Here is a 72,089-nt window from a genome sequence, read left to right as displayed (position 1 = left end):
CTTTTATTTGCATGCGAGAATACAAAGACCGCTTGTTTAGTTCCGAAGTAGAGTTATGTTAAAGATGTGAAACGTTGAAATTAATCTGAATCTGGAGGATAAATTTATGCTGGATGCAAAAATATGGTTTTAATCATTTGTTTGCAAGGATACAAAAAAAAGTTGCGCATTAGTGATCAGTTGAAGATGTGAAATGATTTGATGGCGATTCATTAAAATCCAGAGTTCCAATTCTTTTATATTGAAAACCAAAAAAATTTCTTTCTTTTATTTGCATGCGAGAACACAAAGACAGCTTGTTTAGTTCCGAAGTAGAGTTATGTTAAAGATGTGAAACGTTGAAATTAATCTGAATCTGGAGGATAAATTTATGCTGGATGCAAAAATACGGTTTTAATCATTTGTTTGCAAGGATACAAAAAAAGTTGCGCATTAGTGATCAGTTGAAGATGTGAAATGATTTGATGGCGATTCATTAAAATCCAGAGTTCCAATTCTTTTATATTGAAAACCAAAAAAATTTCTTTCTTTTATTTGCATGCGAGAACACAAAGACAGCTTGTTTAGTTCCGAAGTAGAGTTATGTTAAAGATGTGAAACGTTGAAATTAATCTGAATCTGGAGGATAAATTTATGCTGGATGCAAAAATACGGTTTTAATCATTTGTTTGCAAGGATACAAAAAAAGTTGCGCATTAGTGATCAGTTGAAGATGTGAAATGATTTGATGGCGATTCATTAAAATCCAGAGTTCCAATTCTTTTATATTGAAAACCAAAAAAATTTCTTTCTTTTATTTGCATGCGAGAATACAAAGACAGCTTGTTTAGTTCCGAAGTATAGTTATGTTAAAGATGTGAAACGTTGAAATTAATCTAAATCTGGAGGATAAATTTATGCTGGATGCAAAAATAAGGTTTTAATCATTGGTTTGCAAGGATACAAAAAAAGTTGCGCATTAGTGATCAGTTGAAGATGTGAAATGATTTGATGGCGATTCATTAAAATCCAGAGCTCCAATTCTTTTATATTGAAAACCAAAAAAATTCTTTCTTTTATTTGCATGCGAGAATACAAAGACAGCTTGTTTAGTTCTGAAGTAGAGTTATGTTAAAGATGTGAAACGTTGAAATTAATCTGAATCTGGAGGATAAATTTATGCTGGATGCAAAAATACGGTTTTAATCATTTGTTTGCAAGGATACAAAAAAAATTGCTCATTAGTGATGAGTTGAAGATGTGAAATGATTTGATGGCGATTCATTAAAATCCAGTGTTCCAATTTTTTAAAATTGAAAAACAAAAAAATCTGTCTTTTATTTGCATGCGAGAATACTAATACAGCTTGTTTAGTTCCGAAGTAGAGTTATGTTAAAGATGTGAAACATTGAAATTAATCAGAATTTGGAGGATCAATTTTTGCTGGATGCAAAAATACCGTTTTCATAATTTGTTTGCAAGGATACCAAAAAGTTGCGCATTAGTGATCAATTGAAGATGTGGAATATGGTGGTTCATCAGAATCTCGAATCTTATTTTTTTAATGAATATAATTTTTCTCTCTCGATAATTTGCTTGAAAGAATACAAAAACAGCTTGTCCAATTTCGAAGTTGAGTTCGATTGAATTTACAAGACGTAGAGATTAATCAGAATCTCGAGTTCCAATTTTTTTTAATGGAATGCAACAATTTCTCTTTCAAAAGTTTGAATACAGAAAAGTTATGCAGTATAATTCAGTTGGAGATTTGAAAGGTGGACATTCATAAGACTCTTGAGGCTAAACCTTTTGCTGATTATAAAATTTTTCTTTTGAGACTTCACATAAGAGAATGTAAAAAATGTGTCCAATATAGCTGAGTTAGAGACTGTTGTAAGCCGGTTTCAAGGAATCATCTTGGAAACGAAAAATTCTGCTTTTTCCCACTTTATCCTTTTGGTCCGTTTCTTTGTCTTGAATAAGCCGATTGTGGGACTTCTATTTTACGAGTGTGCTTCGTAGATATCTCAGAAAATGTCAAAAAAGTGCCTCGGGGAGAAATGGAAGTTTATATTAGAGTGTTAAGATGTTTCTTTTGCGAAGAAAAGCTTAAGAGCTGTAAGAAATTTCCACACATTTCAAGATGGTGGATTTAAACAAACAAACAAACAAAAAAATGGATGAAATCGGATTTAAAGGGAAACACAAAGTCTAAACCTACAGAAAGTTTGAGATACAGTGAAGTATTTGGTACCATTTTACAAATTTAACAGATAATATTCATAACCGTAACTGTAAAGAGTTTGAAAATCTTTTTTTAAGACATTTGTTAGCTTTGTTTATCAAATGGTAAAGTGGAAAAGCATGTTTAAAAAAAGAATATTTATACAAGAATTAAAAAAAAGAATTTATTTATCTAATCTGTTTCGCGAGTGACAATAAGTAGAATATAAATATAGAGGTTTTAACCATTTATGAAATCTTCTATATAAAATTTACAAAAATTTCATTAAAACTGCATAGTTTTTTTAGCTGCTACGTAATTGAACCAAAATAACTCAAGTTACTATAGTTCATATAAAGTACAGTATGGCTAAAACTTTGCCTTCTCGAATACGGAGTGAGGGAACTGTGCACGTTAAATAGCAGGGGTGGTCGCTTTGAAACTTGCTCACATATGCTCTAATAAATGTATCAGCCGCATATCATAAGAGAAAAACAGTTAAGGAAGGGCTTATTAGAATGCGATTTTCGGCGATTAATCGCTGGGATACGGTTAACACGCAAAAACCAGAAAAACGAATATGTATTTTGGAAGGCTTTTTTTTCTAATCGATTGAAATTTGACACCAAATTATAGCTGTGGTCTCAAAATCACAAATCAGATTGCACATATTTAAGTCATTGGGTTTTTGAGTTATCGCGTTAACGTACAGACCGTCAGACCCACTGACGAATTTGATTCCAAATGTTGATGCTATCTTAGGGCTTTAAATCTGTATATTAAAATTTATTGTTATAGTAATAATTTATGTTCGGACATTCTATAGACAGACTTTCTCCGAATAGATTTCTTTCAAAATTTGATAGAAACTTAAAACATTTTTATAAACAACATGTGCCAAATTTCATAGTTCTAATTCAAAGTTCACAAGCAGATAAAATTTCTAAATATGCGTTTTTCGGACTCAAGGAGATGCTAAAAATTGGAGATTCGTCAAAATCTTGAATTCAAATTTTTTGAAGATTACAATAGTTTTTCTCTGTATACATCGTACAAGAGATAGTAAAAAGGATAGTAAGAAGCAGAGAAAAAGATAAATATGGCGCGATTTGAAGAATTTTTCTAACAATGTATTAAATTAGCATAAAAAATATACAAGTATATTGTAACTTTCTGTAGAATATAAAATTACATTTGTGTATAAAATTTTACAAATGTAATTATATGTATTAAATTGTTTATTAGAGTAAGCAATATTTGCGCAAATTAAAAAAAAATGATTGTGGAGTTGCAGGCATTTCTTTTCCTGCATTTTCAAATATCATTATGATTAGACCAGAGCATGAACTACGAATATAAAGAAATTGTATTCATCGAACGCATTAATTATTACACCTACAAATCACCCATCAGTAATGCAGACAAAACATATTTTTAACTTTGAAGAAATACTGTTAGTTAATTCTGGATTCTCAGGCCAACTAGAGTCATTAAAATACGTTAGCAATTGAAATAATTTTGTTACTTTCTATTGGAATGGGTGCAGAGATTTTAAAGAATAATTATAAAGTAGATTCAAAAGAATTTTTTTTGTATTTTTAAAGAATATATTTCAAAAAATGACATTGTCTTTTTTTGTAATTGGTTACATAGTTTATTTTCTTTTAGAATCATTTTTGAAAACAGAATCAGCAGAGATTTAATAGATATAAATCCTGAGTGTCTCCGTAATCGTAATTTATAAAAATCAGTATGTATAAAATTGTCTAGGTGGAATTTAATCTGTTTTTGGATGCACGAATCCCAATTTTTCTTTTGTCATTAAGCATCTTAGAGGAGAAATTTTCAGTTTTAAAGTGACTTATTTATTCATGTACGAATAAACCTAAGCAAAAATAAATAATACTTATGCTGATTCATTACATTATTCCTTCGTGGAGACATTGAAATTTATTACTAAAAGTTTCTTTCGGCATTTTGTTTTTATTTTGCATTTGAAATTACATTGTTTTTATTAGTGGAACACCATTTATTTTAATTAGATTTTAATGGTTTTGATTTGAGCGTTTGTAAAAATACGTTACTAGGAAGCAAAATTCTGAATGTTTTTATATATTTCTAAAATGTATTGCAATAATATATTTTTTTTTATTTCTTTAGCACTGTGCTAATATACATGAGATTTTTTATCACAACTTTTGTTAGTTAATCTGCAGCAATCAAATCGAAGATATTGTTAACGTAATAACAAACCGTCTAGACAGAGACATCTTCTAGTTGATAAATAAAGAAAAATTTGAATTTCTGCTAAGATTAACGACTACATGCGTAATGTTATTGAAACGTTTAACATCTGAGAGGTTTATTTTAATCACAGTTAACAAAAAAAAATTCTGTTGGCTGAAAGTGTTACTTTCATTTATGGCAATAAGATTTATTCCAGACATATAAGAAACAGACAAAAGAAAATATCCAGTTAGTTATTGAATAAAAGGAAAATAACATTTATGTCTTCTAATTAATTTCTTTAAGAAAAACAAGTTGGTGAATAATTGATTAATAAGCCTCGGAGAATTATGTAAGCTAATTCATTTTTATTCAAGAGGAATTATGCATGAAATAATCCAGATGTTTTCTTGCAACTTTTTTTCTAATTTAATATTGCAGATCTCTTAATCTAACCTGTCTGGTTTCTTTTTTTGTAAACTTTATTATGATGTTAATAAGAAAAAGAATAAAAATAAATGAAATGTTATTATTTTAATTTTTATTGCCTTATAAATTATTCCAACGATAATAAATGAAGTAGAAGGTTTGGTGATCTAATTGAGAAGATAACTGCTGTTAATTAGTAATAATTGTACTCTTTAACTACATTTTGATAGTTTATAAATGTATAAGAAATGATGGAAAATCCTCTGTTGTATTTAATGTTAATATTCTCTTTCAATTCCACCATATGATTACTTTATGCATAGCTTCTCAGTATAAGAAAATATGTCGATTATAATTTTTAAACATTTTCCAGCGAACGATTGGATTTAAATTTAGATACACATGCAGGTTTCAAGTTAGTCCAATGACACATTTGCGAATAAAAAGATTGACAGACAGTTGAACTATTAATCTTTTTGATAGCTGAAATATCAAATCTTTTTGATAGACAGTTGAGCTGATTGTCTGCAAATTTAATATTGATTCGATTTATTCCATTTGTGAAACCAGATGTCGAATTTCATAGACATAACTCATTTATATGATATTTGTTATAAAATTACTGTATTTACAGACTCAGATTAAGAGTACTTTCATACACAGTAAAGTCTAAAATGTTAAAATTCATCAAAATATTGATGTTGCATTTCATAAACAATGCAATATTTTCTCTTTATATATTTCGTATAGAGTGAAGATGAATATAATTTTTAAAAAAAATTTACTTAAAAAAATATGAGGATTTTTAATATATTGCAAGTTTGGTCTAGTTAGAGGTCTTCCACATTTTAGATGTTCCAAAGTTCGAAAACATTATGTTTAGAATTTTATTTGTTACCACTGAACCCTATAAACGGAACAAGATAAACAATCGAAATTTGAAAATAAGCCTTCATATCAAAATTATAAATATTTGTCAAATTTTGTACCTTATCTATGAACTGATTGTTGTTATACAATCAAGAGATTGTTGTTATACAATATATTCTTACGAATGTGAAAATTTGGAAATAAACCAAACTAAATATGCATAAATCTTTCAAATTTTGGTTCGAAGCGTTCAACGGGAAGAATTTCCAAATATATACTGAATTTTCTGATGTACACTAAGCAAAACATGGTAAGTGAGAAAATTATTGCTCATATAAAACAGCTGAAGAGAATTCACTGCCGATTTTTACATAACAAGTTAATAGCATGATCACAACTTCAATGGCTTCTTGTCTTTTTTTGTCATTTCCATTAGTTGACCCAATTAAAAGGAAAATTTTATTTTAATATATGACTAAATATTAATGTAACTGCACTTTATAATAATTTATTTAACCTTCATAAACTTTTCAGTTTATTTAAAAAAGAATGTTTAATGACAATACATTTACTTAAAAATAACTGCTAAAAACAACTAAGCTTTAATATGAAAAAAGAAGAAAAACTGGAATGGAAATATTTGAAATAATATCAACAATAATAACAATAACAAAAATAAAACCAATTCACAAATACATGTTAAATTACATTCATTGAAATATTATAAAGATCTCTAGACGAATGAAAATCAAAATAATTTATGAAAGATAATAACTATTTACTGACCTGAAAAACAGTTAAAATACCTGCTTTGGAAACATCTTCAATTTCTCGAAAAACAATTCTTAATTTGTCTTCTATTTTATCATAATTTGTTTTTTAATAATCGTTTGCATTCTGCTGAGAGTAGAAATTTCTTTTTTTAGAGTGGAGATGTAAAAAACGATTACGATAATAAAAGTTTTTTTTAATCATAATCGATGAAATAAAACAAATGTTTTTTCCCCCTTCTTCATTAGCTGAGACACAAGATAAATTTAAAAAAACCTGAATAGATAATTGCAGATGAAGTTTTATTTAAGTTTAAATGAAGAATTAAGTATTTTTAAAAATGGAATATGGCATTCAATGAAAATGCCATTAACAATTGAGCGCTCCTGTATTACAATAAATTCCAAGTAATCAAACTCAGCTGTACATAATTCATTGCAACAGTTTGTTTCCGCTTTCATCGGAAATGCTTTTACGCGAACAAATATTCGCTCAAAGAATCTGTAATGGCTTTCTTTCATATTCCTGATAGTTTAAATATGTTTTTTTTTTAAAAAAGAAAATCTATCTCTCTACATTTATATTTTGAAGAAATCATCAATAACATTTCTATCAATAAAACGAAAACGATTTTCTAAAGTGTATTTGTTCAAAGTCGGTAATCGAATTCAGCGTAAAAAATCGTCTGTTATGATTTGAATGGATCTGGTAGATTTTCCGTTTAAATGCTTGAATGGGAATCGGAAAAAAATGTCACTCCAAAGATAGAAAAATCATTTTATTTTTGATTTTGTTTGAACTCTTCATACAAACTTCAGATATTTTTAGAGATTTATCTTTTTACTAAAGCTTTGGGGCTACAATCGAGAATGCTTTTGAATATTTAATTTGAATTTCTGTTGCATAGTTTAAAATATGATTGTACCAAATACAATAATATAAGTTTTGATGATTAAACGAAATAATTTAAATATTTTCCCAAAAGGAATTAAAGCCATTTCATTTAAAAAGGAATTTTAAAATTCTGACTGGAAATCTAAAGATACTGCTTTTCTAAAGTTGAAAGAAATTTTATATACAAAGTAATCACAGTAAACGCTTTTCTATTTATTTGTTAAAAATTCAGCTATTCTATTATTTATTCGATAATTACACTGAGGTTTATCAACACCAAACCTATTTTGGATTCTCCCTTTCGTTTCTTTATATTTTTTCTTATACCATCAAATTTTCACCAAACATTTTAGCTCAGAAACTCCAAATTTGAACATTTTTGTCAGCAAAAAAGATTATCAATAAAACTGTGTAGTTAATGTTGGTAGGAAAGCTACACTGCTATGATTTTGCAATTGAAATTAAAATTGCAATTGCAATTGAAATTACTTGAATGTTGAAACGTTTTGAAAATGTTTTCTTATTGTATGAATATAGAAACTTATTGAGAATACTGTGTATTTTTTAAACGATTATCCAAATAAATGCTATGCAATTTCAAGAATAAATCATGTTTAAGTTGCAATCTATTAATCTATTTATTTTCAGTTAACCCTTTATTTACCGAATTATGTTGTCATCAATTTTTCAACTTCATTTTTGCACCAGTAGTTAAGTTTTCTTGCAAAATAATCCCAGGGAGCCCAAGAAAAATATTTTAATTAATAGAAATACCTTAATTAATTTAATTATTAATTAAATATTTTTAATTCCTACTTTTAGCTTCTATTAACTTCTTGCTATTTCGGTTACATTCTCTGTATTTTTTAGAATACCATCAGCAAAAATTGTCATATTACGAAGATATAAGCCAGATTTAAATGGTACTTTTAAGTACAGTCAGTAAATAAAGGGTTAATATATAACAGTAAATATGTTTTCTTAGAGAATATAGTTTGTTAAAGGACGTTAAAAATGTTATGATTTCCCCAGAAATATACTTATATATATTTTTTTTTCACAAAAGTACATGAAGTCTCTTTTTTATGTTTATTATCTTGTCAGAACATTGTGTTGGTTTTTGTTTTTGTTTGTGGTTTTTCAAGCCTCAAAATGCACCAAATTGTTGAAGCCTCAAAATGCGTAGGCAACAAATTGGCGATTTATCGCTTTTAAGGCATCCCTTTTTCGCTTTTAGGGTTATTAGAAAATAATACAGAAGGTTGTCACATTGGCGATTTATCGCCAACTAAAGTTACAACTTTATTTCCAAATTATTCATTCTCTGATTTCTTACGAATTGTCTTAATTAATTTAAGTCACTAACCAGTTTAAATCAGTTTGAAACAATCACGAGGTTATCAGATTACGCATGCGTCGATATTTAGAAAAAACCATGTTTTTTTTTTTTTTTCATCTCAAAATCAGTCGAACCCCAAAACTTTGTTTGCCAGCTAGAAAAATTGAAAATGAGTCTCTCTCACTCTCTATCTATCTATCTATCTATCTATCTATATATATATATATATATATATATATATATATATATATATATAGAGAGAGAGAGAGAGAAGGAGACCGATAGAGAAGTCTAGTGATTGTTTCAAACCGGTTTAAACTGGTTAATGACAAATTAATTAAGACAAATAAATGCTTAAAAATAATAGTGTTTTCATACGATAACTTGAAATTTCCGATCGTAGATTTCATTTTTTATAAGATTTCTTTCAAGTAGAATCCCTAAGAAGCAGATCTCTTTCGTGAATTGAAACTTTATATAAAAATGTATTCTAGCTCTGGATCAATGTGTCTACCATGAAAATTGCCAAATATTATATATATATATATATATATATATATATATATATATATATAATAACTTGAATACGATAACTTGAAATTTCCGATCGTAGATTTCATTTTTTATAAGATTTCTTTCAAGTAGAATCCCTAAGAAGCAGATCTCTTTCGTGAATTGAAACTTTATATAAAAATGTATTCTAGCTCTGGATCAATGTGTCTACCATGAAAATTGCCAAATATTATATATATATATATATATATATATATATATATCGAAATAAAACTTTAAAAGCAATGTTATTTTGTATTCTTTTTGAAGATTCATTAATTTTTTTAAAATAAAATATTGTATCACAAAAGTAATATATCATTAATGGCATAAACACCATCGGATGAAATTGAATTCTCACGGAAAAAAAGAAGAAAATAAAAATAACAATATTTAAAATCACTGTGTTTTCTACAGACAGTTAAGTAATTTTTGACACTTGGCAAATAATTTCATTCTCATGGGACATAAAAATCATTTGAAAAATTGGGCTTTTAAACAAGTTTTGACTTTTGCTGATGGTAATAATTTTTTACAAGATTTCATTTCCATAAGCAAAAGAGTCGTTTGATTATTCCCCAGAAATCTAAGAACTATTGAATTAGTATCGATTCTGTTTAACTTAAAAAGAAACTGAATTTCTTCTTCAGCATACGAAATTGGCTTTGTTAGTTTCTTTTAAATGATTTGGGACTATTAGCCTGTTTTCTTTTTTGTTTGAAATCAGAGAGATAGTTAATTTCATTGGAGAATAGAGAAATAGTGTTTGAGTTTTAAAAGAAGTTTTAAGTTTCACCATTTAAAAAAATATAAGAAACTTTAACTGATGATTTTCTTTTCTAATTGAGGAAGAGTTTTATTATTGTATTGCTTTTTATACTAATATTGAAATTAAGAGAAAATATCGTTGATTAGCAAAAAATTCAAATTCTAAATTTTGAAAATTTTGCATGCTTTAGTTCTTTCTGAGCCTGAATATCTGTTTTTAGAATTATGTCTCACTGCGGATAAAATAACTAAATAAACCCTATGAGAAAAGCAAATGGAAAATATACACAATATTTATAAAAATATAGTTAAGTATCAAAATTTAAGCTAAGTCCTTGAATAGATTGGTTGTCGGAAAATGAAACGATATGTGTGCATCAGGAGTAATGATTCGTCCGTTAAAATAGCAGTAGCACCTGATATTATTTTTAGAATTCTTTTTCCCTTTTTTTAACATCTAATTTATTTGCATTTCCATTTTGTTAAGTTTATATCGTTTGCATACTTTTTCAATATGAGAGTTAATGATCCTCAAAAGTTGCATATATATTTAAATAATTTCACCTTTATTCATCGTTTTATCCTTATGTTAATAAAAATACATGATATAAAAATATTTGGTCTTTTCTTGAAACTCCCTCTAGAATACATTAAGATCTGTGGTTATAAATATTTTGTTTCGAGCAGCTTGAAGATAATATTCCAGAGATCACCCAAATAAACATTACAGATAAAAAACTTTTCAGAATCGATTCAAAAGGGAATTCATTAAAACTTTGTTGGTCTAACCAAAGAGCATGTTTTATAGTTTTTGCCAATTTCTGCCAATTCGTGTCAAGCAGTAGAACACACGCCATAAATTAATAAAAGTACAAAAGCTACCATATTTGACAACTTATCGTCTTAACAATTACAGTTTGTCATTCGTACTGCAATCTTTAGTTTAACCACTCCATCAAACGAACAATCAATTAAAAAATGATTAAAGAAATTAATCGAGACAGGACATATTTTTAATCAAGAATGCATGTGCATGATTTACTTAATAAAGTATATCCATATTAACGGATTAGTAGAAATAAACAATTTTCGTCACTTTAGACGAATCCTGATGATAAATAGTTCCAGATATCTCTCTAGACGAATTTTCTTGGAGAGACCTGAAGAATCGAAATTATGCTACAGACACTCAGAACGTGGAAAAATTAAGGAACCGAATTACTATAGGAATAGAAGTTAGACCCATGATTAGTATCCGATTTCTAGCCAAGCATGGCAAAGCCATGCAGAACTTCAAATCCTCGACAGTAGTCCGCCAAATCTGATGATTAGAAAAAAATGGTAACAGACAGTTTACAGGGTTCCAATAAAAATTGGCAAGATTATATTTGGTGAAAAATCGTCCTCCAAAAACTCAAATTTAACAAAAAAAAAAAAAAAAAAAAACCAATATTTTTTAATTCAGGCCAAAACAGATAATGTAACTCCTTTTAAGACAAGCAAACTCTGAATTAAATCTGTGAATATATTGGGCTCATGGATTAATATAAAATCTTCTGAATTGTTTGATAAAATGCAGTGATTTTTTACTTTAAACTATGCCAAACCTTTATCAGGTGAGTAATGTATGGATATTCTGCATAAAGATATGAATATCTAAGTTGTACAATGTGCTTATGGCACAGTATATAATAAACTTGTATTCTGGTGGTTTTGTTAAGAGCGAGGATAGAACCTGGGACCATCTTGTTCGCAGCCCAGTAGCATGACCACAATACAAAAGCAATTGCTCGAGGAGCGTAGTTGCTATCTGGCTTATAAGCCGTCACTACAGACTCTCCCTCCAGTGAGTCTGCAGTGACTGCTTATACGACACTACAGACGGATGAACGACATGGCTGTTGAGTGGTGATGTATTAGCTGTTGATTCTAATGCGCCGGTACCCATTTGAATAACGCCAAGCGTTATGGCGAGTGTTTGTGGGTGAGTGATTGCTGATGCTGTTGCGCCAAGTGAGTCTGACGACTTTGGTTGTGGGTAGATGGCGCCACAACAGTTTTATGAAGGTTCATCGTCCGAAGTCACCAATGTGGCGAATTGGGATGAGCGAGGTTAGAACCTGGGACTTTGTGGTTCGCAGCCCAGTAACATGACCACGATACAAAAGCAATTGCTCGGGTAGCGTAATTGTTAACTGGCTTATAAGCTTTCACTACAGTATATAATAAACTTTAGTGTTTCGTAAATAATTATGATAATATTTAATGTTAAAAGAAAATAGAATTCCTGATGCATAAAATATGTTTTTTATTTTCATTATTCTATCCCATACAATAAGGAGGAGATTTGCTGGTTTTCAGGAAAAATTTTGATGTAGGTGGAACTCCTTTTATTTTCTTGGCAATAAACCCCATCTCCGATATGATACCAGAAGAACATTTGCCTTTTTCGAATTCCGAGTTGCTTTCGCATTTTCTAGCAACGAATTTGCAATTGTCCTTGAGGGAATTAATGAAATACTCAATGGCGATGAAGTGATTGCAAAGAATCTGGTCTAGAAATGATTGAACTGAAAAATAACGCAAAACAATTCAGATAAAACATTAGAATGGCTAATTTTTTTTAAATTTAAAGAACAAAATGAAATAAAGAATTATTGAAATACATTAAGTGATACAGTGCTGGAAAAATCATGAGGCCAATCGAAAATCTTCATTAAATTTAGAACTTCAAGTTTGAAGTTTATGCAAATTTAAACACATTGCAAAAGTTTTATCTCTATCTATCAAAATAATATGATTATTTAAATTATTCTTCATTGAAAAATTTCTTTTTTGTAGTTTATAAATGCGGAGAGCTGGAAAAAACATTAAGACCTGAAGATTTTTTTTTTTTTTTTTTTTTGCAAAACTGTTCATAATATAAAATCTTCCCTTTATTATCAATTAAATAATTCTAGAGAACATAGAATTGAAATGATTTTGAGTCCTTTATGATGTTTCAAAGTCCCACAGGGGAAACCTCATAATTCAGGATTAGAAGCTACCTATTTGGTGGTTGGTTCTCACCACCCTTGTGGGTACACGAAAAGGTGGAGGTCTGGATCTTCCTTAGGGAAGGGATGTACCTTAGTCGGTGATGGCCTTTAGAACACAACTACAGTTCCCGCGAGTGTTGTAGTTGCAGCTGTTCGGTCATTCAGATTTTTCCATGTGCCTTCCGGCGGATCAAAGTAGCCAGTTTACGGTTATGATGTTTCAAACTATTTTCAGTGTCTTTGGTTATGTAAATTTTATAACCATAATCATAGATTTCCTGCTCCAAAATGCCTCATAGCCTTTTTATTGATTTCAGGTAAAAGCATTTTGATGCCAACCATCTTTATGAAGTTGAACATTATTAACCTGAATCCAGGATTTGGTAAATTTTGAATTACTTATGAATGCCTTATTGTGCTCCAATGTTATCAGAGGTATAGTCTCCAACTTTATCAGAGGAGCTTCCGGCAATAAATATTCTGCAAGGGTGTCTTGGTAGTCTTCTTAATTAGTTTTAACTTTGGATGTCGTACCATTTGCAGTAAACCTCCCCAAATCATCACGGCCTCTTCAATCTTTCCGCATTGAGATATTGTGAGACTCAAGCTGGATATCATGCCGATAATACCAAAACAATCTGATCAGTTCATATTAATATTTATTTCATCTAAAAAAAGAAATTGTGCTAATTTTATTACCAAAAGCCATTCGGAATGTTACAACTGCTTTCGTTTCAGAAGTGTTTCGATGTATCAGGATCTTTAAATCTACCCGATTTCTTCTTTAATTTGGGGAATTACTCAAATGATGATAGAATACTTCAGCAAATAGAGTCACTTGCATTTTAAAACATTTATTTGATTTAGACGCAACATATTTTCATCAATTCACACACAAAACACGGCTATATACAAGGCTTAAATACAATCAGTTACGAAACATATTTTACATTGATGGAACAAGAGCACGCAGGCTCGTGAACAGTCCGTTCACTTCAGTTCGTTTTTTAAACGTGGACGATCTTCTTCACACGGAATGTTCTATTTTATATCTATTAGTTAGAGGTATTTCATGTTTCTGCTAATTAAATTTTTATGAGGGATGCTTTGATAGAGCATTACTTACGGTTCGGTTGGTACAAAGATGGCCAAAGTTCTTCAAAGTTATGAAGAAGAAAGATTTTAAGAGTTGATTGACTAATAACGGCTCTAGTTTGACGAGAAATCAATGCAAACGCATCGTCTGCAATAATCAACTTTGTATAATTATCTCTGGTTTTTGAAAATTATTATTGAAATTTATAGTCTTAGTTATGCTAAATCTTTTAGCTAAAAGAAGAAAAGGGAATTTAAACCACATTCTTTAATTATTTTTGATTTTTAAAAAACTTACAATTTAGTGTGTGTGATTGATTAAAGCAGATTCACAGCTGAAAGATTAAAATCCGCCGAAAACGAATAAAGCAATAAATACTTAAAAGTTGTCCTTATTACATTCTTACTTTCACCTGTGCAATAAATAAAAAAATGGGTTTTAAAATTAAAAAAAAAAATAATGCGTTACAATTATTCTGATAAAAATAAATAAAACTGTTATTTTCTGTGCCATGTTTATATCTGTATAAAACTCAGACTCACAGTTATGAAAACAATGAATATTTTTGCTTGGTCTTATCATTTTTCTGGCACTGTATTAAAGCAATAGTAAAGGACAGAACACATGAAGCATTAAAAAATTTGAAATAAATTTTAAGATATTCCTGCAGAAATAATTTTCATTCAAAAGATTTTCTGAGAGATTTGAATTTTGTTGCGAATGGCGACCAAATTTTATAATTCTAATTTTCTAAAACACACCTTGCCCTTAATAACAAAATTTAGTGTCCGATGGTTTGCAGAAAGAAAATTTTTCAAATATTTATGTATACGAAAATAATATTATAACTATGTTATTATTATAAAGATAAATTTTATAAATGGAAGTAATTATATCTTTAAGAACTAAGTGCTCGAAGATGAATTATAAAATGTACCTAAATGTGGATATAGCGTTGTTCTGAACAATTAGCATTTGACATTCGAGCTTTAATATGGTTGCATAGCCCAGTGAATTGGACTTAGTTTCGGTAATGAAAGGGTTGAAGAGAGTTTGATGGTTGTGTACTGTCGAGTAAATTGCCGTCTTTGGATATTTTAAGAAAGTAAACGAGAATTCTGTTCTTATTCAGAGTGTCTTTTAAAGTGAGCAAACGCTCTTTATAATCTTGAGAATGCTTGAGAAAAGAGCAGATTCAGGAGGAGGTGTCGAAATGATTTTAGCTTTCTGATGTTGGTAGGATGACAAAGGACGCGGTGACATGCCGCAATGGAAAGAGCTGACTTCTTTATTTGGGATGGAGAACTGCGAATTTGGAATTAAATAAGTTGAAGAGTTATTGAGCACTAGTGGTATATCAAGATAGGGATGTGAGGCTTCTTACAAATTTCCGTTATCACAAAATGGCGTTAGTAAACTCTATATGCTATTTTTATAAGCAAGATACTGCCTCCAGCTCGATCTCACAACTTTAAATAGTTCCCAGACAGAGCAGAGAAAGATTTACTAACATCATCTTAAATCTCCTCCAAATGAGCTTGTCGTCAAAATTCTAAAAGATTCTAATATCATCTATTTTGTCACCGAATTCACCGCAAATCGCCAAATGCTCGCTACGTTTATCGCCAAGCTCGAGGCTCAGTGATTCGGCATCAGATCAGAATCCCATAAAGCTAAGCGTAAATCTGTCTTTCCTACGAGGGAACTAATTATTCTATGAAGCTACATTATAAATTCCTAACAATACTTAAAGGAGGAAGAACTGTCAAATTAATGTAAGGGCATTTCGAGGTAATTTTGATATCCGGATTATATTTGAGTATTGAGCATATTTCTTCGTTATCAAGATTTTGAAAGAATTTAGTGGCGAATGTTTAGATGAATTTTCTAAAAGAAGGGTAGTCAAAAGCTGCCTTTATGCATACTAATATTAGTCATATTTCAGCGGACATTACACATTTTACGCATGAGATTATTTTGTTGGAGTTCTCAGATTCAAAGGTTAGACTTAAAAGCATATTTTCACACAGACGAACAGAAGTCAATACTGGAAGCTAATGGTCAGTGTAAATAAATATTTTTTTTTACTTATTCATTTTAGAGTTAAGATAAATTAAAGGATATAATTGACGAGTTAGTTTCCGAATGCAAATTACTAATTTTTTTTGTGCAAATAAAATAGGGTTTCCAAATAAGTTTTTTTTTAATCAAGAATTACGCATAAATATTAAATTCTTTACAACATGGAATAGTTTGGGTTTTCAAGTTTAGTTAACTTAAATTTTTTTTCATATGTGGTTTATTAACCAAAATGGTTTAAGTCTTTAACTTCTTAATCATAATAGTATATTCCAAATGCAATTTGTAAATTAAAACTAAGCTACCAGCACCAATCTCTGTACTTTTTATTCTTATATTGAATATCTCAAAATTTTCAAATAAAAGGTAAGCTTCTAATCCTAGTCTCAATCCTTTACAATCATATATTATATATCCAAAATGCCCTTTCTAAATTAAAAGTAAGTTGGCAATCCAAGTGTCTATTCTTGTTAATCATGCCTAGCATATTCAATAATTTTTGTACAAATATCGTTTAGCATCCATTTTACCATTAAAATATCTTTCAATGATAAATCACGAGAATAATCACGAAGGATAAAAAACAACGATTTACTCTAATTTAAATTCCTGAAAAAATATTGTTTCATTATCAATTTCAGATCTCAAAACAATAAGACATATCGCCTAGCAATGATTTATTTACCAGTCAGAGACTTCCCTTTAAATACCCTGTATGTACTTCCTATAGCACAGCCTGGTTGATCGACGCCACCGTTAACATAGTAATCAATGTGGCCAACTGGTTCTAAATATCCAAGTCCACGAGCTGAAAATAATCATATAGGTCCTTATGCTTACTGTTCATTGATATTGTTGCATAAAATTTAGATTAACCAAAATTAAGTCTGGTCAATTTAGTTTATCCAGCTCTCGGGAAACAGATAATTGTTTTTTTTATGAAATTAAATTGATCTGATTTTATATTTTATTTTATTAGCTACATGCATATCCCATAATATTTAACTAAAGAATCGATTTATAATTTATACTTGATTAGAAGAATTATAATTATTCATAGTCCTACACATATCTAAATATATATAATTTACGAATAATGATTTCCTTGGCAAAACCAGTTATATAGTATTTCCCAATTTTTTTACTCTAAAAAATGCTAAATCTCTAATTTAAAATCTTACAATAATCTCTACTAATAATAAATGAGCATATATATGTGTGCGTTGGTGCTCTACAGAAAAGATTGTTTTAGTTAGAACTACTAATTATGGTTAACCATACTTAGGAGGGGTGAAATGTGTACTTAGAACGAATTTTTCGAAACTCTCATTCATAAAAAAATCGAGCAAAATTTTAGTGTTTATCCACTATAATTTCCGAAAATATTATTGCACAAAATTTATTTTTGTACCATTAAAAATTTTAAAAAAAATCTTTTTAATGATATTAATTTAATATTTTTTTAACTATAGCAAATTTTTCGTGAATTTTGACGATATTTTTACAATTTTTTTTGCCTAATTTTCAACAATAGATTACATTGTTGTTTTGAAATTCAAATATTTTGAAATATTTCTTTTGTCTCATATTTAATGACTCGACTTTCCTCCAGTTTTGATAGTTAAGGACATAGGATTCGGTTTACATGACGAATGAAAAGATGGAGTTACAATACCGCGAAAGTTAGATAGAGAAACAGGAAAATTTCACTTGTAATAGTGTTACAGTGTCATAGAAGAGTTCTTCAAGAAAGTTCATGAACACAATGAATAGAACATGTGTAGGATTTTTAAAGTAGCAAATTCATAATTTCTGTGAGATTCTAAAGTTTAAATTTAGCTTTTCGGCAGATTAATGGATATGAATTTTTATTTAAGATATTTAAATTATGATTAAGTATATTTAATATGCCTACGAACCAATTGATCACCAGAGGCGGAGTACAGAGTTAAGAAATAAATTTCCCACTTCATAGGGCTTTAGAATGCATTTTCGTAGTCGAAAGGGTATAAAATTTAAGCTACAGATAATTCAAATGATACACTTGCCATTTATTGAATAAAAAATTTTAGTACAAATCTTTACCGATAGGTATCCTTGTAAAATACTGAAATCATTTAATATGTTTTATAAATGCTAATTAATGTTAAAAAGTCATTTTTTTTCTATGTATGTAGTTGTTTCAACTTACCTCTGTAAGCCTTGTGCTGTACTTGTGGTGCACAAGGATTGACTTATTATTAATAAAAAAAAAATGTTAAAAAGTGACATTAAAACTGCCCCATATATTCTTTTCAACAACATACTGTAATTCTTCAGAATCACACTGCTGACCAGAGTAATTCTACTGGAATATCCAGAAAAGTTTGCCGAATGTTGGCCTTTGATGATAAATATTACTATGCAAGAAATTCACGTGCATGCTCATTGGACTATGCTAATCGGGCCATTTGAAAGTTAGATAAATGCTCCTCTTTTTATGGGGTTATTTCATTCATTTAGATAAATACTTTGGTATTTTTTTATCCAACTATTTGAGTTTACTTCGATAAATGCTTCTTTTTTTTATCGAACTATTCGTATTTACTTAAATAAAGGCTTTAATTTTTTACTCAGATATATAAATTTACTTAGATTAATGACTCATTTTTTTTATTGAGCAAGGATTTTTTTTACCGATGTACGATTATTTGAGCTTATTCGAATTGAGTCATGAGTAATATTAATTAGTATAAATATTATTAGGTACAAACATTATTAGTATAATTATTAGTATTATCAGTATAAATATTTTAAGCATTAGTATTATAAGTGTTATAAGCATGGGCATTATAAGGATTAATATTATAAATATAAATATTATAAGTAGTATTAATATGTTAAACTATTTGAATTAAGTCATATAATGAAGAAGAAACTTAGCCTAAATACAATTTCTTAAATATCATTCCAAATCAACATAGATTGACACTGGAGGTAGATTTAATAGAAGAGTCTACATTCTGCCATCAGGATAATAGGCCCCATTTATTGTATTATTTCAGTTCTGAAGAGATATAGAAAAGAGATATAAAAAATGCCAAATATAAAGTTTATAGTCGTCATAAGAATCTTTCCAAGTCTCCAAACTAATCATAGCGATTACGATTGCAAAATATTTCAATTAAATATTTTGTGTAATTTGATATTAATGGCTTCCACTGCAAAATATTTTAAAATTATCTTAGATATATTACTCATGCCATTTAAGAATCCTTTCATGGTTCCGTTCATCGTGATATGCATTTTCCTGATTTTCTATCTATAATTTTGTACATATAATAATACTACAGAAAAGAACACTAATGTTTAAAAATAGAAGCACCTTAAAAATTTCCATCAATGCATAATTCTAAAGTACACTTTTAATCATGATAATCGATAAAAATCAATGAAACCAGCCTATAATTTTAATTAAAATTTTTAAAAAAATTATTAGTCATCAACTGAATGAAATTTACATATTTTTCAATTTAACTATAAAAATATTATAGCACAGAATTTATTTTAGAACTATCTTAAAATTCAAAAAAATATCTTTTTAAATATTATAACTTAATGACAATTATTTTAACGAATTTTAAATAATTTATAAAGATTTTTTAAATATGTCTTACAAAAAAAATTTTCATTTGCTGTAACGAATCTCAAAACTTTTCCGTGTTGCCATAAATATTTCATAATGTATGATTTAATTATTGCTAACCAATCGCCTTTGGTGACCAACTAGTTAGCAAGGAATAATGCTCTCTAAAATTTTCAATCAAATATTTATGTATCTTGATCTCTTAATAAATTCTCCAACTAAATATTTTTAAGCCTCATATTTCTTTAGTTTCATAACTTATATTATTACAGAAGCCTTATAATATTTTGTTTAATCTACTATATATCTTTCTAATTTGCTGTCAGCTGCCGTAAGGTTTAAATTTGAATTTAAAATTATGGATATGAAATGTCAATAAATACTAAAATAGTTTTGCTGGAACCAAATATAGCATATTTTCTAAAAATGGGTACAAAAATGGAATTCTTCAATATTGTAACGTAACGTGTACCACAGAATTTTTTTATAATCTATGCAATATTTCAATGAATTATTCAATAAAAATTTCTCTGATTCAATTTAAAATTCCGCCTCACCTTCAAAAAGATTTAAATGCTGTAATCATCATGACGCAAAATATGAAGATTTGGTTTTATTTTCCATATTAAATGGTTCGTTTGTTTAAGACATGTTACTAATAATTTTTTTTTCAATTTTCTGGCAATTACAGTAAAGGTCAAATTTAAGGATTAAATAATGTTAAAAGTAATAAATAATGGTTCTTAAAGTTCTTCGAATGTCCAACAGTGTTCGTTATTCCTGTAATATAACTGGTTGCATAAAAATCTGTTTTTCAGCTTGAAATTTTGATTGATTGTTGATAAATGAGAAAATAATAATAAAATCTTACCAGAGTATATGTTACTCGTATGCATTATGTCAACAAAATGGGCATCTGTATAATAAATACGTATATTTCTTTCGAAGGGTTTAAATAACGAAATTCCACCAGGGTCCAAACCTAAGAACAACAAAATTTTTTTGAATAAATTTAGTGATTAAAAATGACGCATTTACCTGTAAAATAGATAGACTGAAACTCCTAAAATGATACACACTGCCAGATAATAAATTTCAGGAAAACATTTTTTTCAAAAGGCACTTTTATTAATTACAAAATCATTTTTATTTTAATTATTTTTAATTTTTTAATTTATAGTGTATAACCATTATTATACAGGGTGGTTTTAATTAAAGTGATCCTGTTCTTCTCTAGAACCTCTTCTTCCTATCGGATTTTGATGAAACTTGGTATATACGTTATATGGACCTGAGAAAAAAATTTCTGCTATAAAAAATAGTTCAAATTTTAACTACCAGATGGCACTTTTTACAAATTCCTTATGCAAATTAGTCAAATGTTTAAAGAGACATGCCCGTACAGGAAAAACTGAGCTTTACTGGTAAAACTCTTATCAAACGGCAGTAATAGTTTAGCTGCATTGCATGAATATCTGCATATTTAAAGAAGAGGATTTTGAAATTTGAAGAGACTGGAGTGTTAGTGCGCTGCCAGGAAGAGAGCTGAAACCGGTAGCGAATGAAACTGTCGTAGAAGTCACACTGCTGTGATTAAAAAACCATATTCTTCTGCAAGTGCTCAATCAGAGTCACTTGCTTTGCAAATGCTGCAACTTCAAGACCTCCAAACATTGCTTGCCGATTTTTGGCGAGAATGGAATTTGATGAGAGACTTTGGCATGTTTCTATTGTTAGAAGATGCGCACTTGTCTTTAGACGAAGCTGTTAATAATCGAAATTGCCTCATATGGAGTGCTTCACTTTCTAATGTGCAGTACCAACAACCACTACTTACTGATTATGTGATTACATGGCGTGGATTTACTGCTGATTTTATCCTCGGACCATTTTTTTGGAACCTCTCACTCCTAAAAAACTTAAAACGTGCTCTGTCACGAGTGCAAGTTACAGTGAACTTCGTCGACAGCAGGCTATATCTGCTTTACAGGAACGGCAATGTTTGCAGACCACTGTCTTCATGCAAGATTTAGTAACAACTTATACTGAACGCCAAGTCAAAGAATTGCTTCGTGCTATCTTCGGCGATAATAGTGTAATATCCAGAAATTTTCTGGATGCTTGGCCTACCCGTTCACCTGACTTAAATCCCTGTGATTTCTGGTTGTGTGGATTCCAAATAAGACCGTGTTTATGGAGGAAGAATGAGGACTCTACCTGAGTTGAAAGCCAGCATTACACAACATGTTTCTGAAATCCCTAGAGGGTTTATTTGCGCTATCTTTGAACAAACTGTAATGCCCTTTCAACACGTAATTGATGTCAATGGAGGACACTTTGATCACATTCTGGAATAAATTTTAATACTTCTAAAAAGATTTTGCTATCCTTTTTAAGGCGCCACAATCCACCCCTAAAGAACAAAATTTCAGTATTACTTTATTGTAGAAATCCTTTTTACATGGTCCATATAACGTATATATCAAGTTTCATAAAAATCCAAAAGGCTAGAGGAGTTTGAATTGTGTCACTTTAATTATAACCACCTTATATGACCATGAAGTCGGGAATTTTCTCAAAATCTCTACTAGTGGTGCTATTATTATCAAATTATTTAATAAGCTGGTAAATAAGTTATAAAGATTTTGAAGTAATGTTTAGTTATCGATAATTCTTATGCCTATATAATTTGAAATTCTGAAAAATCTGGATAAAAGTGAGCAATGAATTCAAAATTCACTTTTTGTTTGTGAGACAAGTCAAAACAAAATTAGTATAAAGACTAACCAGTTATTCTTCCTATTTTATGAATATTTCTTCCTGCCGCAGCACACACATGGCTGCCTAAGCTGTGTCCTATGCAATGAAGAGATTTTAAAGATACCTTTTTATGGTTCTGAAAAAAGAGAAGCAAAACATTTTAATTCTAAATGTGGCACCTCAAAGAAAAAAATTATTAAAAGGAAACTAATGTGTTTCTATTTCATATTTTTACTTTTGTGGTTTATATGTATATTGTTACGAATCTATGATGCGGCTTCCCAGCATAGTTGTCCATGGGAGGTTCCAGAGCTTGGCGACCATTTGGTGACGAATTTGGCGACTTTGGCGCCAAAATAGATTATACCAGAAACATCGAGAATTTTCCCGTCCGTCCAGTAGAAACCGAGATACGCCTCGAACTTTCCTGATTGGTTGAGAGGCTTCTAGCCCCGCCTCCTGAGACCTATAAAAGGAAGCAGCCGCAGCTATCGGGTAGTTATGACCATGAAAATGAGGCCATTCAAGCTATCGAAAAATATATCCCCCAACCCAATATCAAAAGACCTAGAAATGTACTTCTCATTTAAAAATACTGTTTCTATGCAATATCAACCACCATGTAAAACCAAACTTAACTCCAACCCTTGTAAACGCATGCTGATTGGCTCTGAACGAACAATAGCTTAACTCAATATGTAAACAACCTTCTCTCTCGGCTACACACTCCGATCCGCACTGCAACCAGACGCACCTTCCCCACCGCTGCTGACTTCCTATTGGACGGCGTTCCACCTTCCTCTCCCTCTCCATCAGGGGACTACTCTGCTTCGCAGAGTAGCGCCAGTAGCAGCCCAGTCATCTCACGCTGCTGACATAGAAAGACCATGGCACTCACTAAAGCCAAGTTAATTTCCTCAACTTCCTGCCATCTACAGGAGATAGCTTCTGCGGAAGCGGGCTCTCCTTAAACTCCAACGTCTCTATCGGGTAGTTGTGACCCAGCAGTGGTGAATTGAGTAGTCGGAAGCGACAGAGAAGAGTGGTCGTGAACCAGATCGGAGAGTTGTAGTCGGAATCGACGTTAAAAAACTGGCCTTCCAGAGCTAAGCGGAGCAGCGACGGAATGAAGCTAGTGCTGAACTAAGCTGTGCGCTACTGTCTGCAGTAGATTCTTGTTATATGCTGCTGTGTATACTGTTGCATGCTGCTGTGTATGCTGTTGTTGCTGCACGCCTCGGCTGAAGATAATCATCTTCTGTGCTGTATATAGTTGTCGTCTTTGTGCTGTCCTGTGTGTCTTCGTGTAAATAAACGTCGTTGTTTTATTTACTACTGCCGCCTGGTGATTGAGCGTTCTTCACACCATATAACTTCCACTATCCAAACGAACCCCGGAAATTTCGTACCAATATGTGTCTTTTCTGAAAATAATCGATTTTACACACAGACAAAAACCATTTTTTATAACTTATTATTAGAGCCTTTTCTATCTGATGTCATGCTAACAGTGTCATATAGCACCATGTCATATAGATTTCAACATGGTAAAACTGAGTGTAAGTTCAGAAATACAAATAATGATACATAAACTGCAAAACGAATTTTATAATATAGCAGATTGTTTCGAATAACATGCTAAACTAAGTGCATTCATGATTTTTTTTATTTAAATGACCAGTTCATATGTAGATAAGATTGAAAAATATTCAAATGCAATAAGTATGTGATTCGTAACTAAACGCAAGATATTAGAAACACAGAAAAAAAAAAACGCTGCCGAGCGAAGTTCTGTCTTCCAGATATTTACATAAATAATTAATTTACCCGGCATTGTTTGGGATTAAAACACTTAAATGCAAATTATTTTTTATCTTCTATGTTACAATATCGTTTATTATTGTCACTTATTGGTACAAATGTTTTTATTTATTGATATATACTTTAAAATTTCTTAATACAAAATATCCATCAAAAATATTTTTAAATCATTTAATTTCCCTCAAAAATATTTTTTTAAAAATTAAAAATTTGAAAAAATAATGGTAGATTAATTCAGAGCCCCACCTTTACCCGGCAACGAAATACCAATACATTTTCTTACTTCAAAATTGTCTGACTCGAGTTAATTATTTTTTAAATTTTAAAAAAAATCAAATTAAATTGACTGAAATATTTCAGGGAACTGAAATGGTTTCACCATTCATAGAATAGGTAGAATTTGAGTTTTAAGATGGTATAAATATATCTTTTATCAGATAATTTGTTCCAAAGTTATCACGGAAAAAGAAAAAAAAAATCAGTTAATTTCTGATCAAATGAATTTCTGCATCTTGAAAAAAAATTATAATTTTCTTTCAAATTGTATATTAATTATTTATTAATTACTAGATAACTGTTAATTATTTATTAAATTTTATTAAAGTTTGGAACAAAAGTTAATTGTAATGACAGAAATTTAGAAGGGAACTGAAATAGATTCATTATTTATAGAATAAATAGAGTTTTGAATTTTTAATGGTATAAAAATATTTCTTATCGGATAATTTGCTCCAAAGGTATTGCAGAAAAAAAAATTCAGTTAATTTCTGATTAAATGAATTTTTAATTAACTTCTGCATCTTGAAAAAAATATCATAATTTTCTTTCAAATTGTTTATTAATTATTTATTAATTAATAGATAATTATTTATTAAATTTTATTAAAGTTTGGAACAAAAATTAATAATAATTACAGAGATTTAGAAGGGAACTGAAATAGATTCATTACTTATAGTTTAAATAGAGTTTTGAATTTTTAATGGTATAAAAATATTTCTTATCGGATAATTTGCTCCAAAGGTATGGCTGAAAAAAAAATGAAAAATAAATCAGTTAATTTATGATTAAATGAATTTTTAATTAACTTCTGCATCTTGAAAAAAATATCATAATTTTCTTTCAAATTGTTTATTAATTATTTATTAATTAATAGATAATTATTTATTAAATTTTATTAAAGTTTGGAACAAAAATTAATAATAATGACAGAGATTTAGAAGGGAACTGAAATATATTCATTACTTATAGTTTAAATAGAGATTTGAATTTTTAATGGTATAAAAATATTTCTATTCGGATAATTTGCTCCAAAGGTATTGCAAAAAAAAAATTCAGTTAATTTATGATTAAATGAATTTTTAATTAACTTCTGCATCTTGAAAAAAATATCATAATTTTCTTTCAAATTGTTTATTAATTATTTATTAATTAATAGATAATTATTTATTAAATTTTATTAAAGTTTGGAACAAAAATTAATAATAATTACAGAGATTTAGAAGGGAACTGAAATATATTCATTACTTATAGTTTAAATAGAGTTTTGAATTTTTAATGGTATAAAAATATTTCTTATCGGATAATTTGCTCCAAAGGTATGGCTGAAAAAAAAATGAAAAATAAATCAGTTAATTTATGATTAAATGAATTTTTAATTAACTTCTGCATCTTGAAAAAAATATCTTAATTTTCTTTCAAATTGTTTATTAATTATTTATTAATTAATAGATAATTATTTATTAAATTTTATTAAAGTTAGGAACAAAAATTAATAATAATGACAGAGATTTAGAAGGGAACTGAAATAGATTTATTACTTATAGTTTAAATAGAGTTTTGAATTTTTAATGGTATAAAAATATTTCTTATCGGATAATTTGCTCCAAAGGTATGGCTGAAAAAAATGAAAAAAAAATCAGTTAATTTCTGATTAAATGAATTTTTAATTAACTTTGCATTATGAAAAATTATTAATATTTTTTTCTTCTCTTAAATAGTAAGTGTAAATTGCTTTGCTGAATTTCGTGCAATTGCTTAATAAGAGATATAAGACATTCATACTCATATAAAATTCTACTTTGGCTTTTTATTTTGAATAAAATTTCATTATTAATTCGAAAAGAGGGGTTTTTGTTAGTTAGCCATTTGCTTTCTCAGAAAAGATTTATTTTTTTAATACTTGCTACAACAATGTTTTGCTCTCTCGTCTAAGTAGTATAGAGAAAGCATTGTAATCGTCAAAAAATTCGAATTCCAGATTTTGACAAATTTCTATGTTTTAGACCTCTCTAAGTTTGAAAAACACAGTCAAAAAATTTTCGTTCTGTAAGTCTGTGACAAAGATAACACTAAAAAGATTTGAGCTAGGTGGTTGAAATTCGGTATGTGATCTTAACACCAAATTTGTCTATTTTTGGCCAAATTCGGAGCAAAATCCATTCATAGGAAATCTGTCAGCCCGACTGTTCGAATATAAGTTAAAACGATAACTACAAAATTAAGAGAGCTAGATAGATAAAATTTGTTACACAGATTTAACAGACAGCTATTAAATTTTAAACGAAATCCAAGAAGAGATTGACCGTCTGACGGTTTCTACTTTCAGGAACATGTAATCGTGGTAACTGAAAAATGATTAAATTTGTTGTGGAACTTCTTTGATTATTAGTGTAGTTTCATGTAAAAATTTTGTTTGAATTGGTTGGGGAAATGTGTTTAAAACCCAAATTCGATTAACCGCATGTTATGAAATAATTTCCAAAAAAATTCTCAAGGTTGCCAAGATAGATTCAGTAAAAATGCGAAATTCACGACAAGGGTTGATATTGATATATCGAATTCCAGTGCAAGAGTTCTCTGAAATTAATCCTTTATTAGAAAATGTGCGATAAAGTTTTGGGGAAATCACTCCTTTATATTAAATACTTTCATAAATATTTCTTATTTAGGAATTCTACCTCCCCCCCACCGACTTCAATATAATTTTTTTTATCCCAGAAGGATTGCTAAATATATTTTCCAAGTTTTCTATACCAATAGCTAGCTACAATGAGGACATTGTGTTTTTATTACAATTATTGTAAAGAAAAAAAAAACCCAACATTATTATCATTTATCTTCCCATACATTTTTCGCATATTCTCTAGAGAGATATTATATCCCTCAACTATCATACAAAATTGTGAATCCTGGGCAAGGCTGTAAGTAAACTGAATCTTTCACATGAGTGTTTTGTGCTTCTTAATATAGTAAGGTAAATTAAATATGCCTTTTTCGTCCATTTGAAACCAAGCAGAATTACAATTTTAGTATCATGATCAAATACCACATTTCATTTATTTATGCTATTGCCCTTTTTGAGATAATATACATAAGAATGCTCAACCAATAGATAGAGGGAAGAAAGAGAGAGAAGGCAATGTTTCTTATGAAGCATTGTCTTCTCACAAAGTTTCAAAACATTGTCAACTTCCTTTTCAGCTTCATTCTTAATTTCCATTCTGGAGGATTTCATAATAATGGCAAAGAAAAACTTTCCATATGTTGGTTGGTTCTCTCTTCCCTTTTGAGTAAAGTAAAAGAGGGAGGTTTGATACCTCCTTACTGATGATGGGACATACCTCTCGCGGTAGGGGTTGCAACGTTGAGTCATTAGAATTCAAAGATAATTTTTATGGGAGCGCTGTCACGATATTTGATGGTCATTTATTTTACCCTAACGTTATGGTAGTGTGGGGATTCTTTCAGTTATATAATTGCAAATTTATAGCCAGTTGGCAAATTTTTAGTTAATATAGTTCAATTACATTGCATAATTGATATCATCCTATAACGCAATGTCAGATATGATACGAAAACAAAATGTATTAATTTTTTTTAGTTGTTGCCAGAAATTTCTATTATAAATAGTGATTTCCCATATTTTTAAATAAATATGTCTTATAATAACATATAGCTTTTGTTACCAGTTGGAGGTTTCAGCGTTAGTTTAAGTTTTTACGAAAAATCCCTCTATTATCTAAATAAATTTTAATAATTGTTTGCTAAGCTCAGCTGGCCTCTCATTCCCTATAGATGAAATTCTCTGCTTCACTTGCCTTAGAGAGCGATCATTTCTATATTGATCTCGAAAGATTATTTTTCGCTGAATGATGTCAGAATTTTTGATTTCTTTTATATTTCAATCTTCTAACTGAATGCATGTATTGGCGATGCTATGAACCCTCTTTTAAGCATTTCTAATTATATTTTACAGTTAAAGTTATTGGATAAATTTAATGCATTATAGAAACTGGTAGAATTTGTAAAGCTTTTCGATAATAGTCACCTTTGGCGACCACCTTGTTCATTCACAATATTGGCTTTTCTGACTGTTAAAATATTAATCCGAAATACATTTATCAAAATTTCACCTGGTCATTTGATGAGTGAAAAATATGAATAAAATTTAATCGATCTATTTCATTTAAAATTTCATGAAATGACTTAGCAGCTGTATGAAATAACGTATTTCATTTTTTAACGATGCATACCATTGAGATTAATTGTCTGGCGGAGATGAAGACTAATTTTGCTTTAAACTTTCTGAATGATGTCAGATTTCTGAATCAGATTCTGAAGATCAGATGATGTCAGATTCAGAATCATCAGACATCATTCAGAAGATCAGATTCTGAATGATGTCTGAGGATTTCTTTTATATTTCAATCTTCTGACTGAATGGAGGTATTGACGATGCGATGAACCCTCTTCTCAGCATTTCTAATTATATTTTACATTTCTGTCTATTAAGAAAGCTAATTGATTGAAGTGCCGCTGTAAAAGTGTTTAATGATGTAGTTTGAAACACACACACACACACACACACACACACACACACACACACACACACACACACACACACACACACACACACACACACACACACACACACACACACATTCTTTATTAGTAGAAGTAGATATGATAAAATATAATATGTAATCTGATTTCAAAACCGGAAAGATAATGATTAAGAATGCATTGACAATAAGTTGTGGTAACTAATAAAAAGAACTTCAAATAAATATTGTCCCAAAGTAGATCATTTCTTCGTGTATTTGTCAGAAAAAAACTGAAGAGTATTTTGCTATCTATTAATTCAGAAATGTTTAATTTCTTCTGAAAGACGTAAAAAAAAATTGAATATTTATGAACTTCATACAAGAAACTTACTTGCAGAAGCTGTCAAAATATGAGAATGGAACAGAAATGCATTTTTCATTGTGTTCCATCATTTCGTCATTTGAATAATGGAAAGTGTTCCGAATATTTACAGTAAAAGCAGTTAGTTTACATATGCATTATTAAGAAATTATTATGTACATAGTACCAAGTGAAAATTTAACTCACGTTATTTGGAAATGGAAATTTCAATATAAGGCCAATGGTTAAACTTTCAGTTCATACAATTTTCAAAATTCGCTTGAAATTTTATAAAATGTTATAATATTGAAGATAATTTCAGGTTTTTAAAGTTCTCAAAAATTTAATGAAATGTCATAGCATTTCATAAATTTCAGGTTTTTAAATTCTCACAGTTTCATTCAAATATTACAACTCGGAAGCATCTTCATGCTCTTGCAATCATCCAAATTTGCTCAAAATTTCTGTAAAATGGGTTTGTAGTGGACGGAAATTCAAACTCTTAAATGCTCGTAATTTTATAAAAATATTATAGCGTCAGAAACATCTTCAGATTCTTAAAATTCTCGAAATTTTCCCAAAATTTCAATAACTGGAGGGATACTTGGGGACTCAGTTTTAAAATTCCGCGAAGCATGCAATTTCATAAAAATTTCGTCAAGGAAGAAATCACGGGACCTCATAAGTACATAGATATTTAAGAACTCTCTTTAGTCTTTTTTTCATTCGGATACCATATTGATGGCTCATAGATTATTGGATTTTACAATATTATTCTGAAAAATTCGGGAAAAAAGAAAATTCATCAGCGAGAAGCCGACAAACTGCAGCACTCTTTTAATTTGAGAACAAGCTGATACACAATCATGCAGAACTTCTTAAACAGCATGCACTAAAAGATATGGAATTTATTCAGTATGGCATTGTGACGTCATTTGAATCGATATTATTGTCTAGAGTTAAAACATGATAATAGTTTTATACTCACCTTCATGAATCTCATCATTTCCGCTATTTTCTCACCAACAATTCCGGCATATCTATAGGCCCGTTTGAAGGGCATGACGTTGTAAAGGGTCCAATCGACGAGGATGACGTTATAGTCACCATGTTTAAGTATAGCATCCTTCAGAACCTATTTGAATCAGTGATTCATTTTTTTTATTTGTAAATATTAACACACAAACAAAAATATTTGGTGAAATAATGATAAAGTTTTTAATATTTAAGTATATGCTGTTAAACAATCGGTAAAAAATTCTAATACTAGCAATCATTACAAAAAAAAAGTGAAGTAATGCATCTTTCAAAAATGGATGATTGGATTAAACTTATTCGTATCTTCAATTGTCTTGAATTGTTCTATCTTGAATCTGTCTTCAATTGTTCACTTTCAAATGTCTTGATAGTGAAAATCCTTATTTTGCTATAACGTTACAATTATCATTTTTCAATATGGCGTGGTTTTCTTGTTAGTTGAAATTTTATTAAATTTGTGCTCATTTCATTTTTATATAATTCGTGGAATTGAAAATAAAATGGATTCGTGCTATAAAAATAAGAGTAAAATTTATAAGCAAATATAAAATACGATACTAGCTATTTTTTAGCTAAGCTCTAAAGGATATGAAGAAAGGAAATGTAGAGAATAAATTGAATTTACATACAAATACGGTAACATTTTGATATAATTGCCGTGAAAACTCAAGTATTTGTCAAATCGTTGGTGCAGGTTTTCTATATCCCTTCGGAAAAGATTAATTATAAAATATATTTTAATAAGATATGTTTATATATGTTTTAATAATAAAATATAATTCAAAAGTTGGAATTAATATAAAAAAAGCATTTTTATTTACCATTTAATATTAACCCTTGCTGAATGTCGACGTTCCCTGATAAAAATAGAAACAATGATATTCAGTAAATATTTAGACTACACAAATACCCGATATCCAACAAAAAGACTGCTGAATTTTGAAAATCAATAAAAAAAAAAAGACGCAATGCGATAGTAATGTATCATTTTCTGCCTAATGCTTGGGAAACAGAGAGTTTCATCCTCCCAAATTGCAAATTGAGTTCGCATGACTACTGAAAGTTGCGCCAATAAAATAAGAATACTAGGTAATCAGAGTAAAAATGTTACAATGACTGTTTCAAAAAATTAAACAACTTGATTTTCACTATAATCCCCATTTGAAGTAATAATGTTGTTGTAGTTGTTTCTTATGGCCCTTAGATTAGCCCGTTGTTACGAAGACAGCGATTTAAGCCGATAGGGATTGTGTCTCTTGTTTTAGTAGCGCCAACTAGGGCCAAGAGTTTGCCACTCACGCATCACTCATTTGCTTGCACAATTCTTTTTTATAGGAGGGCACATTCACACAACTCACAGATAGAACAGAGGAAGAACAACCATGTCCGAACCGGGACTCGAAACCAGAACGCCCAGATCATGGGGAAGACGAATAATAATGTAATGCAGTCTCAGGCAAAAATCAGTTACAGAATGGCGATCCCAAGTAATCCGCTTTACCTACACCTGCTGCAGCGACACCTGTCGGTTATAATGCTAACTAAATTTGCAATATGTTGGGATAAAATTCCGTGACATCCTAAGGCCACATACGATATATTTATATCGCTTTCAATCTTTTTTTGCATTCACTTTCAAAATCTATCAGTCAATTTTGGGACATTTAGTAGCAACTATAAGAATACCGACATTCATCAAATATCAGTCGTTAAAAACAACAGACATCCGCCATTAAAAAATATTTACATTAAATAGCATCTTACAATGAACAGATTCTCAGGCGTCAGCATTTCGACTAATCCGTGAACCAAGAATTTCGTCTCGTAATTTGTATTAAACGGACACAGGTCGAACTGCTGGGCATACGGTTGTAGAAGGCAGATTTCATTCTTATTCTCTGGGGTAAATAGAATGTACCGAATAGAATCATCACTGTTCGATGGCGGAGTGATCAGTTGTTTCGGAATCTTCATTATGGCATCAATGATGTAATCAATACCCACTTCCAAGATCGGAATATCCAGGATACCATCTGGAAACAGAGGAAAACAGCAAATTTGCATATATTAAAATCAAATAAAATATATTTATTTATTAGTAACTAACAGTACCCGCACAGCGTTGACCGTGACATAACATCCAAGAGGAAAAATTAGTCTTAAACTTAAGTTTAGACTCCATCCCATATGACATGGGCATGTCACTATAACATAAAAATCACTGCGATTTAAACAGAGACAGTTATTTCGCTCAACAGAAGACTCTCCTTCCCTAAGTGTGGACATTCTCTCTCTGATATTCGTTAACCGAACATTTCTATCCTCTACATTTTCCTTATCGCTCAACAAACGAAGCGTTTTGGCATTTAATGTGCTATGGACAAGGTTAGATTTCCTTTTTTGGGGCATAATGAGTTGTGAATCGCTGTTTAAAATCAGATGTAAACAAAGAAATGTATCGCATATGCCTATCACAGCTCTTGCTACTTACGTATGTGTAGTTTGACGTTTTCGCACATGCGCAGATAAGTGCAAAACACAGAATTTGCTGTTTTACGCATGCGCGAATTCTAGTAGAAAAATAATTAAAATCGTAATTATAAAACTCCTTTTTCTATTTTGATATGACTAATATACTAAAACCTCCCAATAAATGCTCTATAAAATGGTACAAATATTTCCAATATCAGTTAAGTATTTCTGCAGTTTTTTTCTTTCAAACATACAAATGCTTTCAGGAGATTATATTATGTATAGATTTAGCACTGAGTATTTATTACCCGTGCATCAGAAAATATGTTTATAATGCTTTCAAAAGTGAAAAAACAAATTAAATCTGTTACAATCACATCTAAAATTGATATCTTGAATTTCACATCTAAAGTTAAAAAGCAACGGCAAGAAAGGGAGGGAAGGGTAGGTGAAAGAAAGGTAAATAGAACAACATATTAGTGCAAAACACTCAAATAATAAATATAAAACAAAATAATAACATCAAAAGAAAAGCCCATAGGCTTCTACAACGAAATTCCGCAAATATTTGAATGACAGAAATGGAATTTTAAAAGCATTTCGACGAAGTAAACACGTTTGTGAGAGAAACGATAACTTTAAAGAAGTTGAAACAAATACACTTTAAAAATAAAGAGTGAACAAATATAAAAAAGGGAAAAAATTAAAATCTAGAGGATTGAAGTAAACAAAATAAAAGCAAAAATAAAAACAATGTTAAATAAATTAGTTTGATTTTAAGTGCAAAAATCCTAGACTATAATGAGAGTTAAACTATTTAAATCTAGAAATATGAGTAAATTCTGCAAACGACAAGAAAAATGACTTAGTATTAATAAATTAGAGCGATTGGCCAGTCCTTTGGTGAAATGCTAAATTCTTGTTGAATAATTTTTTTGGTAATCCAATGCATACAGACACCAAAAATTAATAAACTCCAAGTTTTAAGTACAATTGATATCGATTGCTTATTATTAAACAATTTAGCTGCAAGTATAATTTTATCATGAAATGTAGGAATTTAAACATGCATAGGTTTCAAAAATTAAGAAAAAAATCACAAAAATAGCAAAAACTTATTGAAAAATATGTCTATCCGAGAAAACTTTGAATATGTTGTCAAATAAAAGTTACTGCATAAAACTGCAATATAAAAATTAGCGGAGCTTTAAATGGAATACTTCATCTATGGGGAGAGCAAAATTATATGTTTGAGAACAAGTATGGCAACTTATACTGGTATGATACTGAGATAAGAAATTTGGAATAGCCAATTCGTAAAAATGATCTCCGGGGCATCATTAGTTCGAAGAAATGTGATGGAGAAATATTGGGAGACTACAGGCATTGCAAAATGTTGGTCCTTCTCTGGGTCATAGACTTTGACAGTTATTTCTAACTACAAATGTGGCATTCAAGCCAGCCGTTAGAATGAGCATCGATGGCCGATATTTGTTGTTATGCTCAAATAAGGAACATAGTCGCAACTCCAACTCAACTCAGATCCTCTCTTATTGCAGCTATCGGGAGTTTAGTATAAATACCAACCATTCATAAGAGGCTCCAAGAAGATAGACTGTATGCAAGGCGATTAGCCAATTACTTGCCGCTAACGTTACGGCGTAGAACGGAAAATTTTAGGTGAACACATCAATATATCCACTGGACAGTTGATAAACGGACAGCTATTCTCTTTGCGAATGAGTTTAGGTTTAGCTTCAAAAGCCATAGTAGGCGTCATTTGATTTGGAGAGAACCAGGATCATCCTTCATCAAATATCCATGAAACAAGATCTACTGAAGAAGCAGAGTCTGCGTTTGGGGTGGTATCTCTTTAAATGGACGTACAGATCCTCATGCCTTTGAAAGTAGAATCGAAATTGTTCAAGCCTATAGAGATGACGTTTTTAATACTTATGTGCGCCCTGGCAATAAGTGGTGATGCTTGCTACAGGCCGCAACTCTCGACAAAAGGCTAGCATCGTGAATAATTATCTTTATCAGGAAACAATTCAGTGCATGGAATGGCCAGCTCGATCACCTGACCTGAATCCTATTGAACATATTTGACCGCTTTAGGAAAACATGCAGTTCTTCCCAATCCTCCATCTCAGACCCTTGCCAGGCTTGCAATTTCTTTGCAAGAACAATGACTTTCCCTTCTTGCAGAATTGATAGACGACATAATTGATAGCAATACACATCGCTTTTTATGCTTTTAGGACGGATGACACTCCGTTTAGAAAGTAATTTTCCTATGCTAAACTGAACACGTCCCATTTATTTATTTTATATATTTGCTAATTTCTGTAACACAGAAATCGTCTGATAATTTCTTTTCATTCTATTTTATACCTTACTATGCGTTGTATATTGTAGGTTAGGTTCATTAAATTCTTCATGTAACTTTTTGATTAATCGTCATTTTTATGATTTTTTTCCTTGATTTTTGGAAACCAGTTTACATTTATCTATAAATGCATTTGTACTGATAAAATCAGCTTTAAAAAACAAATTTTATTATACATAACTATTTTTATTTAAATCATTTCCGATCTTTCAGTCTTTAATTTATAATTCATTATTATAAATATTATAAAATCTTGGAATCTTGATTTGTTTTTCTTCACAAATTCTCTCCAGTTGATGCCACATATATAAAACAAAATTTAAGTATACAATTTTTTAACTAAATTCTGAAATTTATAAATCAAGCTTATTAAAATATCTCCTATTTTTTTATTAATTAATTCAGTTTTTATTATATTTATGAAAATAACTTATAAAATAGTGTAATGCTCTCAGTGAAGGCTCAAGTGTACAGAAATTGGAAAATTAGCACAACAGAAAGTAAAAAAAAATTGATCACAAAATTTTATCTTTTTTTTATAAACGTTATATTTTATAATACAAACTAAGTAAAAAAAAATGCATAATAAAGTTAATTTGTTCTCAAATTTCAATGATGGAAAGGAAAAATAAATATTTATAAATCTATACATCACTGAATATATTTATTAATTACATCAATATTTAGCGTTGCAATAACACGCATTTAATTTTTAAACACAGAAAAAAAAGGAGGTAAAACTTTATAGATTTATTTTTCTGTTAGTACTTTTATTAATGAAAGCAAAATTTGTCAGATTGAGTTAGTTTTATATCTTTTAAAAAAAAATGAAGATTTCTAGAAATATTTAATTGCCAATACTTCCACTAATGAATTCAAAATTGATAGAAGCAATCAATTTTAGATCAAAGAAAAAAACAGTAAAATTTTGCAGATACATTTAATTGAAAACACTTTCATTAATGAATACAAAAAAAGACGCATACAGTAAATTTTTGATTATGGAAAATATCAGAAAAAAATTAAATATTACCCTTGAATATATTTATAAAGGATTTTGGCAACAGATTAAAAAATCATTTTTAGAACATGCAAATACGAAGAAGTTTGTCAATTCAGGTACCATCTCAAACAACATATCGTAAAAACCCTCACATAATTTTAAAACATAACTCTAGTTTAAATTGATTATATTAATGTTAAAATTTGAAAAATGCTAAAAACGTTTATATTTTTGAATTATTTATGAAAATTTTAAAAATAAAACATGAGCCAGAATGAAGAAAAAATAATCAGGTAATAAAAGACTTATGAAATTAAAATAAATATACGAGCGATTTTTTTATGCTTTTATGAAAAAATGTATAAAGCATAAACTCTCTAGCTCAGAATTTTATCAAATGATTTGGTCCAGATTTTGCACATGAAAAGTATATGATCAAGTTCCTAAACTGAGAAATAAGTTCTTTCTACTCGATCATTAAATATTGGAATTTACTTTGAATTGATATGGAATTTTCAGTTTTGTTTCGAATTATGAAGTACTGAAATAACCCTAAGATCTTTTTAAATAAACAGAATGCTTATTTTGTAATTCAGAGCCTGCAAAACAAGTTGAACATTATTATATTAAATTTGAAGAAAAAATATTTGTTTTATTTATGAGGTTTTCTGGTAGAAGATGTTGCTGAAATTTATAATCTGACAAGGGGAGGGCACGAGGGTGAAATTTCAGTTCGGGATGAGATTTAGTATAATGATAGTATACATTTAGAATGTGCGCTCATGAAAATATTAAAGCGCAATGGCCAGTCAATTTCGAGAAAATCGCCCTCAAATTTTCTGCATAGCTTATGTACTAATAATGAGTTGCCACTGCGGAGCCCAAATAGAATAGTGATTTTATTGCTGGCGTAGCATTCAGAAGACTGGAGTTCGATCCAGGGATTACAATTTAATTTTTAGAAGAAAAATAATTATAAATATGAATGCATTTTTTTAAAGATTCAGAATTATTTAAATTAAATTAACAATCTAAAGATAGTTTCAATTAAAATGATATTCATTTTTATATGGGAAAAAAATAAATGCATTTTCTTTTAATACATAAGCTATAACTCATTTTTTAAAAGAAAAATAATTATGTTCATGCATATTATTCTTGAATTATAATATAATTTAATTTTTAAGTATTTAAATAATTATAAATACAATTTTAACTTTAAAATATTTCAAAATAATTATTTTTATCTTAAAATCATTAAAAGTTTTAAATTTTTGGATTTAAAATTTAAAGACCAATTATTTATTATAACTCAACGAAACTGTATTTATGCAGGAAATTCAAGATAGCAGATGAAATAAATAAAATCATATCGGCAAACATTCTAAATGTCAATAATTGAAAAGAAAAAGTAGAAAGCAGGTGTTAAATTATGGAATTCATAGTCAGATGGTTCAAAATTTTTAGTAACATACGATATGTTTTGTGCGCCGCCCAATTGTCTGAAGAAAAACAAATATTTTTTTTAAGTAAATGAATTTTTTTTATCGATTCCTTTAAGATTTCTCTAGTGGATAATCACTATTGATGAATTTTGCAAGGAGTAAATATCTATCTATCTTGTTTGAAATGCTTTTACGATAATTACCATTCTTTCTTGTATGTAATAAAAAATTAATGCAACATTTTATGATATCAGTAATTTAATTAGCATTTATCATTATTTAAGTTATATATGTAATTATGTTTCCAGCTTAAAAATAAAATTATAAATGAAGTATTAAATGAATGAATATTTATTTTTGAGGTTGATTTATTTTTAAAACATTCATTTTTGATTGAAACTGTCTGTAAATTTTATTTAAATAATTCTTTAAAAAGAAAGACGCGTTCATACTTTAATTTTTTTAAAAATAAATTATAATTCAGGTATTAAGAAAAAATATATTTATTTTCTCCATATAAAATTAATATCATATTAATCGGAACCATTTTTTTAAATATTAATTTACTTTAAGTAATTCTGAATCTTTAAAAAATGCATTTATACTTATATTTATTTTTCTTCTAAAAATTAAATTGTAATCCACAAATTAGAAGAATAAATATATATTTTTGCATAGAAAAACATATTGATTAAAAATGTTTGTAAATTGTTAAATTCATTTGAAATAAATTATAAAAAAAATAATAAATAAAGCAAAATTGCTAACCCAGTAACGAGCTGAGGTCTTTTGAAGGCTACGCCAATACTTCTCACTAATATATTACTTAGGCGACACAATATTAACATACAAACTATGCAGAAAATTTGAGGGCGATTTTCTCGAAATTGACTGGCCATTGCGGTTTAATATTTTCTTGAGTGAACATTCTAAATGTAGACTACCTTTATACTAAATCTCATCACGAACTTAATTTTCAACCTCGTGCCCTGCCCTTTTGAGAAAATAATATTTAAAGAAGAAAATAGCATAAAAATTCATGTTACTTTCCGAAAAACAAATGTAGAAGCAAAATGCAAACGATTTTATAGCGGGAGCCTGTTTAGAAATTCTAAATAATGAAAAAATTAAAAATAAAATTGATATTTCTCTAAATATCATTTTTTCAAGTAATCAGTCTTAATAAATCAACAAATGAAATCAAGCTACGTCACAAATGCATCCAGTTTGCTTCATTTTGACAAATTTTATCCATGCTAATGTTTTCTATAGTTTTGTGTACGTTTGCAGGAATTTTTAGGAATTAGTTTATTTCACACCTTTTCACATTAAGTAATAAAACATTTTTTTAAACTTAATACTTCGCTCTCCAAATAAAGTTAAAAATGATTCATGTCATGAAACTAGACGAATATGGCATTCGAATGGTTCGCCAAAAACACTATTTGAGTTTAATTTTAGTTTAATCTCAGGTGCATAACTTGATGTTTGTTAATCCCATTTCAAAATATTTTGTAGTATCAAATTCTATTGCCCAAAGCCTTCTTATTTTAATAATTTTACACCTTTTCACAAACAAATCGCCTTAAATAATTTCAAAAATGTGTTATCAAATTCACAGTGACCTGCAGAAGGTGATTCGTCATAATTTCGAGATCAACAATTTTGTCTATAACACTACCTTCTTTTTAGTATATTTCTCAAAGAAAAATAATACAATTTATGAAAAGATATAAGAAATAACAATAATATGAAAATAAAGGAATTCTTCGATTATTTGAAATCTAATTTATAATAAAGATGAAAGAAAGAGTAGGATTTACCTGTTTCGATGAGGAGAAAGCTGAATGCCATCAATAAAATTGTTGATTTCATAGTTATTAGCTGTCTTGAATGACTTTAGATATTACAACTTCCTAGAACATTCAATAACACTTAATCCATCCTTGATTAAGTTCATCAATATAACAGCCAGGCAGAAAAACTACGTATGTATTGTTACGCAACTTAAAAAAAATATCGTTTTGTCTGATGATAAGCAAACACAAATTTTGCAATATTTCAATACGGATAAGGAACTTCAATTTCCGTTTCAAAAATGTTTAATTTTCGAAATTCTATTTGAATGCATCCTGTTTTCAGTAAATTATATGTAATTGTGTAATATTTATGATATTGATTTGATAATATATAATATCTGAACTGATTGTTTAATTTGTTAATGATTTTTAAACTGGGTGATTTTATGTATGATGTAGATATCTGCTCTACTGAATATGTTCATCTAGATATGCTCCTAGAAATATATCTTCTACTATATCTAGAATGCTCATCATAGAAGTAACATGTACTAGTTTCTTCGTCAATAGAAGTTTATAAACAAGTAGGAGTGGTTGCCGCTTAACTTTCTCGCATTATCTATACTTATAATAAAGCTCAATGTGTGTGTGTGTGTGTGTTGGCGCTCTACAGGTCAGGTCATTTGACATACAGCTATCAAATTTGGTACATGTATACCTTAGAGGTCGGGAATGTGCACCTGGGGTCCCTTTTTTTGAAATTTTAATTAGAATTTTAATTATTAATTAAAAACTAACTTTCCCGCCAAAAAAATCTTCCATTTTCCCCACTGCCAACTTTTCCGCCAAAAAAATCTTCCATTTTCCCCACCGCCAAATAAGCAAGGCATCAGTTGTTTTTTTCTCCCAACAGTAATGAGGCTAGGGTTAAGATTTTACGGCGGATTATTTCAAACGATTCTGTTTATTTTCTTAATGTTTTATGCATTTAAAATTAAACATTGTTAATTAATCCATGTTTCAGATTCATTCTGAAGTACTTTTGAATTAAAATAACACAGAATAAAAGAAATTAAAAATGTATAATCTGCATAGCGTTACCCCAACTGGCGTAGAAAAATTCACGCATTTGCGTTAACGTAACTGGCGAAGAAAATTCACGCATACGCACTGTGTTCTGATTGTTGGCATAACAACCAACGGACGATTTCAATTATTTTTAGGTTAGTTGCATGCTTTTGTAAGTAAAATGTATTTATGTTAGTTATATATTTTTTGTATATGCTTATAGTTTTAAGTACATCGTTTTTTAAGTAGTTATTTTTAAACCTGTTTTCGACCGATTATTTTAAACGATTCATTTTATTTTCTTAGTGTTTCATGCATTTAAAATTAAACATTGTTAATGAATCGATCTGTTCATGATAAATCTGAGAAATTTGTGTTGACAAATTCTTGAGATATTACATAAATTAAGAAAGATATTCTTTAGTGACCATAAAGTTTAACCGCTCAGTGACTCAATTATCAGTAATCATATTATTAAAAGAAACGCTTTGTTTCAGTAAAAAATATTATTATATTAATTGCAGATTAATCATTTACACTTTAATTTAAAGCATAATTTCTACGAGGGGTAACAGAAAATTAGAGAGATACATATCACGCTATAACTGAAGGCCTTTATAATATTAAGAGTGAATTATATGACTATAAAAATTTGAAGTTTTAAAATATTTTGCTTAAGAATCTATTAAAGTTGGAATTGCGTAAAATTATTAATGGTACGACCGGAGTTTTATCCTCTGCTTGGCGAAATTTTTAAAAATCGCAAACAACGGCCTTGCGAAATGTTCAAAAGCAAAGAAGCAGATGTTCAATTATAGTGCATAATAAAGATTGCCAGCTTTGGTGCGTTATCGCAACTTGGCGAAGAAGGGGGTTTAACTCCGGTTCAACCTATTTAATTATTAAAATTTAAACGAACATTAAGATTGGCGAACCGGCTGATCGCCAAAGGCGGCTAGTCTCCAATAAAGATGTTATCTTCCAGCTCCCGCATATGTCGTTGAATGCCTTATGTAGCATTGACGAACAAAGAGTGACGAAATATAAAGCTTTAAAGTGAATCTAAAATTTCATTAAATATTTTATTAATTTGTATTTTGGGAGACTTTTACTGATCTATCGTAACAAAGATTTGACATCAAAGTTAGATATATAGTTACAAATTAATATCGAATTTTATTAATTTAAGTCATTGCTTTTATATGCGTCCGATAGATGGTCAACCGCAGATGGTCAAAATACAGACCGACAGATGGTCAGCCGTTTGACAGGTTAGTTCAAAATATAAGAATATACAGTTCAAATGCTAAAGCTCTGTACCAAATTTTATCTATCTAGTGTTTTGCATTATGCTCTTATCGAGTTCATTTGTATTCTAACAGTCAGACAAAGAAACTTTCGGAGCATGGATTTCATCTAAAATTTGGTTTTAATTTAATATACCAAATTTCCACCAGTTAACTGAATTTCAAAATTTCAAATAGCTATTTAAGCAAAAAAATAACTGAAATTCTAAACTTTTTTCTCATTATCTTTTCATTATTTTATTGCGCAAAATTTCTTTTTATACTATTTTAATACTATGAAAAGTGAATTTTTAATGATATTAGATTTTTATTTCCGTAAATTTTTCTAAAATTTCAGAAAATTAAAAAAAATATTTATGAGCCTACTTATTTTTATAATACGTGTGTACGTTATTAGTGCTATAAACGTTGGTACTGCTGTTTTGGTACTGTGCATAAATGTTGGTACTGCCGTTTAGTGCTATAAACGTTGTTAGTACTGGATTTTCAAAAGATATTATAAAAATGAGACGAATCAGACCTAAAACGTTATTATATTTTAGTTTCGGACTAGATGTTAAAACCGCATTTAATTTTTTTATTCAGACCAGATAAGTATTAATTTCTATAAGTCTAATAATTATATTTATTGATATTGTATATATTTATTTGTAATTTGTATTGTATGTATTGTGGTAATTATTTTTTTAATTCTCTATTTCAGGATATAATATTTTGTTTACAAAATGATTTTTTTCAATGTTTGTCAAGAAAATAATTAAAAAAAAAGAATTATTTTTTAAGCAAAACTCAAGTGGGCCCCTTTTTGAATGTGCGTATAAGAACTCATTTTTAGGTTGCAGACGAAGATAGAGATAATAGAAAATACCTCAGAGATTGTGGTACATACGACAGGAAATGCTAAATATAATTGCACAGATGTGAACATGAACAATAACATGGGGAATTCTGTGGTATGTGCTGAAACTCCATTTGAATGCTTCTACGATTCAGAAGAATTGCTCCCTGGTGACCCAAAAGTTCTATGAGCATTCGTTGTAATAGCTCATGATGAATGGCTCGAATGATGTTGGATGATATGTAGTCCTAGTAAATTATTGGTTTGGTTTAAATTAGTTAGATGAAAGGCTCGATTTGAAGCTATAAGACAAACAAGTATGGGATTTTCCTTGTAATATTGTTTTTAAAAAATATGTCCCTTGGGTGTAAGGTGAAAATTCCAACAAGTTATATAGATAACGAAGCTTTATTCTTCGTCTGTGTTTTGTTGCCTTTGCTTCGTATAAAATATGTCTTTATTATAACTTATTTTATACGAAACAAAGGCAACAGAACACAGACGAAGCACAGATAACAGCACTTACGTTGTTGTACAGCAGCGCTTATACAACAACATATTAATTAGCAAACCTTAATAAAGAGAAGTAACATGACAAAGTTCTCAGAGGGAATTCGTTGGAGATCAATACTCTAAAGAGAAAATTCTCCCAACTATTCTTTGCCTCAACTCGACTGGCAACATTTCTTGTGCTTCTTCGCTTTCATAGGTGGACTTAAAATGTTTTAGAAAAAATGGCGGAACTCATTTTTCGGAACTCACAAAGGCAACAGAACACAGACGAAGCACAGATAACAGCACTTACGTTGTTGTACAGCAGCACTTATACAACAACATATTAATTAGCAAACCTTAATAAAGAGAAGTAACATGACAAAGTGCTCAGAGGGAATTCGTTGGAGATCAATACTCTAAAGAGAAAATTCTCCCAACTATTCTTTGCCTCAACTCGACTGGCAACATTTCTTGTGCTTCTTCGCTTTCATAGGTGGACTTAAAATGTTTTAGAAAAAATGGCGGAACTCAAGTCCTTCTGGAGATATTCCCAGGATTTGGGTTTCGAGGATCATTAATTTGCATCAGTTCAGCAGGCATTAAAATATCTATAAAACTGTCGTTCTCACCATAAAATGAATTGTCCAAAAAAAAAAAAAAAAATATAGATTCGAAAAAATATTGAAGCCTTCTTGGATGACGAAGCGTCTTTCACCCTTCCTACTTTTTCACCACAACAGCAAGCAATCATTTATCTTTGGACAGGTTCAAAGTGCAGCAGGCCAGTGTTTGAGGCTGAATTATGCCTAGAGCTGTTACCCATTCGAATCCGTAAGCAAATATAATAGTATGTACAACAAATTATATAAACTAAGGAGTCTCATTTTCATATCAGTGACGTTGGGAGTACAAATAATTTTTGCACCTGGAATATTATCAGGTGCTTATTTTTGCATCTGAATATTATCTCCATTTTCACCAATACATTGAGGCCGGAACAGCTTGGTAGGGCGTTGGGCTCGCATCCCTTAGGTTGTGAGTTCGAACTCCGACGACTCTTCGTGTGTTTGGTGGCTGGCGCACGTATAAATCTGTCTTGATCACAAAATCCTTCATGTTGAGAGTAACACTGGGGATAATGGTTCAGAGGTGATCGTTCTCTGATTCAGGTCAAAATTGCAATCTGTGGTTGAGTGCATGAAATGCATGAATGAAGTCCGCCTCGTAAAAAGGGTTGTGACGCGTAAGTGTGTGCCGTTTTCATTTGAGCTAGAAATCGGAACTCTGTCCTCGGATGCCCAGGGATCTTTACCGTCAGAAGCTTCTGCGAAAAAACTTGGCTTAAAATAGTCCCGCAGCAACCACCAACCATGTTACTCGATTTTGAAAGTAAGACATTTTACACTATTAATACGACAGTATATATGTTTATTACATGGTATAACATCATAATTTGTGAGTCTTATTTCTGAGAACAAAATATGATTGTAAGTTCGGTCACGTGAACATTTAACTGGCTCTAGGTATGCAGTTATGTTTCAATGCTTCATAATTCTCTGAACAAAAGAACTGAAACTTGGAAATAGCAAAAATAATTAATTCTCCTCCGCAAAGCGTAAGAGAGATCCAAAAATCAGTTTCAAGATGATTAGGGTATTACTGCTTTATAAAGATATGTGGCATTTGTTTCATTTCTCACGGCAGGATCCCTGTTGTGGGCTTTGATAGCATTTTTTCCAAATCACACCCTAGTCACTTATTTCATTGGCGAAACATACTGATGCATTTATCTAGTACATAAAATTCATTGAATACTTCCATATTTTCCAAGTTAAGAAACTAGTTTCCTTTGTTTTGAAAGTGGAAAATAGTTTTTTGGCTTTTAATGGATTTTTCATTTCTAGTCTTCAGCTGTCTTACCTCATCAATATTTATACATGGTGAAACCCATGAATAAAGTTATATCTCTCATGTGATAGATAACTACTGATAGAAGAAATGTTGGGGCCATCACGGTATTCAATATCTTGTTTTTTGATCCTTTTTTAAAATTTTGAGAAATAATAATAATTAAAAAAAATTCTCAAACTGTGGAAAACCTGCGAAATCTTAATATTTTTTTTTTTCAATTTCATCTCACTCTTTTGGCAAATAAGTGCTAATAGTGACAAGCGTTTTAATAGACTGCAAATTTTGAATTTCCTAAATGAAGTTTTTATTATAACCCTATTGCATAATTGCTTCTGCTGTTACTATCCCTTATTGGTCATTAAAATACAAATAAAAATATTTCGTGAAATTCTGCTCATTAAAATACTTTCCTCATCGAATTTTCGAAGGCATGTTTAAGAATTCCTGGTTCAATATAATATAATATACAATATGTTTATTATAAGAGTTTATATATTTGTACATATTATGTAGGGGAATCAAATACTAAGCGAGTCATGCTCCTTGATTGCACAAGAAGCATGACGAATTCGATTCAGTTGCTTAGGATAAAATGTAAAACATACATACATTCGTAGCCACTATGACTCTTATTTATTACTATTCGTTAGTCGAACAGAATTCTAAGATTCGTAATTTCTACAATAAATCCCTTCAATATGATGTTTTTACCGAAATTACAACTATCACAATTAATCACAGAATTTATTACTATATATAATTAGCCGCTGCATTCTCTCCAAAGGACATTATAAAAGTACTAACGCCAAACGACATTTTGGTATCATGAGTTTTGAAAATAATTACATTCTTTTTTTAACTGTTTATAACTTTAGTGGACGTTTATCACCTGCCGTTAGTAAGCATTTTAATTTAGAAAGTTATTTGTCCTCACAAGCATCTGCCTCGAGGCAAGGCTTACGTTATTGCTGCGATATTTCAATAATGCAATAAACTAATGCATCTTTGAAATAAAGCATTTACGACATATTTTATAGCGGCTATAGTCGGATCCTCCGTTAAGGATTTTATCACTAGTGATATTTAATTAATTAATCGTCTGTTGAGGGTATTCGTTTTATTGTTCTAATATATATGTCATTGCTTTTCGTTAAGATTATTTATGTATCAGGTATATCAGAAAATACTTGTGCTTCTATTAAAATGGGAAAAATGTTTTAAAATTTATATTTCGCCCTTTAGTTTTGAAAGAGAAAATGAACTATTGTATTGTGATTATGTAAATTTAATGCAGATTTTTGCTAACAATAAATGGAAATTTAGTTTCAAGCATATAGAGATAATTTAATCTAAGATTGGACAGCAATTAATAGGAAATTTTCCCAGAACTTATAATAAGGATATCTATAACACACACACACACACACACACACACATAAACTCAAATAAGGATTTCTATCACACACACACGCAAAAAAAAAAAAACACCCCGTTAATGTATGATTTTCTAATTTCTATTAGACATGCAATTAGCAAATTCAGTGGATCTCTTTAATTGTTAACTTTACTTAGCATGTTTTTAAGCAATGGAAGTTACATAATAATCTTGATTTATTTTGTTAACAGTGAAATCTGGTTTTAAAATTTGTTTGGAAAGTAATTTTTTTTGTTACTTCTTCTATTTACAAGTTCAGAAATCTAATCTATCAATTTCAGGATTGCTGTTTACGTATTCATCATACAATATTCTTATATAATTTGAAAATTTTTTTTGAACATATGAAAGTATATAATTGCTATTAATTTTCATTAAAATTTCCGACTAGGAATATTTCGAAATAAAAGTAATGCTTATATGATGCGTTCTTTTTATTAATATAAAGACTTCCACTAAGAGGCACCTCTTAACTGAGGAAGAGAAGCTTCCGATATGGTGGTTGGTTCTCGTTACCCTGGGAGCACAGAAAAAATTGGGGCTTCCTCCATTCGATAGGGGTCGTACTTCCCAAGGGATTGTAATGTGGACGGGGTTGGCCCTTAGGACTCAACCATAGTTCTCGCCAGTGTTGCTGTTGTGGATTCAGATTTTTCTGTGCGCCTTCTTGCGGGTTGGAGTATCCGGTTATACGTTATTAATATAAGAATAAAATGATGAATGAAAGTGAAATTACTTAAATATTTTCTTTTGAAGATAAAGCATATTTTGATGTAAATTTTAGAATTTATTTGCCAAAAATTAGGATTGTTCTAGAAAACTTTGTTTTAGTTTTTAATTTCTCTTTTTAATATTACGTGAGTGACATATCTTATAGTGTAATTAAATATTATCTAAGAATCATAATTAAAAATAAGTTTTTTGTGTGTAACATATTAAATTATCTATGAAATTTTGGAATTTTTTTTCAATAATATTTGCATTAAACAATTATAAATCCATTTCAACAGCATTCAACATCAAATCCATAGTTCCTTACATTCTGCATAATACAATGAACTCTAATTATTAAATTTCGTAATTTGTTGAGATATGACAGTATTCTACAGTAGGAATATGTAAAAACTCGTTCTTCGGAAAATGCATTTAAAGTCTTTTTAATGCTTATAAATAAGTATCACTCGCACGTCAATTCTTTGCTATAACTTGGTTTCTAATTGACATGAATATAAAATAAAGATATCACTGGAAACAGAATCGTAGCTATTTTTTGAAACTTCAAAAATAAATAAATAAATAAAAATGCGAATTTTTATCCAATTTATGTTTTTAATTTAGTCAGATAATCTTAATTAACAATAAATGACATAAGAATTTGATTAAAAAATTCTTAAAAACACGTAATAGTGATATATTTTTATTTGAATTATTTTGCATTTTTCAATCTTGGAATCTAATATTTCTCTAATTCATTACAAGAGTATTTCAATGATACAGAAAGAAAAGGTTTAATCATTATTTGCAGAAAATTTACTTTTGACAGTATTAAAATAATTGCATTATCATTGAGAAAACGCATGTGTACAAAAATATAATCATCTACCACATCAAGAAAAAAGTAAAAAAACTGATAACCAAGTTCCATTTTCACGAACGTGAAACAAAATCTAATTAAATAAAAATGTACCTTCTTTTTTAATCACGAATTCCAATTTTCCTATCTAGCTGAATTTGTAAATATTTTTTGAGATAAAAAAGAATTCATCGTTGCACTGATGAACTTCCTATTCATTGCGATAACAAATTCATTCAATTACATTATTCGATATGCCAATAAAATCAAGCAATGTGAATATTAGATTTTTTTTTATATTTACCGTCCGTCATTAACAGTGAATTCTTCCAACATATTCGAAATGCTATAGTAATATTCTAAATTTAAAATGTCTACAAGTATTTAAATAAAAAAAATTTATTCATTTAAGTAAATGAGATCTTAATCAATTAATAATGCAACAAACGTACCAGCTCCTTTAGGAATAACGTTTTCTGCGTCTGTCATTCATTGGGGAGGTTAAAATAATGTTTTTATTAATTAATAATAAACAATGAATAAAAGATTACTAATAAAAACACTTGTTCCCCAATGTTAAAAAGAATAATAATCGAATATACTAATGAGTCTTTATTCTGTGTGTATGAACTGTCTGTTTGTGTCTGACCAGGCTCACTCCCGCTCCTACTCCCCTGTCTTCGAACTATGGGACAGCGTCAACAGAGATCTCTTGCTCTTTTCACTCTCCGATCCAGACCCATGCAAACGACTACCCGACCAGCTCCCTGCTACAGCTCACCATCTATTACCGAAGTTAAGGGCATACCATAACGCCAGGCCTTCATTACCAGGATCATGGAGATAGCCTTGCTGCGCAAGGCGGGTGCTCCGGACAACTTACCATCATCGTCATTGTCTGTTTGTGTTACAGTTTGTTATTAAAAATATTTACGTGTAATTTTTAGTTCAATCACCAAGCATTTGTTTCTATGTCTTTGAATATACAGATATATTCAAGGGTCACGTGAATCACGAACACAAAGAATATGACATGGGTGCTTCTTTGCAGCAAGGCTTATAATAAATGTTCAAGAATTGTAATCATCGACAACAATACATACTTGGTACCCTTGAAGGTATTTTGGGAAACAGTTCCAAAAATGTCAGGCATTTCATGGACCCTTGCAGTCACAATAGATAACTGAGCGACGAAGTATTCAATTCAGAAATGGAGTATTGGTGATAAATGATGGCTTCAGATGCCACTATAAGAAATAATCGATGCTTTTTAAATATGGCGATTGGTGCAGTCATTGAACTAGTTCACCAGGCCCAATCTATCGCTGCAAGATTTCGGAAATCTGCTTTGAAATGAACCGGCGCATCACCATACTGGAACCACACTTGATTACAAACAACATTCGATAGTTTGAAATATTTCTAGTAAAATCCTTGCGAAAAAAATACAAAAATGTGAACCAGTAAGTTGAATTAGCGGAAGATATGAGCTTATGAGGGAATCTTTCACAATATCCGTTCAAACCTTACAGAGATTGCATGTAGATTGGGGATTCTCAGTTGCATGTGCACAATGCTCATACATGAGCATTGTGCACAACGAAATCCCTTTCCTGTGTAAAACGTGCCTTATTTGTAAATAGCACACAAGCTGGAAAATCTGGTTACAGCGCAGAATGTTGCAAAAACCACTGGCAGAATTTTACGCTCAGAGAGCAATTATTTGCTTGCAAAGATTAGGTTCTCAGAATATGGAATAGGCTTACAAGTTTTCCCTTGAAAACCTTCCAAAAAGTGGTCTAACTCATATATTCTCTATGTGCAATAACTTTTTTACTTCTGAGCAGTGTATCCTCTATAATGTTCAAGACAGTTTCTTGCATAGCAGTGTATCCTCTATAATGTTCAAGACAGTTTCTTGCATAGCAGTGTATCCTCTATAATGTTCAAGACAGTTTCTTGCATAGCAGTGTATCCTCTATAATGTTCAAGACAGTTTCTTGCATAGCAGTGTATCCTCTATAATGTTCAAGACAGTTTCTTGCATGGGTGAATGTCATATATTTCTCGTTCCAGTCCTTCAGTCAGAACTGGCGATGAATGAGCTGTTTTCTCAAAAGAGAAAATGCCACAGGCATGAAACATTTTGTGCTGCGGCATAGACAGACATACATCTCAAGTACGATGTCGTCCCCTTTAGCAGAACTATACATTAGATGCATATCTATTTTTTTACTAATTATAAAATTTTCCGTCTGGATAGATGAGTAATTTTATTGCAAATGACGTTTATCTACAGATGCATCAAACCACATATGATAAGGCTCGCTACTCTCAGGTCCAATACAATTATCAATCATTCATAGCTGCTTCGTTTATATAACTACACTTGATCTGAAATTTCAGTATATTTTGTCAACATTACTGCGAAAAAGTACTTCTTCGATATTCTTGTAAATTGCGATATTGTTGTAAATTCGATAAGGTTGTAAATTCGATATTGTTGTAAATTCCATATTGTTGTAAATTACATTCATAGTTTATCTTTTTATATAACTCTTTTTTGTTTTCGTGCCTCAATGCGTCATTTCTAACTGTATATTCCTTACAAAAAATGTACGTTTTCCTTACCAGTACCCTCTCTCTCTATGTCCCGTCACTAGAATACCTTGTATATTTGAAAAATGTTATTGTAAAATAATATAAGGTCACGTGAAAGGTGAGGAACTTTCATAATTTTATACCACTAACAATGTTTTTTTTAAAAAACTCGTTGAATGAATCTTAAATTTTATGGTCTATTTAAGAAGTTTCAGACTTAAGAAATTGTCTGCAAGATTTCTCTTTATATCTATACGCATCTAATTGTCTATTATTTATTTATTTTCTTGGAAAATAATTGGTTTGTCAAAATCAAATTCTGAGGATAAAGATATAATGAAAGGGAATTGGTTGGCTGAAATTAATTCGCCTTTTACGATGATATCTTCAATCGCTATTTACGAGTTCTATTTGTCTATTGGTTGCTGTGCGATTTTTATGCCTTATGAGAACAATATTTGAGACACTCCGTTATGGAAATAACAGACTGTATTCATGCATCTCTCTGACAGCCACTAAACGTAATAGTCTTGCGCTTAAAGTTTGCCAATTAAATCACGATAAAGTCGTTTTTTTCATTTTAAATATTACTTATAAATTTGAAACATTAAACTGAATCAAGTTAAATCAACAAATTATTACTTTCACATGTGTTATAAATAAATAACATAGTTAACCAATACTTAAGGCCTTCAAGTTGAAATTCTCTTAAAAATTCTTTTGATTCCGATTCAAAATATTTCTAACAAATTTGTTGGGGATATTCAAACTGAGCTAATATTTTTTCACTCATTGAATAACTTAAATATTAGTTTGTCTGTTTATGAACTGATTATATGCGTAATTGACATATTAAGCAATCTAATAGTCTCCAAATAATGCAACTATGATTTTTGTGGGTAATAGTATATAGTATTTTGTAGAAAATAATAATTTTATGAGACTTCAAACAAAATAAACCTCTTCATTGGACGTTTTAATGTCAATTGCCTTAAGAAATTTGCTAAAACGATTGTTTAACAGTATCCGATCTCTTAAACAAGCAATACCTTTATATTGGAGATATAAAAAAACATTGAATTGGATAAACATGTTTACTTTTCCGTATATGAGTTTTATGCTTGAGTGGTCAGTTAAGATAAAATCCGTCATCATTGTTGATTAGGAAAGCGGCAGAATGTTTCCGAGCTGAGTGACATGGACTTTGTTTTGTTATAATTCTAACTTTCCCCACTTTTTCTGTAGTATGTACTTCAAATACTTACTAAGTGGTTTTGTTTTCAACAGAAAATTTCTTCAAAGAAGAATATTCTAATATAATAATTTATCGGCATCACGAATGCATGATGCCAACTAAATTGTTAATTCCAAGAACAATGAAAGAACACAATCGAAACCACTCAGCTATTCTTCTAATCTAGATTAAGTAAGCGCTATTTCGGAATCATCTTATTCTTATGTCTCATCCTGAATTTTCCTTTGAGATATTTAAACGGGGCAATAAGGTTAATTTTCGCTTATCCACTGTTAATTCAAGGTCTTATTCCCTCAAATTTTTCAAATTCTTTTTGATATTGTCACTTAGATACTTTAGTGTGGAACGCAATGACACACACAAGAAGTAGAGCTAAACCAATTTATTAACTCAACCCAGAACTGAGAACACAGTGACTGACAGATCTTCTGCTTTTATACTAACAGGGAAAGTTCCAGAATACTTTTCTGGCGACAGTAAGAAAAGTCCAGAACACTTGTCTGGTGAACTAAAGAAATGTCCAGAATCTTCTGGAACATGAAATAAAGGGAAACATAAAAACAAGGAATGAAATATTTACACAAACTGTTAATCACATTGTCTCTAGCGGGATTCGAATTCACTAGCACTTGATTATGAGACCAGTGCTATGAACATTCGGCCATGGAGAGTCGACTGCCTCTTTTCAATGCGACAATATAATGAGAAAGGAAATATCAAGAATATATTTTTAAAAGTGATGTTTGTGGTTTCAGATCAGATACATTGTTTCAATGCTAAACCAGACTATTTATTTTCAAATATAAAGCATTAGAACATACACTGAGCTGCCAAGTTATTAAGGCCACTCCCTCAATATAAAGTTTGGACATCTTTTGTCTTTAATGCTGCATAAATTCTTCTTAGTATGGAACTCTATGAGATGTTGGTAGATGGTATGAGTAATTTGAGACCATATCTGATGAATTGCACTTTCCAGTTCCTTAAGTATTATTGTTGGCATTTGATTTAGCTACTTGATGCTCCGATTGATCTCATCCCACTGATTCTCAACTGGATTTAGGCCTGGGGATTGTGGGGATGGCGCAAGCTCATTTAGTCAGATGAAGTCTATGTCATGGTCTTTGAACCAAATTCGGACAATGCCAGCCTTATGACATGTATGCACTCTCTGCTCGAAGTATACATCCCCAGGGCAGGGTACACCATTAACATAACAGGCATTTGATCTGCTATAACTTTTAATTATCCTTGAGAATTGAGACGTTTTCTCACAATAATCAAAAGATCCGTAGATTCCTAAGGAAACATCTCCCAAACTGTAGTATTACTCCACCATCTTAAAATAACGCAGCAGTGCAGTTAAGGTGTATGTTTTAGTACTGTTTTCTCCACATTTGCGTACTGACATCTGCATGGTGTTCTGAAAACGCAATTCAACGGACCATGTGACACTTCTCCAATAATCTAGCATCCAATACTTGTACTACTTTGTGAATTGGTGATATCTGTTCTTGTTTAACCCAGACAATAGAGACTTTCAAACATGTCGTCGGCTTTCAAAGCTTACATGGTGTAACTTGCGGCCAACATTTCATTCAGAGATCTTTGCAGTAGCTCCTTGATTGAGATTTTCTACAATATGATGCATTATATTTCGAGTTAAATGTTTGCTGAGTATCAAGCGTTTCAACTATTGAATATTGAGAGTCTGGTGGACTCTGGCTAGTTTTCTTTCAGATTGAGCAATTAGAAGCCTGGGACGGCAACAAGCTTGACACCGAGATTGGGTTTTCTGTTTGATAATCCACTCTCTGTAAATCTTAATAATTGCTACTCTCGAGCACTGCACAAGTGCATCTGTTTAGTAGTTTTTGGTTTCGAGATTTCGAGCGTTTACAATCAACCCCATTTGAAATTTAGTAAAATTAAACTAAATTGAGTTTTAAAAAATGCCAATTTCTTCAAAAACAACGCAATGCAGTTAAAGTTTCACCAATCTTGCAATCCCTTTTATAGATATTTCACTCCCATCAGCAATAATACGAACTTATGGCTGATCTGCACGCAAGTGTCAAATAATCATAATAATTTGGTCTCCCCGAGTATTCTTCATTCTATGAAATACTCTTGTAAGAGAGAATTCACTCGACCGATTTCACTCACTTTGTCCTCACGCTTCATATTGAATTTCCAAAAGAGCCAAAAAATCTTTTAAAACAATCGACGGATCTAGAATCCTAACAGAGATATCATCTTAATCCTTATATTTTCAAGAAATTTTAATTTTGTCGCCAAATCGCCAAATGATGACCTTGTCACCGATATTTCATCCTTTAAAATATCAATATAACTCTTAATTAATAACTCTAACTTACAAGGGAACTAATTGCACCAGGAATCAATACTTCAGATTTGTAAGAAAAAAAAAACCTAACCCTGAATTTCTGATGACAGTAAATTGATTCAGAATACAAAATGATCTTAAATTACTTAGTATAAATAAATATAAATTTCAATAAAACTGGTACAGTACTTTTCTTTGTGTATATTTCCGTTCCCACTTCAAATAATTTCGTTTTTTTTAAAAAGAAAAAAAAACATTTCTCTCAAATTTGCCAATTATTTGGTCAGATGGAATTACATGCTGAAAACCAAAGCATAATCTAATTTATGCCACTCCTCTCATTATCACCATTTCTTCATAACGAAATAAACTTACAGAAAGAGCAACAATATCGAAGAAAGAAGCTTGCAATCGGATGGCACATAATGCATCTGATCACAGAGACACCATAATTAGTCAAAACCTCTAAAGTGATGGAGAGAAATGGACCAAAATGAAGGGTATATAATTGATGTTTCCGCCGATGACAATGATAAACGAGACTTGGGCAATAAGGCAATGCAAAATAATAGTTATCTACGAACTCTGGTGGTTAACATGTTAATGAGTGCTTGTCGCTTCGTCTCCAGTCGCATCTTTCTGACTCAATGCAGCCTGGAATATATTTCCTTTGTGAAGTGTTCTTTCCCAGAATTCCTCTGGCGCTAATTTGATCAGCTTCATCACCAGCTGATTGAGTTTAATTGTACCATTCATTAGATCGAGTATATACTGTTCCTTGTCAAATAAAATTCGAGGGGGATGACGAATGCTTGATGAATTGGCAGAAAGATACGAAGCATTTTTTACTATCCATAGTTTTCGCTTTGGATACCTTTAAGGTTTTGTCTGATTTGATTCATTTATACAAGTTAAAAATTAAACAGAATGCTTAAAAATCATACTGCTTAAACATATAGCCCAGATTGATATTTGGCTGTAGGAAATAATGGAATTAAATTCCGTAAAATAAAAACTACAAGCATGTTTTAAACGAAAATGGACATATTTTAAAGATGAGAATTTTTTCTCATAATCTTTACCAATAAGAAATGTGAACATGCGCAAGTGTGTGTCGACACATTGTTAAGAAGGACATATTGATTGATTTACAGCAACCCAATTAGGTACATATTTACGCCGGAAGGTGGGAGGGTGCAAATAGTAGGATTCTTTAGATTTTCATTAGCATTCTAAATAATTAAAAATAATAAAGTGAGATTTTGGCTTAAATAATGAAAAGAGATTTATCAATAACTTTTTAAAAATATAACTGCAACAAACCGATTTTTATCCATTTTAAAATTTAAAGAATTGTTTATCTACTGATACCATTTCTACAGCCGTACAAATTTTATAAATTTTTCTCAATTTCTTTAAATAACTTTTTTTTACATAATTTTCAATGTCAGATTTCTTTTTAAAAATTTATATCAAAACTATTTTTATTATTTCTTTAAATATTTAATGGCTGAACTTTTTTACATTTTTGAAAGTTAAAAATGAAAGATCTGTTTAATATCTATGCTTTTTATATGATGAATAAGAAGGTGAAGTTGCTGTACTGTGAAAATTAGAATTTAGATTACTCCGCCAGTTGATAGTACGAGGGGTGATTCAAAAAAAAAAAAGTTTACAAGCAACAGTATTTGGAAAGTAGAAATTGTGGGTGGGAATATTGTTACCCAGAGTGGAGACAGATGGCGCTAGTTGTCTTAGACCTGTCGTTCGAGCAGATAGTGTTAGTACTGAGACTTAAAAAAGCGACAGAAATGGCAAGACGTCTAGAGAAGTAGTCTCGCACAGAGGTGCAAGCCGTGATACGATTTCTATGGACCAAGAATGTGTCCTCATTGGGCATTCACAGACAAATCGCTGAAGTGTACGGGGACGAAGCAATGAGTAGACAACAGGTGGCGAAATGGTGTCTTTCTTTTGAAGAGAGCAGATAGATTGCTGGAAACGTTTAGGTGGGAGGTCTGGAGCTACCCCCCCCTGCAGCCCCAATTTGGCTCCCAGTGACTATTTCCTTTTCCTGATATTGAAGAAAAACTTATCATATCAGACGGTGTCAAAGACAGTGTCAAACAAGGTTCATATCAGACGGTGATCTTCAAAAAGGTTCTGAGAACTGGCTCTGTAGCCAAGGATCTGATTTTTAGCAAGACAGGTTAAACAAATTGGTTCAGCGGAGTGATAAATGCTTCAACATATGTGGTAATTATATAGAGAAGCACCTGCCACATATGTATCTTAATTACCCTTTGCATCATGTATCTATTGTTGATAAAGTATTTTTCCTTTGCCTTGTAAACTTTTTTTTGGATCACCCCTCGTACTATGATGTCATGTTACTTTACTATTTTAGCTTGGTTCACATACACAAGGAGCAGAACAGAAGGAAGTTATGAATATTAAGGAAGTTTTAAGGAAGTTATGAATATTAGATATGGTAAGAGATTTAATTGAATGTAGACACAACCAATATTCACTATGATAACTAAAAGTCGGCACTATTCAATAAATTCTTCAAACAAACTATAGGTTTACTTTGTAAACATTTTTTTACGATTGAAATGTCAAATAAGTCATTTTTTTCTATGGACAGACATGTAATATAAATATGTCAATTGTACTTTCGATATGTGATTTCAAATTTTCTAATCGTTTTTACCATTTTAATTGAAGCATTTTACCATTATACTTATAATATGCATAAGTCATGTCATGTAAGTCATGTCAAATAAGTCATTTTTTTCTATGGACAGACATGTAATATAAATATGTCAATTGTACTTTCGATATGTGATTTCAAATTTTCTAATCGTTTTTACCATTTTAATTGAAGCATTTTACCATTATACTTATAATATGCATAAGTCATGTCATGTAAGTCATGTCAAATAAGTCATTTTTTTCTATGGACAGACATGTAATATAAATATGTCAATTGTACTTTCGATATGTGATTTCAAATTTTCTAATCGTTTTTACCATTTTAATTGAAGCATTTTACCATTATACTTATAATATGCATAAGTCATGTCATGTAAGTCATGTCAAATAAGTCATTTTTTTCTATGGACAGACATGTAATATAAATATGTCAATTGTACTTTCGATATGTGATTTTAAATTTTCTAATCGTTTTTACCATTTTAATTGAAGCATTTTACCATTATACTTATAATATGCATAAAACAACTACTAAGACAATTATTTTATATCATTTTTCGTAATATAAAGCAAATTTTTATATCATTAATTAAGAAAACGGAACAAAAGCTATTTCTGAATATTTTTCCTTCCATTTCTAGAGCTTTTTAAATACTGTAACACTGAAGCTCAAATCACTGCAGTCAAGAACAAAAGCTGGTTTAATGTACATTATTATAAGCTTGAAAAAATTTATTTATAAAGGTTGTCCCAAAATTAACGCAAGATTTGAATTTTCCACCATTTGAGCTATAAAGAGTTGGTTGCTATCAAAAAACTACTTGACAGCTGATAGTTTAAGGTTGGTAAAAATGGTGCATTACACAACAGAAGAATGTGTTTTCACTGTTGAACAATATTTCAAAAGTAATGGAAGTCTGGTGACCACAGTTCTAAAACTTGAAAATCAACCACCTGGATAATGTGATTTAACACCATTGGATGTCTTTTTATGGGTCAATGTCAATTTCTTTGAATACAAATGTCTAAGCCAACAAACCAGCAAGCATGCGTGCATTGAAGGAAGAAATTCAACTCTGCATCAAGAAATGTAGTCACATTTATGAAAAATGGTGATGAAAAATTTTGACAAAAGAGTGCGTATGTGCCAGCAATTTCATGGAGGCCTTTCCCCCTACGTGTTATTCCATACTTAACCCTATTCTGTGTAATTTAAGATTCAATAAATGTATAAAAATTTAAGGAAAGAAATTATGTGTTTTATGTTTAATAAAAGAATATATGTTTTTAAAAAATTCAAATATTACGTTAACACGTTGTTCGATCGTCTAACGCTCCATTTTTACAAATTCTAAATTATCAGCTGACAAATGGTCTTTTTAACTGGGTTGCCAAACTCTTTGCTGCATGAATGGTGGTAAATTCAAATAATTCGTTAAGTTTTGGGCCACCCTTTATTTTAAGAGCTTTGAGACGAGAAATTTTTTTTTTTTCGTTTTGTAAATGTCAGTGTTTCTATAATATCGATAAATAAGAAAAAAAATCAAATAAAAAAATTGATTTTTATGCCAATTTAGTTGTTTGATAATATTAATGATGCCACTTTGCTTTAAAAGACATTTGTTTTACTTTGTTTTAAAAACACTTAAAAACGTTATGGAGCGAGACTTTGCTTTTCCCCTTGATAATGGTTATAAATAAAAATGAAGAATCTTCAAAAATTTAAGAAACTAGAAAAATTATTGTTGAAAGCGACTCAACTGGATATTTAGTTTTTTAATGTTTTTTTTAGATTTTCAGTTTAATAAAAATTTACCTAACTATTTATTTAATTTATCGCATTTAGAGCTCCTTGGCTATAGAAAATGATCTTTTTTTTAAGAACTACAATTTAAGTACAGTAAAACTCCCAATCGTATAGTTCACCATTGAATCATTTCTCAAAATGATCTGGATTTAAGAAAGAAAATGATTAATTTAAAAACTGGAGTTTTGAAGAAAAAAATATGTTTGCAGTAAAATTTTCTGTAACATTAATTATCCTCTCTTCATTCATTCCAATTAGTTAGAATTCATTATCTTAGAAAATTTAGCTTAGAAAATTAGCTTAGAAAATTCATGTTTTATTTACTTCATTACAAAGATTATCAACAAAGTTTAAACCACGACAGATTTATCTGAAAGTTGACTGTATCTACACATTTCATCTTCCGAAAATATATCATCTTACACATAAGCTAATTAAATATTTATATTTTTTTCGATAAAAATTATGATTTTTCTCTCGTGGAAACAATACGCTTCCATTCCATTTATACTTATTTTTATTAGCTGATATGAACACACAAAATATTTTCCAGACTGCATTCTAAATCACTCATGTTGGAATAAAAATACTAAATTAATTGTGATTTACAGTCTGAAAAAAGAATATATATTACAATTAGCTCTATTTTAATTAGTAAATGTAAGCTTTGTAAAAAATGCTAGATTTGACAAATGCTGATGATTAACTATTAGTTAAGAAATTGTCCTTCTTTATAGGGTGTTCCAGTTGAAGTTTCATAAATTTCAAGGAAATTCTGGGTACAATGAGACTGCTCTTAATCACTCAGTCATGCCGAGACGGAAACATCTTCTTGATTCGATAGATGGCGATACTGAAGATCAAGTTTTTCAACTGTTCTCGTTCTGAATCTTCATTTCGCAATCGAGTAAATCAATATTATTATAATAGAATATATGAATTCGAAATCAGTGAATCAGCTGAGAAATCTATAACACGGTATCTCAGCTGAAGTTTCATAAATTTTTAGGAATTGTAGGCTACACTGAGAGGACACTTAATCACACTGTAATGTTGGGTCAGAAACACACTCTTGACACAGTAGATGGCGTTGCAGTAGCTTAGGTATTTTGATTCTCACTCTTAACCTTCATTTTGTACATGAGCAAAAGATATCGTAGTATAGTGGAATATACAAACTTGGAATCAGAGATTTAGCCTTGTTGGTCTAGTGAATTGATCTGCCACTTACAGGACTTAGTACACTTTTACTTCTTCTGGAAGTGCACAAAATCACTTGCCTACAACTCCAATGATAAATGCTGAGAATCTTACTACATTCTTGTTAGTGGCCTGCTATTTAAATCTGGGAGTATGCAAGAGATGTCCGAGATTGCCCAACTTTCATGATCCGAAGGAACTGTCAACTCTACATTGATGTCAATGGTGTTTTATCTTTGAAATTATTTTTATTTATATTAATATGCAACGAGTCATAAACTGGTACTTTTTATATATTGCAATTTTTATGCTCTTGTATTTTATGTCTACACTCTTATGTCAGATCCGGATTTGCTATTGAATAGGTTTATGTCATCTCTGCTAGAAGTCAGTAAGATTGTAGTTAAGACACCTTGAAAATAAAAAGTAATTAAAAATAATACGAAAACAATAATTATTATAAAAAAATAATTTTTCAAGTATCATTTGTCATCCCATGTTCTCATAAGTTTAAAAAGAAAATGAAAGCAAAATGATGTACGAATTTTAATCATTTCTAAGAAATCATATATATTATGTCTGTTTCAGCATTCGAATAACAACCTAAAAATCCAGCCTTTTAGACAAAAGTTGGTTACTTGTATTCTTTATATATCATCTTTAATTAAAGCAAAATTTTAATTTACATTTTAAATATATGTCATAAATAACATCACTAATTAAAGCCAAATATTTCATCGTTGAAAATTTTTATTATCTTTTAAGAATAATGATACTTAACAAAGATCACTTTTCACACTTGATTTAATTAAATTTCATGAAAACCTTTCCAGAATATAAAATTTAAACCCAACTTTCATTTTACTTTTGTCTCTTATTATGCTAAATTTATTTATTATAGTCAGACCATTTAATCATGTGCCAAGAATTTGCTTTATAAGAAGGACGTCCTTTGATGTCCTTTACATATTATATATGAAGCAAAGACCTTCAGTCTTTGTAAACTTAGGATAATGTGGAGAACTTTTCCGTCCTATTTTTAAGTGGAATGCTATTGTTTGAAGTCTCAAAGATATTAAAATTAATATAAACAAATTACTTCCAGCGATTTTTGTTGCTCGTATTTTGAAAATCGTATCTTTTTCTTTTTTGTGAACGTAGCTTTAATAAATGTAAACGAGTCGTCGAGCCTAAAAATGCTTCCTGAATTTAATTAAAGCAGGGAATCAATAAAACAATGTTGTTATTATTTTTGAAAGAATATTTCTGTTGGAAACATGGGGTAAAACTAAGTATTTTATAGTAATAACATCCCTAGCTGCCAAAGGCGACCAATGGCAGCTAGGAATGATATTAGCTAATGGTCATTAAAATATTAGTATTAATTTAATCATGCCCACCAACTTTAATGAATTACATTTTATCAGAATAAAAATAAAGTCTTATTTTAAATTATGCTTGAACAACAAATATAGAAAACATTTTTATTTGCTTGCCATGGCTACAAATAAAAATAAAACTGTAATATAAAATAATAATGTAAAATAAAACTGTAATATAAAATAATAATGTAAAATAAAACTGTAATATAAAATAATAATGTAAAATAAAACTGTAATATAAAATAATAATGTGAAATAAAACTGTAATATAAAATAAAACTGTAGTGTAAAAAAACTGAAATATAAAATAAAACTGTAATGTAAAATAGAACTGTAATATAAAATAAAACTAGTATAAAAAACTGTAATATAAAATAAAACTCTAAAATAAAAAACGTAATTTAAAATAAAACAGTAATATAAAAAACGTAATATAAAATAAATCTGCAATATAAAAAAGTAATATAAAATAAAACTATAATATAATAAACGTATATAAAATAAAGTCATAATATAAAAAAGTAATTTAAAATAAAATAGTAATATAAAATAAATCTGCAATATAAAAAAGTAATATAAAAAATACTGTAATATAAAATAAATCTACAATATAAAAAAGTAATATAAAATAAAATTGTAATATAAAAAAATACTGTAATATAAAAAAAAAAACTTAATCTATACTTATAATAAAGCTCAATGTGTGTGTGTGTGTGTGTTGGCGCTCTACAGGCCAGGTCATTTGACATACAGCTATCAAATTTGGTACATGTATACCTTAGAGGTCGGGAATGTGCACCTGGGGTCCCTTTTTTTGAAATTTTAATTAGAATTTTAATTATTAATTAAAAACTAACTTTCCCGCCAAAAAATCTTTTATTTTCCCCACCGCCAACTTTTCCGCCAAAAAAATCTTCCATTTTCGCCACCGCCAAATGAGTAAGGCTTCCGGGGTTTTTTTCTCCCAACAGTAATGAGGCTAGGGTTAGTATTTTTCGGCGGATTATTTCAAACGATTCTGTTTATTTTCTTAATGTTTGATGCATTTAAAATTAAACATTGTTAATTAATCGATCCTTCAGATTCATTCTGAAGAACTTTTGAATAAAAATAAAACAGAATAAAGGAAATTAAAAATTTCTAATCCGCATAGCGTTACCCCAACTGGCGTAGAAAAAAAATAACGTATTTGCGTTACGTAACTGGCGTTGAAAATTCACGCATGCGCTTTGTGTTCTGAATTTCGCATTGTGTTGACGAATTATTATCAACCGATGCGGACTGGATTTAAATTTTTTTTAGGTTCGTTGCATGTTTTTGTAATTAAAATGTATTTATGTTAGTTATATATTTTTTGTATATGCTTATAGTTTTAAGTGCATCGTTTTTTAAGTAGTTTTTTTAAAACCTGTTTTAAACCGTCTATTTTAAACGATTCGTTTCATTTTCTTAGTGTTTGATGCATTTAAAAGTAAACATTGTTAATGAATCGATCTGCTCATGATGAATCTAAGAAAATTTTGTTGACAAATTCTTGAGATAATACGTAAATTGAAAAGGATATTCTTTAGTGCCCATAAAGTTTAAACGCTGAGTGACTCTATTTTCATTAATCAGATTATAAAAAAATTCTTTGTTTCAGTAAAAAATATTATTATATTAATTGCAGATTAATTCTTTCCACTTTAATTTAAAACATAAATTCTACGGGTGTTAACAGAAAATTAGAGAGATACATATTACGTTATGACTGAAGGCCTTTATAATATTATAAGTGAATTATATGACTATCAAAATTTGAAGTTTTAAAATATTTCGTCGACAAATTCTTGAGATATTACATAAATTAAGAAAGATATTTTTTAGTTCCCATAAGGTTTAAATGCTCAGTGACTCTGTTTTCGTTAATCATGTTATTAAAAAAATTAACATTTATTGACGAACACGAATACACTGATATTCACCGTTACTCTGATTAGATATTATAAAATCTGAATAGATAAACATAAACGTGTAAACAGCTGTGCGCCGGTTTCTATGGCAACACAGCTGGAAAGGGAAAAGAAGTTTCCGAAGAAAATTCACGCATGCGCATTGTTCTGATTGTTGTCATGACAACCACTTTCAACAGACGATTTAAATTATTTTTAGGTGAGTTACATGCTTTTGTAATTAAATTGTATTTATGTTAGTTATATATTTTTTTGTATATGCTTATAGTTTTAATTACATCGTTTTTTAAGTAGTTTTTTTAAACCTGTTTTAGACCGATTATTTTAAACGATTCATTTTATTTTCTTAGTGTTTGATGCATTTAAAAATAAACATTGTTCATTAATCGATCTGTTCATGATGAATCCGCGAAAATTTTGTTGACAAATTCTTGAGATATTACATAAATTAAGAAAGATATTCTTTAGTGTCCATAAAGTTTAAACGCTCAGTGACTCTATTATCAGTAACCACATTATTAAAAAAAATGCTTTGTTTCAGTAAAAAATATTATTATATTAATTGCAGATGAATCATTTACACTTTAATTTAAAGCATAAATTCTACGAGGGGTAACAGAAAATTAGAGAGATACATATCACGTTATGACTGAAGGCCTTTATAATATTATGAGTGAATTATATGACTATCAAAATTTGAAGTTTTAAAATATTTTGCTGAAGAATCTATTAAAGTTGGAATTGCATAAAATATTTAATTATTAAAATTTTAACGAACATTAAGATTGGCGAACCGGCTGGTCGCCAAAGGCGGCTAGTATAAAATAAAACTGTAATGTAGAATGAAACTACAATAATAAAATAAAACTATAATAAAACTGTTTGGCAATATTTCACGAGATATTGTGGCTGGGGATTCTTGCAAAGTTTTATTTTATGATATCCCTCAAGATTTTAGGTGAGTTGTGGTGTGTGTATCTAATGAAGTATCAATGGCCTTGATATAAAATTTAAAAAAAAATGAAATCAATATTGGGTTCTAGATTTAGGACATTGCGAAATTTTTCGCTAAGAAAATGTACAATGAAGTTGCACGAAATTTTTCGCTAAGAAAATGTACAACGAAGTTACATTTTTGATATTTTTATAGAAAATTTATGGCGGTTTGAGGAGCAAGCAATCGCCTGTAACGTGAAGGTCATGCCCTTACATTTGAAAAACCAACTTTTGAAATTGGCAGAGTTTTTTTATGGCGTGAAATATCTCACAAGGATTTCCCAGTAGAGATAGTATAGTAGAGTTTTTTTAAATTTATCTCTAAAATAGAGGATTTAGAGGTGACAACCTCTGGTGTCATATTTCGGAATCTGTACAAAAAAAAATCTTTTATGGCAATTGGTGTTTGAAAACAAATTATATAATTATCTTCATGTATATTGCAAATTTTTTTTAATGAAGGTAAAATGCCATTAGAAAACCCAATTTTTTAAAAAATATTTGAGCAGCAAATCTTATCACAAGTTTGAAGTTTGAATATACTGAAAAAAGCAAAGGGACTTTGCATACCATTGAAGTGTAGATAAAGGAAATAAAGGAACTTCGAAAAAAAGTGACTGCTTTTGATATTTCTTCTTGAATAATGTATTTTATTAAATAATGAAATTAGAAAAATTTATTTTAGAGCGTGCTATTACGTTTACTGGTAAATTACAAAATTTCCAAAAGAGGTAAAGAATTTTGAGAAAGTTTTACATAAATAAATTCATATAATTCGATTTTCGAGTCTGTTCTTAAATTACTTTGACTTACAAAAACTATAACTAAAATCCCAAAAGAAAGAATGAAAACACTTGCCTTTCTTTTATAGTAAGAACTTTAGAAAAAACAAAAGGAAAATGAAGTTCTTAAATTTGCATATTGAACTGAAACGATTTCAGCATGCCAAAAGGTACGCTCAAACTGTGAATTTTGAATCTAGCTAATGGTTTTGCGAGTGCACAAAAACTGCGCATGAATACGAATGCAAATACTATTTTAGGAATTTTTTTCAATGGCTGAAGAAAAATTCTTTGGAAATTTTAAAAATATTTGCTTTAGTACCGGCAATGAATGAAAGATTATTTTTAATTTCTTCTTTTCTTCTTTTATCTGCAGTATATTCCTACAAAGCTTATGAATATCTTTGAAAATGTATAAAGAAGTATTATTAACGTCATTTGGATATTGGCATTGGAGTAAGTATGTCCCAGAATACATTAAATGATACCTGAATATTAAGTAGTTAATCGTGCAAATATATTTTTCCGAAGATATTACTATTTTCAAAAATTCTGTTTGGGAATAATATAGAAGGGAAAATTCAGCCGACATACCAGGATTTGTTCAGCTAACTCATGGTACTCAAATATCCAGATTTTGTATTTACTAAATGCTACCAAACAAGCTCAAACTGTTGAACAGAGCATGTCTAATTGAATTGTCAAATCCTTTATCGCTTATCAAGAATTAGACTTAACTAACGATCACTATTTGTTGTTGCGACATTCAAGGGAATCATTTCACTAGATTTTATCCCGGATCTGAATTTTCTGAACCACCATAGTATTTATCAGATTTTATTCAATTCCAGATCCAAATATTGTGTTGATATCCATGGCAACATTTGCAGTGAGGTGGTCTAGCTTGAACTTGTAAAGAAATGTGGTTCGTCTGCAGCTTATGTCCCTATTATAACTATTCATTGATATAATCATTCCAAAAATCTTTCTAACAGTAACTTGTATGCATATATAGATATTTTATCTTCATGATCTGTACTATTTGCGTATTCTGTAAATATTTAATATCCAGAATCTTGAAATCCATCTCATTTGCGCAAACCGAATAAATATCACTTGAAAATATATTTTTAAGTAATGTCTCTTTATTTAAGAGTCTGTTTTGTAGGATGTATGTTTTTCTTCCATAACTAATTATAAATTATTACAGTTTGCTACTGCGTCCTCTTCCTTTTTGTGGGCAATGTAATTTAACAGGAAAAATATTAGCACAGAATGAAAATTTGTTAAATTAAATACGATTCTTAAATTTCTTAAAATCCAATTAGAACTACTAATAAATGCTTATTTCGTCCCTTCCTTATTTTATAAACTGCATAAAGTTCTGGCTTCTGATCACTGATGTTTTTTTCAAAGTTCATTCCATCAAAAGAATATTAACACATATTTTAAAAAAGTTTTTTAAAATTTAATTCTATTAAAAGAACATTCACAAACATTTTTTGATATTTGTTAAAAGTTAATGTTATAAAAAGATTTATTCACATAATTTTTTGATTGTTGAAAAAAATTAATTCCATCCAAAGAATATTCACATATGTGTTTTGATGTTTTTCGAAGCTAATTTTATCAAAAGATTTATTCACATAATTTTTTGATTGTTGAAAAAAGTTAATTCCATCAAAAGAATATTCACATATGTGTTTTGATGTTTTTCGAAGTTAATTTTATCAAAAGAATATTCACGTATATTTTTTAAATATTTTTTTGGCAGTTAATTCCATGAAAAGAATATTCACATGCATTTCGGAAATCATGAACATGACTTCCTAAAAATCCTGCCAATGAAATGCACATTGAACACAATATTCTAATTTGAAAATAATTACCATTTAAAATTTTCTTTCGCTTACTTTTTACTAGTAATTTAAAATGCATGTAAGCTTTAAATAATAAAATAATTTGATTCCAATTAAAAGGTAATTAGAACCAAATGTAATTTATAAAACAATATGGGAGATGTGTTAAATTATCTATTTCTATTTAATAATGCGTCGATTCTGAATTACAAGGGTCGTGAAAGTATGAATAAATGAACTTTTAATTCAATGGGCATTCTCAAGTAATGACCATATCTTATATATTTATAGTACTTTACATAAATTTATAGTAATTCTTAAAGCAAAAGAACCAATCAAACCGAACCTAATCACTTGACTTTCTTCGCCAGTGTTTATCTAACTCGAAAGTTCATTACATTTATATAAGCAATAAACTGTCGTTTCTCTCCTATTACCACTGATTTTCAAGAGAAAATCTGAAATACTATTTTACTCAATAACCATAGAAGAGAATATCTTGCGGATTTTCTTCAGACCCAACCTTTGAATCAAAATTTTCCAATTCTTATGTTATATAAAAACTTATGCTTCCTACAAATGACAAACACGGTCGTATAAATATCATCAACCATCATTTGGAGGGAAATAAAATGTTAACATAGCTCCATGGTCTCAGAAATTAAACTGATTCTGCCATTTTTTGAAAATTTGACTTATTTAATACTATAGTGTAATGTCTTGATCTAGACTGATCAAATAACGAAGCAGAATTTCCATACAATTCTTTATTTTACAGCCCTATATATACAAAAGATCAAGTTATTCTAATCTTGGTTAAATAAATAGTTATTTACACCTGTAATAGGAGACACAACAGTCGAAGTCGAAGGTTTATCTTGAAACTCAGTTCTCCATCAATACGGAGAAACAATACCACATGGAACTAACAGGTTGTTAGTGAGCATGACCATTCCAGGGGTAGTTCTCGGAATCCGAACTCGTGGGCGTAGTCCAACAGTTTGCCTGAAATTCATTTCTTCTCCTTTGCCTAAACAAAAATCTCCACACGTTATTTAGACGACAATCTCCGCCTCTTAATTTACATTGGTCATTTGAGTTCTCTTTCGGCCATTCGGGGTTCAGCAATATGCTCCCTCAGCGGAGCCAGTCGGTCGTGGAAAGATCCTTTTAGTGATGCACCTTTCATAACTGACTATTCTGGAACACAGAGTTATCATAGTCCTTTCACAATGAGAAACATTTAGCATCCAGATGTTTGGACACCCCTTTCTCTTTGAATGTACTATCAATATCTCTTGGACGAGGAATTCCCACATGTGGTCTTTCAATGTAGTCGCTAATGCAAAGTGGGGTGGTTCGCCAAATGCGAAACCACCCAGATGAAAAGATCCACCATCTGGCTATCTCGAGGAGTTTAGTAAGTAATAGCGACGAGACAGCTGGCTGTAAATGTCTTATCATACTCTAGAAATGTCTTATCATACTATCATATACTAGGAAACGGGGAATGTTACAATAGGGTTGACTAAGATTTTGAAATTGTATTAAATTTATACATAAGTTTCACATTGGTCAGTTTTATAGATTTCTGCTGTTCTTGATTTCCTCTATTCATTTCGTTATTGCTGGAGATTTCTAATTCTGTCACTCGACCCTTCACTAGAAATAAGCCATTATCAGAATCATTGGTATAAATATTTCCAAAATAATATTTAAAAATTTCTATATCAAAGTTTGATTTCAAAGAGAAAAATTCAGATTATTCATAGTTACTTTCAATTTCACTGTGCACACCTTTCGGAACCTTTATTTTTGCTATTTTAGAGTATTTATTTAAAGGTATTTTAAAAATAGAAAATGCATAATTACACTGAAACGCAATTTGTGAAATATTATTTCAGATTCTTTATATCTTATAAATCTTAGACTAAAACTTAGTATAATACAAGATCAGCATAATTCTTTGATATGGCAACTGAAAATGATTAATATATGCCGTCATTATATTATTACTATGTTGATGGAGGTAATGCAGAGCAAGCCAGGAGCTAAGGAAAATAATCGGAAAAACGAGCAAAACAATTTTTTTTCACGGGAAAAATTTCAATCCTTTATTTCGAATCCTTTATTTATTTATATTGTGTATATTCTTTCCGATTTTTTAGTATTCCTCCATAACATGGCCATTTTACATCATTAAGAATTTGAAATATTGCTCCCTTGCGCAGTTAGTATCATGGTATAAAAGAGAATTTCACAGATTTTTTTTGGTTCATGAATGAATGCCACCTCATTGATCTCGTCTTAGTTACGATTTGGCAACTTTGTGTCAGACAAACGAAACTTCCTGAAGATCGAAATACTTTTGTCATGAAAGCTATAAAGTCAAATAGTCGAGTTGAGTCGAAAAATGTTCAGTGAAATCTCTCTTTGTAATGTGCTTCGCCAATTTATTCCTTCTGGGCGCTTCGTGTTGTTGTGATTGTTTAATAACTTGCATAATGCTGATAATGGCAAGTTCTGATTTGTCTACGCTTTGTCTGTGATTTGTTACCTATGTTTTATATTTTCGTTTAGAAAAAAGTACTATTATCCATTACTGAGCCTGTTGGATTTTTCAAAATACACCAATCGAATGGATTATTCCGTAACAATATTTTTGTTGTTTTATGGACGATTGTCAGAATATATTTTGATTACCTTCTTTTAGGTTCTTTGATTTTCTTTCCGTCTCTAGCATGCAATATTAGTATCAATGTACAGTATGTTCATTAATTATTGTCGGGGTTTCCGTACCTCATAACTTTCGAATAAAAAATATTGCGCAAAAATCGATTACGTATTCGTAAATTACAACTCAAAGAATTTTACGTGGCAACAATGCGATCTTAGCGCATTTGCAGTCTGGGTAATTATGACGTCATAAATAAAAATGGTGACCGTGCAAGAAAAAACAATGTGTATATTGTGGTTTTTCGAAACTAAATCAGTCATAACTACTCAACGTCGTTTCAAGACCACGTACAAGAAAGATCCCCCTTTGGATAATTCTATCAGACGCTGGTTAACACAGTTTCAGGAAACTGGCAACGAAAGGGAGCGGGAAGACCGAACACTTCGCAGGAAAATGTTGATCGCATCCAAGAAACGTTTACTCGCAGTCCACGAAAATCAACGAGACAAGCAGTTATGCAGTTACATATGCCGCATACGACGATATGGAACGTTCTCCATAACCGCCTTCATCTGAATGCCTACAAAGTGCAAATTGTGCAAGCTTTACACTCGAATGATAAACCACGTCGTTTTGAGTTCGCTGAACAAATTTTGACTCGAATTGAGAATGATGAAAATTACCTTCTGAAATGGTTCTTCAGTGACAAATCCACTTTTCAGAAAAAGTGGATAAACATTCACTGTGTCAGAAAAAGTAAATAAACATAATTGTAGAATATGGGCTCGGAGAACCCGCACGATTATCAAGAATTGGAAAGAGATAACCTAAAGGTGAATGTTTGGTGCGCTTTATCACATACTGAAGTTACTGGACATTTCTTCTTTGCTGAAACAACAATAAAGTCCGTGACATACCTTGACATGCTGGAGATGTATGCGGTTCCTCAGATGAAGCAACATCAGACAGATGTGATATTTTAACAGGATGGTGCACCCCCACATTGGGGCATGATTGTACGTGACTTTTTAGACGAGAACTTTCCCGACAGGTGGTGTGGAAGAGATGAACCAATTCCATGGCCTAATAGATCACCAGATATAACACCGCTGGACTTCTTTCTATGGGGGTTTGTCAAGAACATTGTGTACAAGACCCCTGTGCCCTCCCTTGATGAACTGAAGCGCAGAATTGTTACTGCGATCCAAAATGCTACCCCTTAAATGCCGGAGAACACTCGGAAGGAAATCGAATTTCGTCTCGATGTCTTACGAACCACGAAGGGCAGCCATGTGCAATTTCATTAATCTTTTAAATATCATTAATAAAATTCTTTGAGTTGTAATTTACGAACACATATTCGCCTTCAGCTGAATGCCTACAAAGAGCAAATTGTGCAATCTTTACACTTTAATATCATTAATAAAATTCTGTGAGTTGTAATTTACGGATACGTAATCGGTTTTTGCGTAAAATGTTTTATTCGAAAGTTATGAGGTACGGAAACCCCGACAATAATTAATGAACACCCTGTATTATATCAAATATCTTCTATCTTGTTCATTAAGCTTTTGAGATAAAGTGTTCTCAAATCTAGGCACAGAGAAACAGTCATGTTCATGCTTAAGAACAGATTTGGCCCTGAATTATTCAATGGTTGGTTTAAGAATCATTCACCATTACTCATTTCCGCTTTATTTTCAAGACTCGTTTTAATTTGAAACATTGTTTTTGCAGATGAGCTGAAAAAAAATTCCAAAAAGTAACTTTTTCGAGTTTTCAAACGATTGCAATTTTTTTTCCTCATTCTTCACATGAGAGAAAGTAATAAAAGCAAATTCTAGTGAAAATGAAATTCTAGTCACATCACATATTGTTCAAATATTCTTCCAAGAGACAAAAAGTCCAGAATGGAAACGAAATGAAATTCTAAGCAAGGTCCTTCAAGACGAGAAGTATATATATATATATATATATATATATACTAGCCGCCTTTGGCGACCAGCCGGTTCACCAATCTTAATGTTCGTTAAAATTTTAATAATTAAATATTTTATGCAATTCCTACTTTAATAGCTTCTTCATCAA

The 72,089-nt window shown here is 30.0% G+C and overlaps 1 protein-coding gene across 1 annotated transcript; it reads right to left on the bottom strand.

Annotated features, from left to right (window-relative positions):
• Window positions 1-12,374: 12,374 nt before the first annotated feature.
• On the bottom strand, window positions 12,375-71,081 carry LOC129987666 (lipoprotein lipase-like). Its single transcript, XM_056095621.1, has 6 exons — window positions 70,919-71,081; window positions 32,458-32,726; window positions 30,644-30,790; window positions 22,678-22,786; window positions 16,951-17,073; window positions 12,375-12,622 (listed from the first exon to the last, which is right to left on the bottom strand). The coding sequence occupies exons 1-6, from the start codon at window positions 71,079-71,081 to the stop codon at window positions 12,375-12,377; spliced, it is 1,059 nt and encodes a 352-aa protein (XP_055951596.1).
• Window positions 71,082-72,089: the final 1,008 nt, after the last annotated feature.

Source organism: Argiope bruennichi, chromosome 10 (assembly GCF_947563725.1).
Source record: "Argiope bruennichi chromosome 10, qqArgBrue1.1, whole genome shotgun sequence".
Classification (NCBI taxonomy): Eukaryota; Metazoa; Arthropoda; class Arachnida; order Araneae; family Araneidae; genus Argiope; species Argiope bruennichi.
Note: the sequence above shows the minus strand (reverse complement) of the source record. Positions and strands in the feature narration are given on the sequence as shown.

Bases quoted from the DNA above. Each gene is read 5' to 3' on its own strand.
- LOC129987666 (XM_056095621.1), bottom strand. From the start codon at position 71,081: ATGGAATTGGTTCATCTCTTCCACACCACCTGTCGGGAAAGTTCTCGT. The intron at 32,727-70,918 runs GTATGTCACGGA...CTCTGTTTCCAG, and splicing joins TACATCTCCAGCATGTCAAG to ATGGTATCCTGGATATTCCG. The intron at 22,787-30,643 runs GTGAGTATAAAA...CTCTTTTTTCAG, and splicing joins AAATGATGAGATTCATGAAG to AACCATAAAAAGGTATCTTT.